The sequence below is a fragment of the Tuber melanosporum genome (genome assembly GCF_000151645.1).
Source record: "Tuber melanosporum whole genome shotgun sequence assembly, scaffold_4, strain Mel28".
NCBI lineage: Eukaryota > Fungi > Ascomycota > Pezizomycetes > Pezizales > Tuberaceae > Tuber > Tuber melanosporum.
The window spans coordinates 164419-236507 of NW_003299084.1; the positions used below are offsets into that span (position 1 = coordinate 164419).

General features: G+C 46.2%; 5 protein-coding genes; all 5 read right to left on the reverse strand.

Annotated features, from left to right (window-relative positions):
* Window positions 1-6396: 6396 nt before the first annotated feature.
* On the reverse strand, window positions 6397-7549 carry GSTUM_00007822001 (uncharacterized protein; the record flags this gene model as incomplete). XM_002839696.2 has 4 exons in its annotated part: window positions 7280-7549; window positions 7197-7216; window positions 6654-7144; window positions 6397-6556 (listed from the first exon to the last, which is right to left on the reverse strand). The coding sequence occupies exons 3-4, from the start codon at window positions 6965-6967 to the stop codon at window positions 6397-6399; spliced, it is 474 nt and encodes a 157-aa protein (XP_002839742.1). The 5' UTR covers window positions 6968-7144; window positions 7197-7216; window positions 7280-7549.
* Window positions 7550-23441: 15892 nt separating this feature from the next.
* Window positions 23442-27344, reverse strand: GSTUM_00007824001 (uncharacterized protein; the record flags this gene model as incomplete). The annotated part of the gene is made up of 2 exons (XM_002839697.1): window positions 23442-25514; window positions 26898-27344. 2 exons carry the CDS (start codon window positions 27342-27344, stop codon window positions 23442-23444), a joined length of 2520 nt encoding a protein of 839 aa, XP_002839743.1.
* A 1547-nt stretch (window positions 27345-28891) lies between these two features.
* On the reverse strand, window positions 28892-30935 carry GSTUM_00007825001 (uncharacterized protein). XM_002839698.2 has 5 exons: window positions 30772-30935; window positions 30362-30714; window positions 30293-30313; window positions 30160-30243; window positions 28892-30091 (listed from the first exon to the last, which is right to left on the reverse strand). Exons 2-5 carry the CDS (start codon window positions 30405-30407, stop codon window positions 30024-30026), a joined length of 219 nt encoding a protein of 72 aa, XP_002839744.1. The 5' UTR covers window positions 30408-30714; window positions 30772-30935; the 3' UTR covers window positions 28892-30023.
* A 4444-nt stretch (window positions 30936-35379) lies between these two features.
* Window positions 35380-36901, reverse strand: GSTUM_00007826001 (uncharacterized protein; the record flags this gene model as incomplete). XM_002839699.2 has 1 exon in its annotated part: window positions 35380-36901. One exon carries the CDS (start codon window positions 36899-36901, stop codon window positions 35669-35671), a length of 1233 nt encoding a protein of 410 aa, XP_002839745.1. The 3' UTR covers window positions 35380-35668.
* Window positions 36902-46891: 9990 nt separating this feature from the next.
* GSTUM_00007827001 (uncharacterized protein) lies at window positions 46892-50683 on the reverse strand. XM_002839700.2 has 4 exons: window positions 50648-50683; window positions 50470-50579; window positions 50348-50386; window positions 46892-50291 (listed from the first exon to the last, which is right to left on the reverse strand). Exon 4 carries the CDS (start codon window positions 50141-50143, stop codon window positions 47240-47242), a length of 2904 nt encoding a protein of 967 aa, XP_002839746.1. The 5' UTR covers window positions 50144-50291; window positions 50348-50386; window positions 50470-50579; window positions 50648-50683; the 3' UTR covers window positions 46892-47239.
* Between the last annotated feature and the right edge of the window lie 21406 nt (window positions 50684-72089).

Consider the following 72089-nt stretch of genomic DNA (forward strand, 5'->3'; position numbering starts at 1 on the left):
TCACAACTTTTGCTTACTTCAACACTTTCTAATACCTGTATTAAAATTCATCTTATGGATAGGTACTCCTTTCACCTATTACCTCGTCTCTCTTTTTTTTTCTTTTTTTCCCCTTCTTTCTTGTTGAAAAACCGGTTTATATGTTCGCGTTTTGCCTGGGCAGTATATAGTGCCGTGCCGGGCTCATTGATGTGGAAGCTTGTGCCATGGCACAAATTATCTTCACCAAGTGCCAACAACGCTACTAGTCTAAGGTGGGAGGGGGAGGGAAGCTTATGAGGAGAAAGCTATCATGCCAAGTGTCCCCCCTTCTCAACAGGAAATTCAGCATGATCAATCCCCTACCAAATACATAACCTTTCCATCCTACCCATTCTCAGCCCTCACCGGTAGGATGAATTAGTGCTAAATCAGGCATGTACGCAATGCAAACGAAGTGGCTAATTGGCTAAGGGTAATTTCATACCGGCTATCAGTACAAGTACTATTGAAATATTACGATTTCCTATCCAGTGGCTCATGTGGCTCATGGGCGTGTAGCCGTCATGTGCCACACACCTATGATGTGTACTTATAGATAGATATTTCCTTGGTATGAAGCAGGTCTACGCGACCCACTATAGATGGGTTGTTTCCCTTCAGTTATCACATAGTTCGTTAGCGCAAGCTTGGAAATTCATCTTACAGTCTAAAGTATACTGCGTTCAAATCTCACTGCCGTCTTGATAATTAAGATGAGTATTAAATAATACCTTACTTTACATTGAAGCGAGCCACAAGATACTGCAATATTTTCAAGTACATTATGTGAATATTCTGGATGTTGATATTACAAGTAAGCCAGCATATCTGATGAAGTTCTCATGAATATTTCTCCTATCCTGCAGAATCGCTTTTCCTCCATGCCCAAGGTAGGCCAGATCACATAAGGCATTTTTCGAGCCCAAGCTCACTCACAACACAACCTGCCTAACTAGGCGGGCCTCCGTTTCTTCTTCTGATACGATAGGATACCGTACTCAAGTATTTGTATGATAGCATCCGCTCTAGCCTCGGCAAGCCATGACGGAAGGTCTCGATTCCTGGGGTGACAGGACCACCCCTTGAGTAGGGGAGATCTTATTACTAATGAACATCGGCGACTATCACCACCAGTATCCCGCAATAGGGTAGTGTGTTATGAAGTTCGCAATCGGTAGGTGACAGGCTCGGTATATTGGACCCAGTACAAAATGGGTTGATAAATGACAATCTAAGGAATGCATCATGCTTGCAAAAGAAACGCCCTGAGATTGCGGGGTAACTCAGTCATATCGAGTACTATACACTGTACAGACAAATTATTTCGCTTGCAATCCCTCCTCACTAGACATCATGTCGCTTTTGCTTTCAAACACGGGAAAAAGCGCACACGATTCCCTTGGTTCAATCTTCCGAATACCCCCCCATCTTTAGAATCCTACAGGACAATATCGATGTCATATTAGTTTACGGAAAGGTACATGAGTGGTTAAGTGTTTATCATGCCGGAGGGCTCCGTTGTTCGTCATGCAAGGGCGGTCCCACGGTTCTTCTCAGATGCCCTTGCACAAAGGGTTTGAGATGTATAATACGCATAGAGCACCAGCCGGAGCGGTAGATAATATGGTTATGGCAATAGGGTTAGGGTTAGGAACCAATCGTGGAGATTGCGAGGGGCAAGGGGGTTCGCCATGCATAGCAGACTCCTAGAGTACTCGTACGATACTGGTTGGGACTTGAGTCTGATATGACGGAACGAGGGGACAGCCAACCCAACTCCACCAATGCTGGCGGCGGGAAAGTCTATCAGCGTGTTCGACTGCGAGGTGGCTTGAGAGATACTCATACGGATATTTGGTACCTGTGATATCACTTGCAGCATTAAAAAGGCCGGGGTTATGGAGGGCTCGATGGAGCTGTAAGAACGAAGGTTGACCCAAACCAAGTGCTGGCGAATTTGGAACCAGTATTCGAGGTGGTACCTTCGTTTAAGATGCCTTCGGGTACAGCTGGTCGCCGAGAATTTGGCTTCATGGGATTTATTGTTGGGCGGGTGTTGCACAATACCCGTATAACACACATCATGTCGTCCAGTAGATACGTGCCCCTAGTATTATCTAAATTCGGAATTGGCGAAGCTTATATACTGGAAAAGAACCCAAAGAGACATCGGCACAGAGGACATAATCCACGTTCCACACCACTATTGGGAATTTGACTTATTGAATTGAAGGATGGTGGGTGGCGCCTCAGGGTGCAAATCGGTCACACGAGCACAATACTCGGACTTCGGTAGTTGTTGATCGTACTAGTTGTTGAAAGTCATTGGCGCTGCTCTGTGCGCTCAGGGTGTTGTTTCATTTGTCCGAATAAAGGTCCCGGAGATGCGCTTTAGATTAGCAATTACATGCAAGGAAATGACGTATCCGTCGGAAGCAGTACACGAGAGTCAAAGGGACTGCCTGGAGCGGAAGATGTGCAGGGGCGTCAAAGAGTCCTTATAAAGCCGCTTATTCTTTTGTCAGCATCCGAGGAAGTAGAGGAAGGGGAGACTCGTGTGCACGAGAGTGGATATGTGTGGTGACGAAAGATAAGAGGATTCCTTTGCTGAGATTCATATATACTGCAATCTTGACCGATTAATTAGTTGAGTCGAGTGATGGCGCGGAGAGAGAATTGAATGAGGATGAGCGAACTTCCCCATTTAACCCAAGGGTGTAGGCTGGTGATTGGAGTCTTTTTTGTTGCATTACTAATAGTTGCCGTTTCAAAAGTGTCACCATTTAAAACAAGATAGTTTCAAGATCCGGGATATATGTGCTGCGCTGCAAACAAAATATATACCAATCGTACAGTAGATATAACGTTGGAACCAAACCCCACAATCAGAGGTAATGTAATTTACAGGGAAACCGATCACCACCAGTAACCGATCACCCGTGGCAACTAGTGTAAAATAAATCCTAACTTTGGGTATCCCCTTAAATAATTAACATATGATACCATCATGAAAGTTTATCAGTAAAAAAATTAATTTGGCGGTTGTAGCGAGTCGTTATGGCACCCAGAAATAAATACTTTGAAGCATGGAGAATTATAACATGTGATTCGCATTTCGTAAATTGTTCCTCGGATATGGTGTTTTCAAGACCGGTTAGTTGAGTTAAAGTTACTCTTGTTCTGAATGCTATAAAGGTTGAAAGATGTGTACAGTACAGTATTGTACCGACAGGCCAAGGACCAGTAGGGCTACAGTATGACTGTCCCCGTCGGACTGGGCCATCAGAAATACCGAGGAAATACTGTAGCGTCGAGACAATAAGTTCCATCTCTCGAGTCAACAGAAAATGCATTCATGGAAAATTTCACTCCGATAAAGCTCCAATAATATTAATCCGACGGAACGAAGTCAATGGCGATACCATACAACAGTCACCAGCTGCAAACTGAATCAACCATCATAAAACCAATTCCGGCTCTTGGGCCATGTGCCCACCCTACATGCTTTTCAACCCGGATTGGCGAGTAAGGACTCAATCAGGTTAGTGCGCAGGGTTCTGTGGCACCAGGGGCACCTCCTGCGAGTTGGGGAATGAGGGGGAATTGAGCTCCTTGAATTATATTCTCTTACTTGTTATCTTTACAAGTTGACTCCATCCCATTTTTAAATGTTTATATGGGGCATGGCACGAGTTAGTGATGTGGGGTGTGAGGCTCGCGTTCTCCGATTCTTGGCGGTATGTTACCTTTCTGGGCCCTTCTTCCCTCCCCTTCCATTCGTCCAAAATATTCAGGGTGCCCGGTTGTTCGTAGGCAGAAAGAAAGAAGAAATAGCGAGATATTGAGTAAATCTTTCAACATCCTATTATTCGGATCCCATAGCTCAGTGTGCCCTAGAGTCCTACGGTGCGGTAAAACATACAATAGTAACCACGACCGCAAATTTCAAGACTTTCCCCAGGGATGACGATCCACGATTCACCGAATACCATTAACCAACAACACTTTTACAAACGCCAAACCCTAATAAGGGCCGCTTCCGCCAACCAAATCCATCCAGCCAAGCATATAATAGCCAAAAAAGAGATACAAAAGGACAAAACGGGAAAGAAATGCACAAAATTCCTAAATTGCCAGGAGGCCCAAGAATCCTTCCCTGCTTATATCGTGACTCCTCGGACGATTAGCCTACCCGCTGCCTTCAGGGTAGAGGGGCGGAAGGATACGTCAGAACATGCTAAAACACAGAAACGGTATACCTTGGAAACTTGAATAATTGAACCGTAAACTATGAAGTCCAAAGCTTCCCTCCCTGAAAAGGGGTGCGAAAATCACAGCCCCTTTTTCTCTTCCGAGACGGAAAAATGAAACTTTCTTGACCTTACTAATAGAGAAAAACTGATAAAGGTGAGCGCAACGACATATCACACGGTTCAGACTTTCAAGTTTCTAGGGTAAGCAAATGCACAGCGAACAGGGCACGTATGCCAACAATAGGTATAGAAAGCCAACAGAACCGAAGTAGCCAATCAACCATCCGAGAGAAGATGGTCCGATCAGGAACTCCAAAAAATAGCGGTCAAAGAGTCCCAGGAACGGGGTATCGTACCAAAAACAGATCAAGCGGAAAATCTAGGGCAACCCCCCCCCCAAGCGGAGCGTGTCTCTAGTTCTTTCATTGGTGCTTTGATAGAACGGGTTCCAGCGAGATTGACGGGATGTTGGACCCGAGTCGGAAAGCGGGGCTTGTAGGACTGGTAGGTTTGAATGACTTGTAGCTCCAAATGAAGCCCGCAACATAAATCGTAATAATCTCATCGACTTTTCACGCACATTAGAAGCTCTGAGGTCGGAGGTGGGGTGGTGGATCTTTTTTGTCTTAACTATCATCACACTTCAACTACGGCCAAAAAAACGTCCTTAAATACATGAATCAGAAAACTGTTTCGTTCCTTCTTCGTCCAGCTTCACCATCTCTTTCCCTTTAATCACAGCGATCACTCCCCTTCACTTCTCATCTCGCTTCCCCTCATTCCTTCACTTCTCATCTCGTTTCCCCTTATTCCCCCACCTCCCTCCTCTTTGATTGTCTTCATTTCCCTTCTTTCCGTCTCTTTACTATAACTTCTCTTCTCTTCTCAATGCTCCCGCTCCTCTCCCAGACCTAGAAGGTATTCGTCTTTGTGCTTTATACAGAAAATAATAAACTGCGGATATAGGTTACTAGTTTTGGATACTACCCGGTGATGACAACGTATAGAGCGCCGGCGATTCACAATAACTGGGTCTTACAAAGCTTTGGGACCATCATGGATGGTCACTCGCATCAAGTAGAAGCTGTGAATGGAATGCCGGATTGGAAGCTTCCTGATTTAACGATGTATTGTGTTTCACAAACGGTGTGTTCCAACTATGTGGATCATATTGCGAAACCCGGCAGAGGAATTCAGGCGCTGTGGACAGCGCACACCCACGCGGCCGAAACTCATGAGGGCCGAATTGTTCGTGAAACATTTCCCAAACTCTGGAGCTGCCTAGCAAAAGTCCCTCCTTCATGAAGTCTATTGTGACGCTTTGCTTGAGGCCTGTAGCGGGTCTGCCAGTGTCCAAGTAAATTAATCCACTGTCTTCCCTGCTCTTCCCCTCGATAGCGGTCGATCAATGTATCGATGTGAAGTATGATGGACAGCAAAGAAAAGCCAAAAGAAGAGCTAGTCAAAAGAGAAATTACAGACACTAAGAGGCACCTCTTATGTGGTGATGCTCTCGGAACATTGCCGGGTTGCTCAAATTATGACCGCGAAGCTAATTCAACGTCTGTAAAAAGAATTACACCGTTTAACATCTAGAAGAAAAAAACCCTACGTTATAAGGTGTATATTTTGAAAAGGAAAACGAAAAACACATGATAGAAAGAAATAGGAAACATGATTTCATCCAGTAGTAAACCTAGACCCTTCATCTCTGCTATGATGAGTCCTCCAAAGCAAGCGTCGTCCGGGCAAACAGAAACATCGAGAGGTGGCGAAAGTGTATTAGAGTTAAAGGATGGTCAGGCCCAAGAGCTCTAGCTGCCTCCGTAACTGCTCGTCGATACATAACTTCCGCTTCATCGTATTTTCGATTCTCGTACAGTACCGTGCCCGCCATGATAAGGCTAAGAAGAGTGTACCGATGACCTAGCCCCAGAACTTTCTCACGACCTTCTAGCGCGCGCCGATGCATTATTTCCGCTTCGTCGTACTTTCTCTGCTTGTGCAACGCCCCAGCGAGATTATACATGCACATTAGGGCATCTCGGTGGTCAAGCCCAAGCGTCTTCTCCGCACCTATTAGTGCAAGTCGATAGCTAACCGCCGCTTCGTAGTGCTTATCCTAATTGCGCAGTGCCAGACCAAGATTATTGACACTAAGTAGGGTGTCGCGATGATCTGGTCCAAGCGTCTTCTCTCTACCCGCCAGCGCACGCCGACAAATAGCTTCCCCTTCACTATACCTTTTCAGATCAAGAAGCGTCTCGCCTAATGTGTTCCTGCTGTCGAGGACCTCCGGATGATCAGTCGCCAGGGCATTCTCCATAGCCCCTAAGGCATGCCGATACATGATCTCAGCTTCTTCATACTTTTTCCTACCAAGTAGCGTCACGCCTAGTCGAAGGCGTTTTCTCCCTTCCCCTTAATGCACGCCGATGCATAATCTCCGCTTCGTCGTGCTTTCCTTGACAATGCAACGTCGCACCTAGATTATTCACACTATTTAGCGTATCTCGATGATCTAGCCCAAGCGCCTTCTCTCGGTCGCCTAATGCACTTCGATGCAATATCTCGGCTTCATCGTACTTCCCCTGCTGGTGCAGTGCTACACCCTGGTTATTGATGTTCCTTGTGCTATCCTGATGATCTGGGCCTATTATCTTCTGCACACCTGCCCTCATAAACCGACGCATGATTTCTAATCTACAGTACCCCCCAGTCTATTATTTGGATATGAAGATCTTGCGGCTCGAGTCTCCCCCGTACTGCCTCTAGCGAACCGAACTCCTGGCTTGAGCCGAACTTGTCGTCTCGGTCGTCTGGAAGCGAATTTCGTTACCTATCGGTGGGGTAACAATTGGCTTGTTTCTCTAAAGCACTTGAGTACTTTAGGCCTTGGGCGGGATTGGAAATTATTCTTACCAGAACTCTGACGTTTGGTACTATAAAGAGTTAGTTTTAGGGTTTGTTCCCACGAACACTAGCTAGAACCCGAAATTACTCACCGTCAAAGTGCTACACTTACTCAGCTCGTACACTTATTCTTTGACTAGTACCGTTCTGTTTTCTTCTCTTCTTTCTGATCTTCCTCTTGGTTTTTCACCAGAGTCGAGAGTCCAACCGGCCTGCAACACGCCAACTCTAAGCGTTCGAGATGAGTGATGTCTGCATCAATAGCAAGGATCAAACATACGGTATAACGTCAAACAGGATCCTCGATATTTCGCGCACAATAACAGAAGGGGAGAGTTTTCTAGTATGGCGCTCGGTGGAGATGGAAATCGTTGATTAGGATGAAGATACGGTAGGCTGAGCTACACACTTTACGCTGAGGCTGAGAGGCAGACTAATGGGCACCGGCCAACCAATAAGAGAGCTCCGGTGGAGTCATCAACTTGGTTTGATCTTGTTGCCACGGCAACAGTCTCCTAGTATCATGCCCAAATACGGGTTTGGACGACAAGCTAATTCAAATTCAAATCTGGAACCTGGCTCAAGTTGAATTCGTTTGATCGTGAATTAGTGCAAACGATGCAAACAAAGCGGCCCATTGGCCGAGCACGACTTCATACAGGCTATCAGTACGCTAGGTGAATATTCTCGAAGGTATAATACAAGCAAAGCGATCACCTGTGGTCAAGTTTGTGAAGTATATAGCGCAAAGGTCAAGTTACCGTTATATTCACTTCCATTGGGGTGCAGCAATGAGACTGACAAAAGAGTGGATTGAGAGAATCTTAGGGAACAGAGAAATACAGATGAGTATGAGAATAATGAGCGGAAAAGAAAGGCAAAATAAATGGTCCTTTATAGAGAGAAAGTCGGCGAAAAACACATGTGTCGGTGAAAGAGAAAAATACTCAAAATATCACAACAGGAAAGAAATCCGCCACACTCTCTAATCATCAAACACTACTGACGTGAATCTAGTGCAGATATCCAGTATCTGCTCCCCTCTGATTCATCACCAAACAATCTGTGTCTGCACTACACCAGGTCAAACCGATACATGTTTCCCAATCACCGAAGGTTGCTGAGGTCGTCGAAACACCAGGCCCAGCCATAGCACGTTTCAACAAAGTTCTCATGAATATTTCTCTTATCCCCCAGAACCGCTTGTTCTCCATGCATAGGTTAGTCCATTAATAGCATATGCCACCGTCCAAGTTCGGGCTCACGCACACAACAGAATCTCCCTAATCAGGTAGTTCTCCGCTAATTCTGCCGATACGGTGGGTGAGGGGGGCGTTGTTCTTCATCGGATACAGTACAAACCACCGGGCTTACCTACATGACGGAGATGCACTCCACCCCTCTTATATTGAGATCATGTTCTCTTGTCGTAACCCATCCACAAGTCCTACAGTACAGAAGTACTCGTAGTGTCTGTTCCATCCCCGGTACGCTTTGACGGAAGGATTCAATGCCCAGAACGATAGGACCACCTCTTGAAGACGGGGGATCTGCTCACTGATGCACCTCGGGGACCACGACTGCTAGTTGGGTAGTGGATTATGAGGTTTGCAATCGATCGGCGACCGATCCCAAATACTGGTATATTTTTTATTGAGAGGGTGTGCAAAGGCAAGGGGGTCCTGCGTGGATCAGAGTGGCTATCTGTGGCGATTAATGGGAAGATGGGAGGATGCTTTTTGTTGCGATTAATATATATGCCTCCGTCTTTACCGTATACCTTAGTTGGTTAGTTAGTTGAGTTGAGCGATAAGTTGGAGCAGAGAGCGAGAGAGTTGAATGAGAACGAGCTAACTTCCCCACTTACCCTAAAGTCGTACTTGTATAAATTTTTGTTTTATCACTAATCGTGGCAGATTGGGCGCTTTGCCGTTTCGCAGTTTCAAAAGTCGTCACTATTGTTCTCTTCATTTAGGTTACCGCATATCCGCCATTGGTACCATACCAAACTGTAGGCTACAGACTCCCCAATACTCGAGTACCGTAGGGAGGTGATAACTCCACCACCGCTAGTTAACTTACCCAGAGGCACAGACACCGATGGCTCCATCAACACAATCAAACACCTCGTGCACAAGCGCTCGCGCTGCGGCCACAACCCCCGAACGTTTGATGGTTAACTCTAAAGAGTCCCCTCCAGTCGAACATGACTTTACAGCTCAACGCAAATTTGTGGCTCATCACAACCTGGCGCCTCCCCGGATACCGGTATCCGCCCTGTCCGGTTTTGCGACTGTTTCCGACGCAAAAACGATCTTCCAATGGAACGAAAGGGTTCCTTTGCATGGGGCAACGGAGCCGGGCGGTTGTGTCATTGTGTTGAGCCACAAACTGAGCCGAGCCACAGAGTTATACTGAACCGCAATACGTTGAGCTACAAAGTCAGGCTGAGCGGGCTAGCACGCTTTAGAGTGTCTTGTCGCGTGCAAGCCATTGAGCGTTTGGGTATTGTGGCGCCCAGGCACAACCTCGGCACGAGTATCGGGTACAGGCACTCATACCGTATCATACCGGTGTGGGAATTATTTGTAAGTTTCCCTTTGCCGGATGGTGTGTCGATTACGCTGGTACACTCTGATATTTCCCCTCCAATGGTACTCTGATATGGTTGACGATAGCTCTGTGTAAATTGGCTAGCAGATCTGTCGTTTAACTAAAGCGGAATGGAAGGTACGAAAGGAGATAGCACCGCACCCACTTGAGGTGGAGGGGCGATGTTGACTAGGCCTGTGTTGACCGAAGCTCGCCCCCTCTGTGTTAAGAGGAGAAGGTAATGCAGCTTAAATGGCAACCATTAAATTTTGTATGCCAAGCTACCCATCATACATAGAAAGGTTACCATGAGGGTAAACACCCTACCGGACACAGGAATATTCCCCAACTCGCACTCAACCTCACACCGGTACTACGAACACTTCCGCCCAGTGGTTGTAATATTATATATCATACTGCTGGTTCACATACCGTAAAGCCATGTCCTTGCTTCCGTGCGAACCCACACCTACGGTTTGCTTGTCTTAAGTACCGACAATGTCATTTCTCACTCGGCCTTGTCGTTTTTACTCCCATTTAGACAATCAGTCGGTATTGCCTTCTTCACCGTCTCGCTCTCGCTACGTAGATCTTGAAAGCTTTTGTTGTTTATTCTCATTGCGGTAGTGAAGCGGAGGCCCCCTGTTATCAGTCTCATCGCAATCTAGTAAATTTCGGTAATCCAATCGTGACTAGGAATCCTAACTAACTTAGAGCTTAGCGCTACACCTACCGTACTCCCTTGGTGTTACTAATTTAGCATTCGCGTTTGTGCGGTAGACTATCATAAATTCACCAGGGCTCGGGGAGCTTAGGCTAGGACGGTAGCATATCAGAATCGTGCGAGGCGCTACAGGTACTCCTCATCTGCCATTACTCTCTCCTCTCTCGTCACTTACTGTTGGAATATTGTCCCTGAGTTTCGATTTCATACCTACTATTGGTTTCCCATATGATCTTCATGAACTTTCCGTTATACCTTACTTGATGTCTGAAACTGTTATCACCCTGTTGTTTCCGTTCTGTTTCCTCTCTATCTCCTTATCTCCTTGCAGTGAAAATTTCTCTCTTGTTTCTTTTCTGTTTCCTTGTTGTTTCAAAGGGACAAGACTTTAGTCCCCTTACCGGAGATGAAAATTTTCATCCACACAGGCACCGGACAAGATGTAGATCATCTTGGGTTAAAAGGGCCTTGTTATCTACTTAGAAATGATATGCGAATTCTGACCTTTCAAGTGTGCGCCTAAGAAAATCTCCTGCTGGTTCTTATCCATCATCCCTCCAACTATACTTCTCTCTCCTCACATTCCAAACGAATTTATTTTACTATACTTACCACTTTCTATGGATACATAGGGTGGAGAAACAACCCAAGAATCGGAAGGGATTTTAGAATGGCTGATTCATTTCGCGGCTGGTAACAGTTTATGGTATCGCCATTGATTGTATTCGTTGGATTAATAATACCGGCTATTTATCGCAGCTTGGAATTTCCCATGAATACATTATGTGTTGGTTCGAAAGATACCGGTAGGACTTGATTGTCTCGGCGCTATTGGGTATTCCTGGTGGCCCGCTAATTCGTCCGTCCCGTGTCCGTCTGGGAGAATTCAATTCTGCTACACCACATCATTGCAGGTTGACTCCATACCAGTTTTAGAGGCTTACGCCCAACCTACCACGAGCCGGTGATACGGGGGGCTTTGGAGGAGGGTACTTCGATACCCGACAGTTTGCTGCGCTTATGAACCCTTCCCCCCCCCTTTCCTCTCATCAACCTGGAATATCCAGGATGCTCCGATGTTCGCAGAGGGAAGGGAAGAAACCATAGCGAGATATTGAGTGATTTTTAAGATTATGTCATTTACCTCCCGGAGTTCAGCGAGAACTAGAGTCCCAGGGTGCAGTAGAACATACAATTATAAGCACTGCCGAGCATTCCAAAACCTGCCGTGGTGAAGACAGGACGTTGTCAACCAATACCATACAACGAACAAACAACCCTTTGAAAAAGTCAAACCATGGTAAAAACCACTCCCGCTAGCAAAATACTTCCAGTAACGCATATAAGAGCCTGAAAAGCGATACGAAAGGGGGAGAAGGGAAGGCAATGAGAGAAATTCTTTGATCCAAATGAGACCCAAGAATCCAAGGCCCGCTTATATCGTGACTTCCCAGACACAATGAGTGGCTCGAAACAATACCACAGGATACAAGAGAACGAGGTAAAGCCGAGAAATCGTATACGGTAGCGCACAGCACACGAAAGGCAAGTGCCAGCACCAAGTGTGGAAAGCCAACAAAGGTGAAGTGTCCAATCAACCACCCCGGGAGAGCTGTTCCGGTCCGGCGACTCCGAACAATAGCTGCCAGAGAATCTCGGGAACGAGGTACCAAAAACAGATCAAATGGCAAATCTCAAATAATAAGGCTATGATAGGTAGAGAGTGTCTGCAATTCTTGCTCTTTCAATGGTGCCGGAGGTGTCCTATATATACACAAACTGTTCCTTTGCAAACATCTTCCTTGTCCATCAACCTCGCAGAGTTCCATACCGCATTTTCGTCACCATACCACACTATTCCTTTCGCTCAACTCCTTCAAACATCCCCCAAAGCGTTTCCCCTAAGCTATAGTTGTTCCAGACAGTCCTGATACCTTCGTACTTCTTCTCCGGTTTCCCAACCCTTATAGTGCGACACCTGATTGTCTCTAGACCTCCGGAGCATACCCTGTCACCTCCAGTATCCCTAGTGCGAATTCCTGAAGCCTTCCGAACACTTCCCCTTCCACTAATCACTAGTTCTCACTTGCCCTTACTCACATACTAATTCTTTCCTTAGCTTATTCCACCCTAGCGTTTCCAAACCATTGCCAAACAACCTTCGCCTCATCCTCCAAACCGTGGAAGCTTCATGATTTTCGATAAAATCTAGGGAAGCCCCCCCCTAACGGAGCGTGTCTCTAGTTCTTTCATTAGTGCTTTGAGGAACTGGTTCGAGTGGAAATGTCGGGATGTTGGACCCGAGTCGGAATGCGGGGCTTGTAGGATTGGTAGGCTTGAATGGCTTGTGGCTCCAGGTGAAGCCCGCAACATAAATCGTAATGGTTTCATTGACTTTTCAAACGCAATAGAAACTCTTAAGCCAGAGGTGGAGTGGGGATATTTTTCGTCTTAATTGTCATCACACTTCAACTACGGGCAAACAGATGTCTTTAAATACATGAATCAGAAAACTGTTTCGTTCCTTCTGCTTCCAGCTTCACCATCGCATTCCCTTTAATCACAGTGATCACTCTCCTTCACTTCTCATCTCGTTTCCCCTCATTTCTTTACTTCCCTCCTGTTCGCTTCTCTTCATTTCCCTTCTTTTCGTCTCTCTCCTGTAACTTCACTTCTCTTCTCAATGCTCCCACTCCTGTCCCAGACTTAGAAGGTATTCGCCTTTGTGCTTTATAAGAAAATAAGCAACTGCGGACATGGGTTGCTCGTTTGGATACTACCTGGTGATGCCAACGTATGGAGCGCCGGCGATTCACAATAACCTCATCGTGCAAAGCTTGGGGCCCATCATGGTTGGTCACTCGCATCAAATAGAAGTTGTTTGTTGTAGTGTGGGCATGGTTGTTAGGAGCTTCCTGATAACCTCAAACAAGGAGCTGTTCAGACGCTTGCAAGGAGAGATATCAAGGAGCAGTCTGGACCTATGCGAGGAGATGAGAGTGGTTTGGGAGTGGTTTGAAGTGTTACATATTGGAGGGAGTGGAGGTCTCCGATAACTGTTCGTGGAAACTCCTACCATATTCTCTATTTACTTCACTGTTAATGGAATGCCTGATTGGAAGCTTCCTAATGTAACGATGTATTGTGTTGCATAAACGGTGTATTCCAACTATCTGGTATCATATTGCGAAACCCGGTGGACAGCGTATCGTACACTCACGCGGCCGAAACTCATGCGGGCTGAATTGGTTGTGAACATTTCTCAAGCTCCGGAGCTGCATAGCAAAATTCATACTTCGTGAAGTCCATCGTGACGCGTTCCCTGAGACCCGTAGGGATTCTCCCAGTGTCCAGGTAAATCAATCCACCGTGTTCCCTGCTCTTCCCTTCGATAGCGGCCAATCAATGTATCGATGTGAGGTATGTAATACAGCAAAAAATGGCTTAAAAAATCTAGTCAGGGGAGAAATTACAGCCACTGGGAGGAAGTTTTTATATAGTGATGCTCTCGGAACATTGCCCAGTTGCTCAAGTTATGACCACGAAGCTAATTCAACATCAATCAAAAGAATTAAACCGTTTAACATGTACATCAAGAAGAAAGAAACACCACTTTATCAGAAAAAACATGAAATAAAATAATAGCCAACATGATTAAATTTTTATCCCGTAGTAAACATGAAGCCTTCCTCTCTGTCATGATGCGTCATCCAAAGCACCCGTCGCCCGGGCATAAAGAAACATCGAGAGGTGGTGAAAGTTTTTTTGAGTCACAGGATGGTCAGGCCCAAGAGCTCTCGCTGCGTCCGTAACTGCTCGTCGATACATAACTTCCGCTTCATCGTATTTTCGATTCTCGTACAGCACCGTGCCCAACATGATAAGGCTACGAAGAGTGTATCGATGACCTAGCCCTAGAACCTTCTCACGACCTTCCAGCGCACTCCGATGCATCGTTTCTGCCTCGTCGTACTTCCTCTGCCTGTGCAATGCCCCGGCGAGATTATACATGCACATTAGGGTATCTCGGTGGTCAAGCCCAAGCGTCTTCTCCGCACCCATCAATGCCTGTCGATAATTAACCTCAGCTTCGTGGTGCTTATCCTGATTGCGCAGTGCCAGACCGAGATTATTGATACTTAGCAGTGTATCGCGATCACTTAGTCCAAGAGTCTTCTTTCTACCTACGAGCGCACGCCGACAAATAACGTCCGCTTCGCTATACCTTTTCAGATCGAGAAGAGTCTCTCCTAACGTATTCATGCAATCGAGAACCTCCGGATGATCAGGCCCCAGGGCATTCTCCATAACATCTAGGGCATGTCGATATATGATCTCAGCTTCTTCATACTTTTTCCGACCAAGCAGCGTCACACCTAGGCGAAGGGAGCTCATCAGGGTATCGGGATGGTATATGCCAAACAACTGTTTTCTGCCCGCTTGTGTAGATTGAAATATCATCTCCGCTTCTTCGTACTTTTTCTGGTGATACAGTGTCCGACCAAGGTTATCGGCGCTGGTAAGGGTAGCTGCATGATCTGCTCCCAGAGCTTTCTCTCTGCCCGCGAACGCACGTCGACAAATAGCCTCCGCTTCATCATACCGTTCCAGATCAAGTAGTGTTTCGCCGAGCATATTCATACTGTCGAGGGCATCAGGGTGACCTGGCCCCGGAGACTGTTCCATAACCCTTAGGCCCTGTCGATACATGATCTGAGCGTCTTCATACTTTGTCTCAGCAAGAAGTGTCATAGCTAGGCGAAAAACACCTTGTAGGATATCTGGGCGATGCGGTCCAAGAACGTTCCCCGCAGCTGCTGCTACATGTGGATGCACAATCTCCGCTGCGCGGTTCTTTTTGCGATCATACAGCACCGCATCTGGATTATTGGCGCTATGTAGGGTATCTCGGTGGTCTACCCCGAGTATTTTCTCCTGGCTCGCAAAGGCACGTCGATGCATAATTTCCGCTTCGTCGTACTTTTCCTGACAATACAGTGCCACAGCTAGATCTCTGACACTGTGTAAGGTATCGCGGTGGAGTGGCCCGAGACCTTTCTCTCTGCCCGCCAATGCACGTAGGTACATAATTTCAGCTTTATCGTACCTTCTCTGACTACGCAGAGTCGTACCGAGATTGTTGACACTTTGTAAGGTATCTTGATGATCGAGTCCAAGTGTTTTCTCTCTACCCACCAATGCACGCCGATGCATAACCTCAGCTTCGTGGTACTTTCCTTGACTATGCAGAGTTGTACCGAGAGTATCGACACTCCGTAAGGTATCTTGATGATCTAGGCCGAGCGTTTCCTCTCGGCCAGCCAATGCGCGCCGATGCATAATCTCTGTCTCGCTGTACTTTCCTTGACTATGGAGAGTTGTACCGAGATTATCGGCAGTCTTTAAGGTATCTTGATGACCTAGGCCGAGCGTTTTCTCTCGGCCTACCAATGCGCGCCGATGCATAATCTCAGCCTCAACGTACTTTCCTTGACTCTGTAGAATTGTACCGAGATTGCTCACACTCTGTAAAGTGTCACGATGATTTAGCCCAAGTGTTTTCTCTCTGCCCGCCAATCCACGGCGATACATATCCCTGGCCTCGGCGTACTTTTCTTCGCAATGCAGTGCCACACCGAGATCATGAATGCTCTCTAAAGTATCTCGATCATCCACCCCGAACCATTTCTCTCTCCCGGCCAACGCAAGTCGATGCGTAACCTCAGCCTCATCATACTTTCCTTGACTAAGCAGAGTCTTGCCGAGATTGTTGACACTCTGCAAGGCATCTCGACGACCCACCCTGAGGATTTTCTTTCTGCTCGCCAAGATAGGTCCATGAGTATCCCTGTCCTCAGTGTATTTCTCCTGAAAATGCAACACTGCACCGAGATCATAAAGGCTCTGTAAGGTATCGCGATGCCGAAGTCCGAGGGTTTTCTCCCGACCAGCCAAGGCACGTTTGTGCATAATCTCGGCTTCGGCATAAACTTCCTGATGTTGGAGCGCAGCGCCGAGATTACGGACACTATTTAAGGTATCTCGATGATCCAGCCCGAGGGTTTTCTCTCTGCCGGCCAATGCACATCGAAACATGATCTCAGCTTCGTCGTACTTTCCTTGATTATTCAGACTCGCGCCGAGATAGTGGGCACTTTTTAAGGTATCTTGATGATCTAGCCTCAGCGTTTTCTCTCTGCCGGCCAATGCACGTCGATACATGATCTCAGCTTCGTCGTACTTTCCTTGGCTATTCAGACTCGCGCCGAGATAGTGGGCACTCTCTAAGGTATCTTGATGATCCAGTCCCAGTGTTTTCTCTCTGCCGGCCAATGCACGTCGATGCATAACCTCCGCTTCGTCATACCTTTCCTGACGATTCAGCGCAACACCTAAATCCCTAACACTCTGCAATGTATCTCGATGATCCAGTCCGAGCTCTTTTTCTCTGCCCGCCAATGCCCGTCGGTGCGTACCCTCGGCCTCCTCGTACTTTCCCTGCTTACAGAGAGTTGTACCGAGATTATTAACACTCTGTAACGTATCTTGATGATCTACCCCCAGCGTTTTCTCCCTTCCTCTTAATGCACGCCGGTGCATAATCTCCGCTTCGTCGTGCTTTCCTTGACAATGCAACGCCGCACCTAGGTTATTCACACTATTTAGGGTATCTCGATGTTCTAGCCCAAGCGCCTTCTCTCGGTCGGCTAATGCACTTCGATGCAATATCTCGGCTTCATCGTACTTCCCCTGCTGGTGCAGTGCCACACCCTGGTTGTTGATGGTTCTTGTGCTATCCGAATGATCTGGGCCTAGTACCTTCTTCACGCCTGCCCTCATAAACCGGCGCATAATTCCAACCTACAGTACCCCCCCCCCCAGTCTATTATTTGGATATGAAGATCTTGCGGCTCGAGTCTCCCCCGTACTGCCTCTAGCGAACCGAACTCCTGGCTTGAGCCGAACTTGTCGTCTCGGTCGTCGGGAACCGAACTTCGTTACCTATCGGTGGGGTAACAGTTGGCTTGTTTCTCTAAAGCACTTGAGTACTTTAGGCCTTGGGCGGGATTGGAAATTATTCTTACCAGAACTCTGACGTTTGGTACTATAAAGAGTTAGTTTTAGGTATTGTTCCCACGAACACTGGCTAGAACCCAAAATTACTCTCCGTGAAAGTGCTACACTTACTCAGTTCGTACACTTATTCTTTGCCTAGTAGTGTTCCGTTTTATTTCTCCTCTTCTTTCTGATCTTCCCGCTTGTTCTTCACCGGAACCGAGAGTCCAACCGGCCTGCAACACGCCAACTCTTAGCATCAGAGATGAGTGGGATCTGCATCAATAGCAAGGATCAAACATACGCTATGTAAAACTTGATCCGCGATATTTCGCACACAATAATAGAAGTGGAGAGAGTTCTGGTATGGTTCTCGATGGAGATGAAAATCGTTGATTAGTATGACGATACGGTAGGCTGCGCTGGACACTTAACGCTGAGGCTGAGTGCCAGACTCAAGGGCACCCTCCAAAACCAATAGGAAGAGCTCCGGGTGGAGTTGTCAACTTGGCCTGCTCCTGTTGCCACGGAAACAGTCTCCTACCAGCAGTATCATCCTGAAATACGATTTGGAAGGCAAGCTGATTCGTGTATAGATCAGGAGCTTGGCTAAAGTTGAAATTGTATGTTCGTGAATTAGTGTGAACTTATGCCTGTAAGCGATGTAAAAAAAAGTGGTTCATTGGCCGAGCATAACTTTATATAGGCTAGCAATACAGTAGTTGAATATTCTCGATTGTATAATACAGGCAAAGCTATTTACCACTGGTAGTCAAATTCTCATGAATATTTCTCCTATCCCGCTGAACCTCTTCTTCTCCATGCGCAGGCCAGTCCATTTAGAACGTAAGCCAGCGCTCAGGTTAGGGTTCATGCACACAACACAATCTCCCTAACCAGGTGTTTGTCCGCTGATTATTCTGACACAGTAGGTGAGGAGGGCATTGTTCCTCTTTGGATACATGATGGAGATGCAGTCCACACCTGTTTTATTGAGACCATGTCCTTTTGTCGTAATCCATCCACAGGTCCGACAATACCCAAGTACTCGTAGTTTCCGTTCCGTCCTCTGCAAGCCTTGACAGAAGGACTCAATGCCCAGAACGATAGGGCCACCTCTTTAAGACGGGAGAACTTTTCGCTGATGCGCCTCGGGAACTGCGACTGCCAGTTTGGTAGTGGATTGTGAGGTTCGCAATCGGCCGCGGCGCCTCCCAAATACTGGTATGTTATGTCAGACTCAATATAAAACACAATAATAAAAGACAATCTGGGGGAACGCATTAGGCTTGCGAAACAAATACCTCAAGATTGCGGGTAACCCATATCAAGTATGATACACAGAGAGGCAAATTTATTTCGCTCATAATCCCCCCTCACTTACAATCAGGTCGCTTGCTTTCAAACATGGGAAAAACGTACCCGGCTCCAACAGTTCAATCTTTTGAATAGCCCCCCCCCCGTGCGCGGAGCCCTGTGGGGCAATATCATATATTAGGTCTTGCGAAGGCTCATGAATCGTTAAACGTTTATCACGCGGGAGTTCTCTGTTGCTTGCTGGGCAAGGGCGATGACACATCTCTTCCTAGATGCCCTTGAGCGAAATTTTGGAAATCTAGGGCACACCCACGCAACGAGCGGGAGGTAATAGGCATACACCACTATACCCCGCACCAAAAACAAGAATCTGTAAACAGCTCAAAGAGCACTGGCCAAAGTGGTAGCCGATATGATTGTGGGCTATAGGGCTAGGGTTGGGAATGGATCATTAAGCTTGCGAGAAGCCGGGAGGGGGGGTTTCCCAATGCGCGACAGACAGTCTCCCAAAACACCCGGAGAATGCTGGACAGGGCTGGGGTTCGGTATGACGTAGTGAAATATCTATATTTGGCACAGTAATAGCGCCGGCAGTATTAGAAATACTAAGGTTATGATGGGCGGCTCAATAGAAGTGTATGAACGGGGGCTAATTCAACTAATCGTGCCACAACCCCCGGCTGCTCGCTCGCTCGCAACCTGGGGCACTCTTCCAGAGTGCCTGCCAGCTCAACATGACTTGTGGCTCAACACAACTTTTTGTGGCTTGATATTATGGCTCAATATAACAATGTGGCTTAATATGAAATTATAAGTTTAAGGTACAAAATAATCAAGTTTACATTTATTTTTCTCAACCTGACTTGTCTCCTAATTTGTGTAACAATAAGCTTAGATACTTTCTTTTTTTCTTTTACATATAATTTGCGCTCATCAAGAAGAGGCTTTTGCTCTGCCCGCAGTGCTTTTTTCTTTTTATTTGTGCTTTCTGTAGCTGCTTTTCACCCTTAGTTTCAACAATAATGGTATACTCAGGTTCAATGATAATAAAGCTTCTTTGAGATGCTAAATTCTATTGAACTATCAAGCTCTATTGTGATACAAACTACTGTAAAACTATCAAGCTTCTATTATACTTAAAAGTACTAATAACCTGTAAAACTATATTGAACTACGATGTTACATCAAGGTGTAATGTTATGTTTAACCTTAAAACTGTATTAATCTTTAAGATTACATTTATCTTTGATGTCATATTATTTTGAAGTTGGATTTTGAGTAAAGTGTGAAGTTTTATTGAGCCACAATATTCTGCTAAGCCTCAATTTTGAACCATGAAAAATTGTGTTGTGCCACAAAAGGTTGTGTTGTGCCACAAGTCATGTTCAGCTGGCAGGCACCATCAAGTCTATTTCTTGCTGATACTTATCTGTGGTGCGTCACCTCACGTTACTCATCATGTCTTGGCAATTCCGGGGTCAACTTGGATCGGTTGCAACGGAATTGCTGTTTCACCGGAGGACCCGCCTTTAGGCACATTGCACCGTACCGATTTTGACCTTTTCACATTCACTTTCCCGGACCGAATTTTTCTTTTTCTCAGTGTCAAGGTTTGCTATTCTTAAGTACCGGCAGCGTAATTTCTGGCTCGGCCTTGTGGTTTTTATTCCCGTTTACACAATTAGTTGGTATTGCCTTTTCACTGTCTCGCTCTCGCTATATAGATCTTGAAAGTTTTTGTTGTTTATTCTCGTTGCGGTACAGTAGTGAAGCGGAGGCCTCTTGTTATCACCGTCTCATCATAGCCTAGTAAATTTTAGTAATCCCAACTACCTTAGCGCTCAAGCCACTCGTACCGTAGCCTCTTGGTATTGTGATACTATGATAGCATCCACGTTCGCGGGTAGACTACCATGAATTCGCCAGGGCTCGCGAAACTTGAGCTGGGTTCGTATAATATCAGAATCGTGCCAGGCACCACCTGTGCTCCTCATCTGCCATTGCTCTACCACCGTCTATGGATACGTAGGGTGGGGAAACAACATTGGTCCGTCTCGCGTCCGTCTGGGTATCATACACATTATTCTCCCCCAACCCGGATTGCATGGTAAGAGCTCAATCAAGTTAGCATAAAAGAAATGCTATGATCAGAGGTACCCCGGATAAGTCTGGGAGAATTAGATCCTGCTACACCACATCTTTTCAGGTTGACTCCTTACTAGTTTTAGAGTCTTGTATCCAGCATACCACGAGCCGGCGATAAAGGGGGCTTTGGAAGAGGGTTCTTTGATACCCGGCAGTTTTCTGCGCTTGTGAGCCCTTCTTCCCTCCTTTCCTTCTCTCCGTTTGGAACATCCAGGATACTCCGTTGTTCGAAGACGGAGGCGAAGAAACAATGGCTGGATATGGAGTAATCTTTGGGGTCCAGTTATTTGCCTCCCATAGTTCAGCGCGTACTAGAGTCCCACGGTGCGGTAGAACATACGATTAGAAGCACTGCCGAACATTCCAAAACCTGCTGTGGTGAAGACACGACCTTTTCAACCGAATAACATGCAACGAACAAATAACTTTGAAAAAGCTAAACCATGATAAGCGCCACTTTTGCTAGCAAAATCCACCCAGTAACGCATATAGGAGCCCGAAAAGCGATACAAAAGGGGAAGGCGGGAAAGCATTGAGAGAAATTCTCTAATTTCAGAGTGACCCAAGAATCCAATGCTGGCTTATATCGTGACTTCCTAGACACAATGAGTGGCTCGAAACAATACGACGGGATACAAGAGAACGTGGGAAAGTCGAGAAATGGTATAGGGCAGCGCACAGCACACCAAGGGCAAGTTCCAACACCAAGTGTGGACAGCCAACATGGTCGAAGTAGCCAGCTTACCGTGCCCGAAAATGCCATCCCGATCCTGGAGCACCAAACAATAGCCGCTAAAGAACCCCGGGGGCCGAGTACAGCCACTCGTCAGAAGTGGTCGTGATCCGAGACATGTTTAATTGAGATTGCGCAATCGGGGCGTGTAGTGGGGTAGGGTTGTGGTGGGGGGTTGGGGTGTCAAGGTGCAAGTGAACGAGCGCGCGAGCTAAAGGATAATCAACAGGTATGATGACAATCGAGCAGACTATACAAGAACCATAAAAGGTGTTTAAAATAAAGAATAGCCATCTCAATCAAAGCGGTAAAATTCACAGCCAGGCACACTCACTCCAGACCAGTCACCAGCTAGCTACCATAATAACTCAAATACCGTAACTGGACCACACGCTTTGTCGTCCAAAATTTCCTCCTCTAGAAAAGGTACGAAAAACACATCAAAAGACTTGCTTTCTTCGATGAATATGAAAGAAAAAAACACCACACCCCACTAAAAAATGTATCTCCAACGTCCTAGCACATGGTCCCATTATTCCAGTTCTTACCGTATTCCGGGTTATTGATATTGGCTCTCTACCATTCCGATAGCTAGAGGGGGAAGGCAAAGGCGCTGGCAATGCTCACGCCATTATCAATGTTGGATATTTCTCTTCCGGAGGATTTAGAAGTTCCCTTTATTTTCTGCTCGGGCAAATTTGGCATATTCTGATCGGTTAACCGTTATCAAAAGAAAAAAGAAAATTAACAGAAATCTTAGCAATTAGTTGTTGTAAATAACTCCCGGACTGGAAAGATCTGGGGGGGGGTTGCTTGTCAGCATTTCGTGAACAGTTCTGGCGAGTGGCTGTGCTAACGGTACGCCCAGGATCAAATCTAGGACAACCCTTCAAGCAGAGAAAGTCACCGGTTCATTCATTAGTGCTTAATGCGAACGGGCTCGGAAGGAATGGACAGGATGTTGGACCCGAGTCGGACAGGTTGGCTTGTGTGATTTATAAGCTTGAACAACTTGTGGCTTGGGGGTGTCATGAACGGTCACTCGAATCCTCTAACCTTTTATTGGAATGTTGGATTGGAAGCGTCTGGTTAAACGCTCTACCGTGAACTACGAAATAGGGGTATTCCCACTCTGTGGTATTGGAGATACCTGTAGAGGAATGCGGGGCTGTGGACTACGTGCAGCCACGCAGCGGAAGTGTGTGAAACATTTCTCACATTATTGAGCCGACTGCCCGCTCGGAGAGTTCATCGTAATTCCTTCCTTGCGCCCCGTAACTGTTCTGCCGGTATCCGGGTCGATTAATATGCTTTCATCCTTGTTCTTCCCCTCGATACTGTTCAACCAATATAATCAATATGTAAATGCGAGGTATGAGAAACAGCAAAAAAAAAGCAACAAAAAGGTCCAGAAGAGAAATAACCTACAAGGAGAAGGGCCTTTTCTATGATAATCCTCACAAAACATTTGTTCTAGATGCTCAGATTATGATCAGAAAGCTGACTTAAAATTAGTCAAAAGAATTAAACCATTTGACACCTAAATCATGAAGAAAGAAATCTGACGTCTTTAACAGGTGGATATATTTATTGAGAAGGAAATAAAAAAGATAAGATGTATAAAGAAATAGACATACACATAATTCCGTGCCTGAGAAAACATGAACTGCCCATGCCCGCCAAGATGCTAGTTCGAAGGCCTTGTCTCCCGGGCATAGAGAAACATCGAGAGGTTATTAAAGTTTTTTAGAGTCACATGATGCCCCGGTCCTAGGGCTCTCTCTGCCTCCGTGACTGCGCGTCGATACATAATCTCCGCTTCATCGTATTTTCTATTCTCGTGCAGTACTGCCCCAAGCTTGATAAGGCTGCGAAGGGTGTGCCGATGACCTAGCCCTAGAATCTTCTCTCGCCCTGCAAGCGCACGCCGGTGCATCATCTCCGCCTCATCATACTTCCTCTGCCTGTGCAATGCCCCAGCCAGATTATAGATGCACACTAGGGTATCCCGGTGGTCAAGCCCAAGCGTCTTTTCGGCACCTATCAATGCACGTCGATAACTGATCTCCGCTTCGTGGTGTTTATCCTGATTACGGAGTGCCACACCAAGATTATTGATACTTAGTAAGGTATCTCGATGATCTAGTCCAAGTGTCTTCTCTCTACCCGCTAGCGCACGCCGACACATAGCTTCCGCTTCGCTATACTTCTTCAAATCAAGCAGCGTCTCGGCTAAGGTATTCATGCTGTCGAGGACCTCCGGATGATCAGGCCCCAGGGCATTCTCCATGACCCCTAGGGCATGTTGATAAATGGTTTCAGCTTCTCCATACTTTTTCCGATCAAGTAGAGTCACACCCAGTCGAAGGGCGCTCAGTAGAGTATCTGGATGATATAGCCCCAGCACTTTTTTTCGGCCCACCTTCGTAGATTGAAACAGGATTTCCGCCTCTTCGTACTTTCTCTGGTGATATAGTATCCGACCAAGGTTATCGGCGCTTGTAAGGGTAGCTGGATGATCTACTCCTAGAGATTTCTCTCTACCCGCCAACGCACGTCGGCACATAGCCTCCGCTTCGTCATACCTTTCCAGATCAAGCAGCGTTTCGCCGAGCATATTCATACTATCGAGGGCACCTGGATGATTTGTCACCAGAACCTTTTCCATAGCCCCAAGGCCATGCCGATACATGATCTCAGCTTCTTCATACTTTCTCTCGGTGAGAAGCGTCACAGCTAGTCGGAAAACACCTTGTAGGAAGTCTGCGCGATGTGTTCCAAGCGAGCTCTGCGCCCCTACTGTTGCATCTGGATGCACAATTTCCGTTTTGTTGTTCATTGTCTGATCATGCAGCACAGCACCTGAATTATTGACACTATGTGGGGTATCTCGATTGCCTAACCCTAGCATTTTCTCCTGGCCCTCAAAGGCACGCCGATGCATGATCTCCGCTTCATTGTACTTTTCCTGACGATAAAGCGCCACGCCTAGATCCCTAACACTCTGTAAAGTATCTGGATGATCTAACCCGAGGATTTTCTCTCTGCCCGCCAATGCGCGTAGGTACATGATCTCAGCTTCATTGTACATTCCTTGACTACGCAAAGTCGTACCGAGATTGTTGACACTCCATAAGGTCTTTCGATGATCGGGCCCGAGGGTTCTCTCTCTGCCAGCCAATGCACGTCGATGCATAACCACCGCTTCTTCGTACTTTCCTTGACTGCGCAGAGTTGTACCGAGATTGTTGACACTCCACAAGGTATCTCGATGATCGAGCCCGAGAGCTGTCTCTCTGCCGATGAATGCACGCCGATGCATAATCTCAGCTTCGTTGTACTTTCCTTGACTATTCAGAGTTGTGCCAAGACTGTCGACAGTCGCAAGGGTATCTTGATGATTCAGGCCGAGCTTTTTCTCTCTCCCCACCAATGCACGTCGATGCATAATCTCGGCCTGGTCATACTTTCCCTGACTGTACAGAGTCGTGCCGAGATTGTTGACACTCTGTAAGGTGTCTTGATGATCTAGCCCGAGGGTATTTTCCCTACCCCCCAATGCACGTTGATGCATACCCGCTGCCTCAGCGTACTTTTCCTGACAATGCAGTGCCACACCGAGATCATGAATACTCTCAAAGGTATCTCGATGGTCTAGGCCGAAAGCTTTCTCTCTGCCCGCTAATGCTCGTCGGTGCATAACCTCGGCCTCACCGTAATTTCCTTGACTACGCAGGGTCGTACCGAGATTGTTGACACTCTGTAAGGTATCTCGGTAATCTAACCGATGAGTTTTCTCTCTGCTCGCCAACGCAGGTCGATGCGTATTCCCAGCTTGGGCGTACTTTTCCTTAAAATGTAGCGTCCCACCTAGGTCATGAAGGCTCTGTAGGGTATAGCGATGGTCAAGGCCAAGCGTTTTCTCTCGGTCCACCAGTGCACGTTCGTGCATAATCTGGGCTTCGTCATACTTTCCCTGACGATGGAGCGCAGCGCCGAGATTACGGACACTACTTAAGGTATCTTGATGATCCAGCCCCAACGTTTTCTCTCTCCCCACCAATGCACGGCGATGCGTGATCTCGGCTTCTCCGTACTTTCCTTGCCTGCACAAAGTCACGGCGAGATTGTTGACACTCTCCAAAGTATCTCGATGATCTAAACCTAACGCTTTCTCTCTTCCTGCCAATGCACGGCGATTCAGGATCTCGGCTTCGTCGTACTTTACTTGCCTGTGCAAAGTCACGGCGAGATTGTTGACACTCTCCAAAGTATCTCGATGATCTAAACCTAACGCTTTCTCTCTTCCCGCCAATGCACGTCGATCCAGGTTCTCGGCTTCTCCGTACTTTGCTTGCCTGCGCAAAGTCACGGCGAGATTGTTGGCACTCTCCAAAGTATCTCGATGATCTAAACCTAACGCTTTCTCTCTTCCCGCCAATGCACGTCGATGCATGAACTCGGCTTCGTCGTACTTTCCTTGCCAGTGCATAGTCACGGCGAGATTGTTGGCACTCTCCAAAGTATCTCGATGATCTAAACCTAACGTTTTCTCTCTTCCCGCCAATGCACGTCGATCCAGGATCTCGGCTTCTCCGTACTTTCCTTGCCAGCGCAAAGTCACGGCGAGATTGTTGACACTCTCCAAAGTATCTCGATGATCTAAACCTAACGTTTTCTCTCTTCCCGCCAATGCACGCCGATCCAGGATCTCGGCTTCTCCGTACTTTCCTTGCCAGCGCAAAGTCACGGCGAGATTGTTGGCACTCTCCAAAGTATCTCGATGATCTAAACCTAACGCTTTCTCTCTTCCTGCCAATGCACGGCGATTCAAGATCTCGGCTTCGTCGAACTTTCTTTGATTGTGCAGAGTCACACTAAGGTTGTTGACACTTCGTAAGGTATCCTGGTGACCCAGTCCGAGCGTTTTCTCTCTACCCGCCAATGCACGCCGATGGGTACTCTCGGCCTCACTATACCTTTCCAGGCGGTACAGCGCCGCGCCCAGATCACTAACGCTCTGTAAGGTATCTTGATGATCTAGCCCAAGCGTTTTCTCGCTGCCCGCCACTGCACGTCGATGCATCTTCTCGGCCTCGTTGCACTTTCCTTGCTTGCGTAGAGTCGTACCGAGATTGTTGACACTCTGTAAGGTATCCCGATGATCCAGTCCGAGGGTTCTCTCGGCGCCCGCCAACGCACGTCGGTGCATTTTCTTGGCCTCGCGGTACTTTTCCTGACAATGTAGCACCACACCCATATCACGAATGCTCTGTAGGGTATCTCGATCATCTGGCCCGAGCGTTTTCTCCCTGCCCACCAATGCACGTCGATGCGTAATCTCCGCTTCGTCGTACTTTTCCTGACGATTCAGCGCAACACCTAGGTCCCTAACGCTCTGCAATGTATCTCGATGGTCCAGCCCGAGCGCTTTTTCTCTGCCCTCCAATGCCCGTCGGTGCATAACCTCGGCCTCCCCGTACTTCCCTTGCTTACTCAGAGTTGTACCGAGATTATTAACACTCTGTAAGGTATCTAGATGACGTAGTCCGAGGGTTTTCTCCCTGCCTGCTAATGCACGTCGATGCATAATCTCCGCTTCGTCGTGCTTTCCTTGACAATGCAACGCGGCACCAAGATTATTCACACTATTTAGGGTATCTCGATGCTCTAGCCCAAGCGCCTTCTCTCTTTCCCCCAAGGCACGCCGATGCATAGTCTCGGCTTCCTCATACCTTCCCTCCTGGTGCAGTTCCACACCTTTGTTATTGATGTTTCTTATGCTATTCGGATCATCTGTGCCCCGTATCTTCCGCGCGCCTGCCGACATAAACCGACGCATAGCTTCTAATCTGCGGTGTGCCCTCTGAGCTATTATCCGGATGCGCGAAGCCTGCGGCTCAAGTCTCCCCTCTGCTGCGACGCGGGTGAACTCAACTCTTGCCTTGGGCCGAGCTTGTCGTCGCAGTTTTCCCGTAACCGGATTCCCTTATTCGTTAGGGGGATGACAATTGGCTTCTTCTCTAGATTATTGGAGTAGGCTTTGGGCGCGATCCGGAATTATTCTTATTGGAACTCCGCCGCTTGGTACTATAAAGCTTCCGTTTTGCGGATTGTCCCTGAGAACGCTAGTTAGAATCCAAGTTTACTCTCAGTGCGAAGGCCATACCTACTCAGCTCGTACACTTATTCTTCGACCCCTAGCCTTCTTCCCTCTTCTCAGCTTTCCGATCTTCCTAATAGTTTTTCACTAGAGCCGGGGGTATAATCGGCCTGCAACACGGTAACCCCGCATGTCAGATATGAGTGGGATCTGCATCAATAGCGAGGGTCAAACCTACAGAGATGTGAAACAGAATCCTTGGGGAAAAAATCGTGGTGAGGTGCTCGCGGGATACGAAAATCGTTGATCGGAGTCAAGTCAGACTGCTTGAGAAGTAAGGTTGAGGCTGAGATGTAAAGTGCACACGCCAAAGCCAATAGGGAAGTTCCGTGATAAGTCATCAACTTAGCTGGCCATTGTTGCCCCGGCAACAGTCCCCGACCATCATACCCAAATACAGTTTGGAAGAGGAGCTAGTTCGAGTGCAGATCAGGAACCTGGCTAAAGTTGAACTTGTATGTTCATGAATTAGTGTCAATTAATGTGAACCTAAGTCATTGGCCGAGCACGGCTTCATACAGGTTATCAGTACGGTAGATGGATATTCTCGATGGCGATACAATCAAACCTACCATGTGCGATGAAGTTCTCATCAATATCTTTCTCCTATCCGGCGGAACCCCTCTTTCTCCATTCACTGGCAAGTCCATTTATAGCAAAAGGCAGCCTTCAAGTTCACACACACTAAATAACCTCCCTAATCAGGTGGTTCTCGGCTTGTCCTTCTGATACGGTAGGCTACCGGACTGTGGGGGACCTCTCGTGGAAGATGATAAGATGATGAGGGGGGGCGTTTTTCTTCTTGGGATACTGTACACACACCGGATTTATCACATGAAGGGGGAGATGGACTCCACGCCTCTTATATCTTATGTGTGGGCGTAGCAGTCAATGATTGACTAACGCAGCGATAAAGATAAAACTAAAGGACTATGTGGGAACTGTCACAGGATATGGACAAGAGTGAGAGGTAAGGAACAAACAACTTTGTTCGTTCGGTTCTAAACTAATGGCGAAGACTGGTGTATAAGTAAAACGTAAACAATGTATCCTGGCCATTCCATGAATCATGACACCTATCCGTATCTATCCAAGCATGCTACCCTTTCCTCCATACACTCCCGTGATAACAAAGGAAAGACATGTCTGGAGAATCTCCTGTCAATCTCTGAACCTCCACACCAATCCATTGAGCCCCTGAACTCTCCGCCAGACTCCCGGAATCTCCACAATCTATCTCGATCAACCAACATCAAGCTAGAACCTTCAACATTTTCGTACCCAAGTACTCGTAGAATCCGTTCGGGCCCCGACAAGCTCTGACAGGAGGACTCAATGCCTAGAACGACAGGACCACCTCTTGAAGACTGGGTATCTCTTTACCGATGCACCTCGGTGATCATGACTGCTAGTTGGATAGTGGGTTATGAAGTTTGTAATCGGTCGGTGACGGATTCCAAATACCGGTATATTGTGTCAGATTCAATATAGAATACACTAATAAATGATAATCTGGGGAAATCATTAGGCTTGCGAAATAAATAGCCCAAGATTGCTGGGCAACTCAGCCATATCAAGTACACTGGACAGACAAATTTATTTTGCTGGCAATCCCTCCTCGCTCGCCGTCAGGTGGCTTCCTTTCAAACATGGGGAAAAGCGTACAAGCTTCCCTCGGTTCAATCTTTGAATACCCCACGTCTGTAGAGTCCTGCGGGACCATACTACATATTAGGTGTTGCGATGGCCCATGAGCAGTTAAGCGTCTATCCTGCAGGAGTGCTCCGTTGCTTGCCACGATGCCACAATCCTTCCCAGATGCCCTTGCGCAGAAGTCTGGAAATATAGGGCATCCCAACGCAACGGGGGGGAGGTGATAGGTGCACACCGCAGCCACCACACCGAAAACAAGAATCTGTAGGTAACTCGGAGAGCACTAGGGAAAGTGGTAGCGAACGCGATCGTGGGATATAGGCTAGGGTTAGGGAATTGATTATGGAGATTGCGAGGGGCCGGGGGTGGGAGTTCACATGTGACAAACAGTCTCCCAGAGTAACTGGTCGATCTTGGTTGGGGTTTGGGTCCGGCATGGCGAAGCGAGCCGCTCTAACCACCGGAAAGACTATCATCGGGTTTGACTGTTGGACGGCTAGGGAGATATCTATATTCGGTGCCTGCAATAGCGCTTGTGGTATTAGAAAGGCCAATATAAGTGGACAAGTGGGGGCCAATTCAAACTAACTATCGGTAAACTTGGAATCAGTTCTTGAAGGTGGTGTTTTCATTCTAGATTTCTCCGGGTACAGCGGGTCACCGAGAATGTAGCCTGGTAGGCATTAGCACGTGAAGGGTGTCGGACAATACTAATAACACACGTGGTGGGTAGCTCGGTAGACCTGTGTCCCCAATATTATCTGAATTCTGAATTTGCGAAGCTTATACACCGGATGAGAAGCCCAAAGAGACAGCGGTAAAGAGGGCACGATCCATGTTTCGGACAACTATTAGGAACCGGGTTCATTGAATCGAAGGGTGGTGGATGGCGTGCCCATGTCCGAATCAGTCTCGCGTAACCCGACCCGGATCTTGGTAGTCGCTGATCGTACCAGTTGTAAATAATGGATGCTGCTCGGCATGCTCCGGGTATTGTTTCATTTGTTTGGAAAAAGGTTTCGGAGATGCGCTTTATATTAACGCATCCACGGAAGGAAATAATGTATCCGTCGGAAGCAGTGTGGGGAGAGTCAAAGGGGTAATACGGAGTGGAGGCTACAAGAAATTGGAGTCTTTATGAAGGCTGTCTTTCTTTTGTTAGCATGGTTAATCATAGCTTTTTAATATGGGAGTACAGTACAGTACGTAGAGGAAAGTGAGACTTGCCTGGACCAGAGTGGATATGAGTGGTGATCGATGGGAAGATAGGAGGATGTTTTTTATTGCGATTTATATAGATGCTCCTGTCTTTACCGTTTAGTTGGTTAGTTGAATTGAACGATAGAGCGGAGGGAGAGTTGAAGGAGAACTGGCGACTTCCAAACTTACTCTAAAAGTCGTGAGCTGGCGATCGGTCATATTTTGTGTTATAATACATTACTAATCGTCCCATTTTGGGCGTCGCCATTTCAACGGTTGTTCTTGTTCCAACCCAACTCCGTTCTCATTATTTACCGCATGTCCGCCATTGACAACCCCACTACCGTACCTATACCACTCTACACAGACACCGACGGCTCTATCAACGCAATTAAACTCATCCTGCGCAAGCACCGTACCGGTACGGGTAAAAGCCCTTCCGATTCGCCATCTCCGTCGGCCTCCAATTAATCCTGTCAATCACGACATCAGCCCAGGCCCATAAAACGTTTAGTTGACGAGTCAACGGGGTTGCGAAAACTAGATAGCAAGATTAAACACTCCGAGTCCCACAGGATTCCGGCTACAGGTATACCGGTATTGTGTCAGGAAGGTACTCGTACTACCGGTATTCCTTCTCGAACACTTTTGTCTCCGAATCCGGAGATTAGCATCCTAGCAGGGATAGCCAAAGGCCAGGGTTCCTACGCTACGAACACTTTTGCCTACTCGAGCTATAGCTATAATATTATTCCCGATTCACATATAGCCAATTCTTGATTCCGTGCCAACCATACCCATGGTTTACTTTCCTTAAATATCGTAGTGTCATTTCTGATTCGACCTTGTGGTTTTCACTCCCTTTTAGACAGTCAGTTGGTAAATTATTGTGTCCTTCATTCGTCTCGCCCTCCCTACGTAGATCTTGGCTCCCCCGTTATTTATTCTCGTTGGGGTAATAAAGTGGAAGTCTTTTTCTGTCACCCATTCTGCTAGACTACTGTACGCTAGCGTGATTAACCAAACATCACGACGCGAGGGGGCGTATGATACTTCTTTCGCGATACTTGACTATCGAAACGACAACTGAATCAAATGAATACATAACCCTAATTAATTTCTTGTATCATATGATATACACACCGGGAATTTCTTGTTGTGGTAGAGGTATACCGGTAGTGGGGTTCAGCAATGAGGGGGAGAGGTTGCGATGTTGCCTGTAGTCGAAGTTTCCAACTCCAAAAGTTTGGTTAATTATGCAAACCGACAATACTCGTAGTACTCGAATATTTGACTAACCATGATGGTCTAGTAAGTTTTAGTGTTCCCTGCCAGGTTCCAGCGCCACACCCACTGGCACGCTCCTAGCTTGATTGTACTGGAGCGTTCTTTACCGGGGGCCCTGCCGAACGGCGTTTTTCTGAAGTCCCCGGCAAATCGCACGAGTAAGGTACGGTACTATAGATTTTTCATCACTTGGAATCTTAAGCCGGGCTCTCTAGCGGAATTTTAGATACCCCAAAGTAAGCGCGTCCCGAGTCACTGGGTCATACGAGACATTACTTCTCATGTGCACACAGTATTGCTCTCTCATCATTAGCAGGCTTTCATGGACACATAACGCCCCCCCCCCAGCCTAGGTGAGTGACTAAATGCTTCTTACTATCTAGTCATAGCTCATAAAAAGCAGCCTTCGATAACATTCACAGTCAACGAAATAGCATCCTCACAATAACCGTGAGTATACCAACCCTATCGGCTACTGAAAACACTATCTGACCATGCTTCCTAGCCAATTCGCGTGATATGACTTAGGCCAGAGATGACCGAACCTCCACAGCGGCCCAGGAGAGCCCAGGCTCATGGCGGGATGAGAGATTTGCCCATCGCGAATAGTCATGGAGGAGGAAGCGGTGTTCTGTGTCGACAGTTATTGTACGGCCAGTAGAGTACTGTACAAAATTGACTGTTCTAGAAAAAGAAGGGAAATTCGGTATTCTTCATATCTTGAGCAAATATAAACATGGCTCCCCACCATTCAACCTTCCGAATACCCACCACGTCAGTAGAATCTGCGGGACACCATCATACCTTAACTCCTTCGAAGGCCCAGGAGCGGTTAAGCATTAATAAAGTGGAATAAAGTGGGAGTGGTCCGTTGCTCGCCATAAGAAGGGCGACGTCACGATTCCTCTCAGATGCCCTATGAAATTGGCGGGAGGCAACGGGCGTATATCCCCGCCACTGCGCCAAAAACAAGAATCTATAGACAATTCAAGGAGCACTGGTCGAAGCGGTATAATAGTTAATACGACTACGGGCTATATGGCTAGGGTTAGGGAATTGATCATGGAGATTGCAAGGGGACCGGGGGTTCGACATAGGCACCCCTGCAGTCTCCCAGAGTACCCAGAGGATACTGGTTAGGGCCTGGGTCCCGCAAGACGAAGCGAGCGGTATCCGGCACCATACAGACAACCCAATTCTACCAATTCTAACTTCCGGAAACGCTGCTATCCGATCCGACTGCTGGGCGGCCTGAATGATACCCATATTTAGCTCCTGTGATGGTACTCGCGGCATTAGAATGACGACGGTTATGATGGGCTCAATAGATGCGCAAGAACGGAGGCTAACCCAAACCAACTATTGGTAAAAAATTTTCTAATTAGAATTTGAAGGTTGCGCTTTCATTCTAGATGTCTACGGGCATGGCGGGTCAACGAGAATGTAGCTTTGTGGGTTTTAGTGTTGGAAGAATGTTGCACAATATCGGTATAACACAAACAGTAGGTCACCCGGTACAGGCAGATAAGTACCCCCGATATCACCTGAATTCGGAATTTGCAAGGCTTATATATACTAGGCAATGAGCCCAAAGAGATAGCGGTACAGAGGGCATGACCCACTCTTCCGACAACTATTAGAAATAGGACTTATAAAATTGAATGGTGGTGGATGGCGCACCCAGATGCTAATTAGTCATGTGAGCATCCTATCATACCCACATCTTGGTAGTAGCTGATCGTAATAGTTGGGAATGATGGGTGCTGCTCGGCACGCTCAGGATGTTTTATTTGTTCGGGAAAGGGTTTGGGAGATGCGCTTTAAATGGACATATCTATGGGAGGAGCTGATGTATCCGTCGAAAGCAGTACAGGAGAGTCAAACGGACTCCATGGAGCGGAAGTTTTCAAGAAGCTTTAATGTGGCTACGACAGGCAGGAGTGAGAGAGAGCTTTTATAGAGTCTGACATTTATTTTTAGCATTGCAGTAAGTAGAGAAAATGGAGACTTGCGTGGACGAGTGTGGATACGTGTGGTGACCTAGAGAGAGAAGGAATTCTTTCGTTGTGATCCATATAGTAGTCCAATATTTACACCAAGCGCAAGCTCCAACACCAGGTGTAGAAAGCCAACAAAGCCGAAGCAGCCAATATGCCATCCTGGGAAAGACACCCCACCCTAGAAACACCAAGCAATAGCTGCCAAAGAACCCTGGGAGCCGAGCACAAAGAGCGGATTCCAAGGCAAATCTAGCTTAACCCATCAAGCAGAGAGAGCCTCCAGTTCCTTCATTAGCGCTTTGAACGAAAGAGTTCGTAATAGGCCGGATGTCGGATGTGAGTCTAGCAGCTCGGCTCGTAGGGTTGATAGGCTAGAATAGTTTGTGGCTCAAGACTTCAACATAACCTATTTATTGAAGACGAAGCTTGATCCTACGAAGGCTTTGTTTGCATCATGGATGGTCACTCGAATCTAGCGGAGAGCTTGTTGTTGGAAATTGAGGACGACAGACAGGATAAAACCGGTTGTCGTTGCAACAGTAATGACTGAAAGGTGGGTTTTATGCAGTGGACTGAGTTGGCTCTAATGGTAATGAGGGAACCTTTTATTGTATGTGTGTGAAGAGTAGAGAATAAAGAGTGAGGAGAGTTTTATACAAGAGGTGTGGAGTGGAGTTCATTGTTCTTGTTGTTAAGAAGGAAAAGAAAGAAAGGAGGAGAAAGAAATATAAGGAACAAATAAGAAGAAAAATTTTCACTGCTTACGCGTCCTCATCTGAGAGGTACGCACACCACTGTAGCCTCCAGCCTGAGCTACAGGTGCTTAACTGCCATTTTCAACACTTGTTGTTGTAATATGACTTCCAAATATGCATCGGTCATGTCATGGACGATTGTAGCGCGCTCTCCTGTAGGATAAATAGGGCCCGATAACCCCCCGGTAGAGCCCCAATCAACCAAGAAGTACAACTTCAAACAGGAATTACAACACATGTACAGAATGCCGGATTGGAAGCTTCCGGATTTAATAATCTATCGTGTTGCACAAACGGGGTATTCAACCCGCGTGCTGTCATAGTGCGAGCTGCTACAGAGGAATAGAGGAGCCGTGGACTACGTGTACCCGCTCGGCGGAATTGATTGTGAAACATTTCTCACACGACTGAGCTGCCTGGCTAAAATGCCCACTTCTCGAACTTCATCGTTGCTATTTTCTTGTCCCCTCTAGCGATTCTTCCAGTGTCTAGGTAGATTGATCCACCTTCCTCTTTATTCTTCCCCTGGATAGTAGTCAACCGATATATAAATATAACGTATAATATACAGGAAATAAAAGCCTAAAACAATCAAGAAGAGAAATGAGTCAAATAACCAACACAGAGAAAGGCCCTCTCAATAGGAATATTCCCAGAACATTGCAGTAGTTGCCCAAATCATGATCGCGAAGACAAGCGAGTATTAATCAAAAAAATTGAACCATTTAACACCCTCACCAAGGAATCTGACGTAAAAAAAGGTGGATATTTCGGAAATTGAATGAGAGAGAATTTATGTATGAGGAAATAGCAAATATGATTACGGCGGGGAGCGAAAGTAAACCCTGCATCGCCATCATGGTGCATCATCCAAGGGGCGCGTCGCTCGGGAATAGAGAAACATCGAGAGATGGTGATAGTTTTGTAGAGTTACAGGATGGTCTGGCCCTAGAGCTCTCGCTGCCTCCGTAACTGCGCGTCGATACATTACTTCCGCTTCATCGTATTTTCTCTTCTCGTACAGCACGGTGCCTAGTTTGATAAGGGTACGAAGGGTGTGTCGATGACCCAGCCCTAGAACCTTCTCCCGACCTTCCAGCCCACGCCGGTGCATCATTTCCGCCTCATCGTACTTTCTCTGTTTGTGCAACGCTCCAGCAAGATTGTACATGCACACTAGAGTATCTCGGTGGTCAAGCCCAAGCGTCTTCTCCGTACCAATCAGTGCACGTCGATAACTAATTTCCGCTTCGTGGTGCTTGTCCTGATGACGCAGTGCCAGACCAAGATTATTGACACTAAGTAGGGTATCTCGATGATCTGGTCCAAGTATCTTCTCTCTACCCACCACCGCACGACGGCACATGGCTTCCGCTTCGCTATACCTTTTCAGATCAAGCAGTGTCTCCCCTAACGTATTCATGCTGTTGAGGACCCCCGGATGATCAGGCCCCAGGGCATTCTCCATAACCCCTAGGGCATGCCGATAGGTGATCTCAGCTTCTCCATACTTTTTCCGATCAAGCAGCGTCATACCCAGGCGAAGGGCGCTCAGCAGGGTATCTGGATGATATATTCCAAACAATTTCTTTCTACCCGCCTGTGTAGATTGAAATATTATCTCCGCTTCTTCGTACTTTCCTTGATGATACAGTGTCAGACCAAGGTTATCGGCGGCCGTAAGGGTCGCTGGATGATCTACTCCTAGAGCTTTCTCTCTGCCCACCAATGTACGTCGACAAATAGCCTCCGCTTCGGCATACCTTTCTAGATCGAGAAGTGTTTCGCCGAGCAAATTTATACTGCTGAGAGCATCTGGATGATCTGGCCCAGGAGCCTGTTCCATTGCCCTTAGGCCCTGTTTATACATGATCTGAGCTTCTTCGTGCTTTCTCTCTGCAAGAAGCGTCATCGATAGTCGGAAAACACCTTGTAGGACGTCTGGGTTATGTGGTCCAAAAGCGTTCCCCGCATCGGCTGTTTTATGTGGATGAGCAATTTCTACTCCGCAGTTGTTTTTCTGATCTTGCAGCACCGCACTTAGATTATTGGCACTATGTGAGGTACCTCGATGGTATACCCCGAGCATTATCTCCCGGTCCGCGAAGGCACGTCGATGCATAATCTCCGCTTCATCGTACTTTTCCTGACAATACAGCGCAACACCTAAATCCCTAACACTCTGTAATGTATCTCGATGATCTAACCCGAGCGCTTTCTCTCTGCCCGCCAGTGCACGTCGATACATGATCTCAGCTTCGTTGTACATTCCTTGATTACGCAGAGTCGTACCGAGGTTGTTGACACTCCATAAGGTATCTCGATGATCGACCCCGAGAGCATTCTCTCTTCCCGCCAATGCACAGCGATGCATAATCTCAGCTTCGTTGTACTTTCCTTGACTATAGAGAGCTGTACCAAGATTATCGACACTCCCTAGGGTATCTCGATGATCTAGGCCAAGGAGTTTCTCTCGGCCCGCCAATGCGCGTCGATGCATAATCTCGGCCTCGTGGTAATTTCCTTGACCGCACAAAGTCGTTCCGAGATTGTTGACACTTTGTAAGGTGTCTAGATGATCTAGACCGAGTGTTTTTTCTCTACCCTCCAATCCACGTCGATGCATATCCCTTGCCTTGGCGTACATTTCCTGACAATGTAGTGCCACGCCTAGATCATGAAGGCTCTCTAAGGTATCTCGATCATTGAGCCCGAGCTTTTTCTCTCTGCCCGCCAATGCACACCGATGCATAATCTCGGCCTCGTGATACTTTCCCTGGCCACACAGACTCTTACCGAGATGGTTGACACACTGTAAGGAATCTCTATCTTCTAGGCTGTGCGTTTTTTCTCTGCTCGCCAACGCACATCGATGTGTATCCCCGGCTTCTGGGTACTTCCCCTGGCAATGGAGCGCCGCACCTAGGTCATGAAGGCTCTGCAATGTATCTTGGTGGTCTAGCGCGAGTGTTTTCTCTCGGCCCGCCAATGCACGTCGATGCATAATCTCGGCCTCGTAGTACTTTCCTTGGCTATGCAGAGCCGCACCAAGTTCGCTGACACTCCGTAAGGTATCTTGATGGTCTAGCCCGAGCATTTTCTCTTGGCCCGCCAATGCACGTCGATGCATAATCTCAGCTTCGCCGTACTTTCCCAGACTATGCAGAGTCGCACCAAGATTCCCAATACTATGCAAGGTATCTCGATGATCTACCCCCAGAGTTTTCTCTCTGCCGACCAATGCACGTCGATCCATCATCTCAGCTTCATCGTACTTTCCCTGACTATGCAGAGTCACACTGAGATTGTGAGCACTCTGCAAGGTATCTTCATGATCTACCCCCAGAGCTTTCTCTCTGCCCTCCAATGCACGTCGATGCATAATCTCGGCCCCTTCGTACCTTCCTTGATCATGCAGTGCTGCACCAAGTTCGCTTACACTCCCTAAGGTATCTTGATGTTCTAGCCCGAGCAGTTTCTCTCGGCCCACCAACGCACGTCGATGCATAATCTCGGCCTCGTCGTACTTTCCCTGACTATGCAGAGTCACACTAAGGTTGTGAGCACTCTGCAAGGTATATCGATGATCTACCCCCAGAGCTTTCTCTCTCCCGGCCAATGCACGTCGATCCATCATCTCCGCTTCGTCGTACTTTCCCTGACTATGCAGAGTCACACTAAGATTGTGAGCACTCTGCAAGGTATCTTCATGATCTATCCCCAGAGCTTTCTCTCTGCTCACCAATGCACGTCGATGCATAATCTCGGCCCCTTCGTAGTTTCCCCGACCATGCAGAGCTGCAGCAAGTTCGCTTACACTCCGTAAGGTATCTTGATGGTCTAGCCCGAGCATTTTCTCTCGGCTCACCAGCGCACGTCGATGCATAATCTCGGCCCCTGCGTACTTTCCTTGACTATGCAGAGTCACACTAAGATTGTGAGCACTCTGCAAGGTATATTGATTATCTACCCCCAGAGCTTTCTCTCTCCCGGCCAATGCACGTCGATCCATCATCTCCGCTTCGTCGTACTTTCCTAAACTATGCAGAGTCGCGCTAAGATTGTGAGCACTCTGCAAGGTATTTTCATGATCTATCCCCAGAGCTTTCTCTCTGCCCACCAACGCACGTCGATGCAAAATCTCGGCCCCTGCGTACTTTCCTTGACCATGCAGAGCCGCACCAAGTTCGCTGACACTTCGCAAGGTATCTTGATGGTCTAGCCCGAGCATTTTCTCTCGGCCCGCCAATGCCCGTTGATGCATAATCTCGGCCTCTTCGTACTTTCCTTGACCATGCAGAGCCGCGCCAAGTTCGCTGACACTCCATAAGGCATCTTGATGGTCTAGCCCTAGCATTTTCTCCTGGCCCGCCAATGCACGTCGATGCATAATCTCAGCTTCGCCGTACTTTCCCAGACTATGCAGAGTCGCACCAAGATCCCCAATACTATGCAAGGTATCTCGATGATCTACCCCCAGAGTTTTCTCTCGGCCCGCCGATGCACGTCGATGCATAATCTCCGCCCCTTCGTACTTTCCTTGATCATGCAGAGCCGCACCAAGATTGCTGACACTCCTCAAGGTATCTTGATGGTCTAGCCCGAGCGTTTTCTCCCTGCCCCCCAATGCGCGTTGATGCATAATTTCGGCCTCGTAGTACTTTCCTTGACCATGTAGAGCCGCACCAAGATTGTTGACACTCAGTAATGTATCGTGGTGATCTCGCCCGACCGTTTTCTCTCGGGCCGCCAATGCACGTCGATGCAATATCTCGGCTTCGTTGTGCTTCCCCTGCCGGTTCAGTGCCACACCTTCGTTGTTGATGTTCCTTATGCTATCCTCGTGATCTAGGCCCCGTATTTTCTCCATGCCTGCCCTCATAAACCGACGCATAATTTCTAATCTACAGTACCCCCCCCCTGAGCTGTTATTTCAATATGGAGATTTTGCAGCTCAAGCCCTTCCTGTACTGCCTCTAGAAAACAGGACTCTTGGCTTGATCCGCACGTCTCGCCGGGGTCGTCCGGAAGCGATTTTCGTTGCCTATTGGGGGGTAAATGTTGGCTTGTTTCTCTAAAGCACTTGATTACTGTACGCACAATTGGGAATTATTCTTCCTAGAGCCCCGACGTTTGGTACTATAAAGAATTAGCTTTAGGGATTGCTCCTAGGAGCGCCTATTGGAACCCAGAATTACTCCCAGTTCAAGGGCTACACTTACTCAGTCCGCGCACTTATTCTTTAACTTATACTGTTCCGTTTTCTTTCCCCGCTTCTTTCCGATCTTCCTAGTGGTTTTTCGCTTGAACAGGGAGTTGTATCGGCCTGCAACACCCCATCACCTGGCGTCAGATATCTGTGGGATCTTCATCAAGAGCGAGGATCAAACCTACGGTAGGATGTAACGCAGAATCCTGGATTTTTCGCGCACAATAATAGAAGGGGAGAATGTTCTGGTAAGGAGCTCGATGAATAAGATCATCGTTGATTAGGATCAAACCCGAATGCCTGATACGTTTAGACGAGGCTGAGGGGTCAAGAGCACCCGCGAAAACCAATAGGGAAGCTCCGTGAGAAATTTATGATCCTGGCTTGCTCTTGTTGCCACGGCAACTGTTTCATGGTACCCAAATGCGATTTGCAAAACAGGCTACTGCTGATTCAAGTGTAGACCAGGAACCGGGCTAGGGTTGAACAGGTACGGTACTCGAGTACGGTTTAATCTTGATGAATATCTCCCCATCCCGCTGAACCACTTTTCCTGGATGCCGAGGCTCGCCCATATAACACTAGATTGTTTTCGAGCCCGAGTGTACACACAACACAACCTGCCTAACTAGGCGGTTCTCCGCCTCATCAGTTCCAGCCTTGGCTAGCCCTTACAGAAGGACACAATTCCTTGAACGACAGGACCGCCTCTTGAATAGAGGGATCTCTTTACTAATGAGCATCGACCACTATCACCGCCGGTATTCCCCAATAGGGTACTGGGTCATGAAGTTCCCAATTGGTCGGCGACGGGCACAGTATATCAAACTCAATATAAAATACATTGATAATGACAATAAAGGGAAAACATTATGCCCTCAAAAGAAACGGCCCAAGATTACGGGGTAACTCGTGTTGATTTTCTACGTTAATCTCTCTTTCTGTTTTCCAGCTTTACATTCACCTATCCTATACTCTAAGTCACTCATACCATCATCATTTCATAACAGTTATTACTTTCTTCCTATTTAAGTTATTATGATAGAGATACAGAGACTGTTGGGATAGTTTTTTCCATGACGGGAAATAAGGTTACCGTGTTTTTGGGAATTGGATACGTGGATTGTTGCTGCACTGGATCAGAGGATATAAGTAGGCAGCTTCTCCGCAGTCTGAATGATATGTACAGGCGACAATCGAGGTTCTTTGCATTCACTCATCTTTTGACTTTCCAACAGGTTTGACAACTTGTACTGACTTCCACTTGCAATTGGCTTCGCTCCCCGATCCAAAATTCAACAACTCGGTCATATAAAGTACACTGGACAGACGAATTATTTCGCTCACAATCCCACCTCACTCGCCATCAGGTCGCTTGATTTAAAACAAGGGCCAAAACCACACGGCTCCCTGAATTTAATCTTTTGAATAACAAGTAGTACGTGGAGTCCTGGGCTGCGATATCATATATTATATCTTGCAAAGGCTCATGAGTGGTTAAATGTTTATCACACAGAGGTGTTCTATTGCTCGGCAGAAAAGGGAGATGCTGCCACCCCTCTTGGACGCCCCTGCACAAGAGTTTGGAAATATAGGACACGCCGATGCAACGGGCGGGAGGTAAATACTAGGAGTACACCGTAGCTACCGTAGAGAACACAAGTATGATATCAGTAGACAACTCAAAGAGTACTGGCCGAAGTGGTAGCTAATGTGGTTGTGGGCTATAGGGCCAAGGCTAGGGAATTGATCATGGAATTTTCGAGGGGGCAGGGTTTGCAATGCGTGACAGGAAGTCTCCAAGAGAACCCGGAAGACGCTGGTTGGGGCTTGGGTTTGGCATGACGAAGCGAGATTTTTTAACCACCGGAAAGCATATTATCGAGTTTAACTGCTTAACGGCCTGAGAGATATCTATGTTTGGCGCCCGAAATGGTGCTTGTAGTATTAGGAAGACTAAGGTTATAATGGGCTCGATAGGAGTGGATGAACGGGGGCTAATTCAAACCGACTATTGTTAAACTCGGAATCAGTTCTCGAATGTGGCGCCTCCATCCTACACTCCTTTGCGCACAGCGGGCTGCCGAGAATGCAGCTTTGTCGATTTCAGCATTCGAAGGTTGTCGGACAATGCCGGTATAACGGTATAACACACGTGGTGGGCCACTCAGTAGACCTGTGTCCTCAGTATTATCTGAATTCGGAATTTGGGAATCAGTCACGCGAACACCCGACCCGGATCTTGGTAGTCGCTGATCGTACCAGTTGTAAATCGTGGATGCTGCTCAGAATGCTGGGGGTATTGTTTCATTCGTTCGGAAAAAGGTTTCGGAGATGCGCTTTAGATTAACGCATTCACGGGAGGAATTAATGTATCCATCGGAAGCAGTGTGGGGAGGGTCGGAGGGGCAATACGGACCTGAGACTGCGAGAAGTGGGAGTCTTTATGAAGGCTGTCTGTTAGCATGGTTCACCATATCTTTTAATATGGGGGTACGGTACGTAGAGGAAAGCGAACTTGCGTGGGCCGGAGTGGATATGTGTGGTGATGGATGGGAAGATAGGAATATGCTTTTGTTGCAACTCATATAGATGCTCCTGTCTTTACCACTCAGTTGGCTGGTTAGTTGAATTGAGGAATAGAGCAGAGAGAGAGAGTTGAATGAGAACTACCGTAGTGAACTTCCGCACTTACCCTAAAAGTCGTGAGCTGGCGATTAGTCACATTCTGTGTTACATTACTAATGGTCCCATTTTGGGCGTCGCCGTTTCAACAGTTCTTTTTGTTCGAAATTTCCCCAACTCCGTTCTCCTCATTTACTGCATGTCCGCCATTGACAACCCCACTACAGTACCTGCCACTCTGCACAGACATCGACGGCTCCATCAATGCAATTAAACTCATCCTGCACAAGCACCGTACCCGTACGGGTAAAAGCCCTTCCGATTCGCCATCTCCGTCGGCCTCCAATTAATCCTGTCAATCACGACATCAGCCCCAGGACCATTTAGTTGACGAGTTAACGGGATTGAGAAAACCAGATAGCAAGATCAAACACTGCCACAGGATTCTGGCTACGGGTATGCCGGTATTGTGTCAGGAAGGTACTCGTACTGTACTAAGTTACTGGTATTCCTTCTCGAACACTTTTGTCTCCGAATCAGGTGATAAGTGTCCTGGTGGGGATAGCCAAAGGCCAGGGTTCCTACGCTACGGACACTATTGCCTACTCGAGCTATAGCTATAATATTATTCCCGATTCACATATAGCAATGTTCTTGACCCCGTGCCGGGCGATACCCATGGTTTGCTTTCCTTAAATGATATACATATCATACCAGGAGTTATTGTTGTGGTAACGGTATAGTGGGGTTTAGGAGTGAGGGAGAGGGGTTGCGATGTTGCCTATGGTTGAAGGTCCCAGCTCCAAAAGGCTCGGTTAATTATGCTAACCGACAATACTCGTTGTACGAGTACTGTACTCGAATACCGGTATTTGTCTAATCATGATGGCCTAGTAAGTTTTAGTATTCCCTGCTAGGTTCCAGCGCCACACCCACGCTCCTAGTGTAATTGGCATCCAAGTTTGTACTCGCGCATCTTTGCCGGGGGTCCCTACCGATTGGCATTTTTCTACTCGTAGAGTCCTCGGCAAATCGCGCGTGTACAGTACTATAAATCTTTCATGACTTGGAAGCTTAAGCCGGGCTCTCTAGCAGAATTTTAGGTACCCCAAAATAATCTCGTCCCGAGTCACTGGGCCATACGAGATACGATACTACTTCTCATGTGCCCACAGTATTGCTCTCTCATCATTAGCGGGTTTTCATGGACACATAACGCCCCCCCCCTAAATAAGTGACTAAATGCTTCTTACTATCTAGTCATAGCTCATAAAAAGCAGCCTTCGATAACATTCACAGTCAACGAAATAGCATCCTCACAATAACCGTGCGTATACCAACCCTACGGACTACTGAAGACACTATGTGGCCCTGCTTCCTGGCCAATTAGCGTGATATGTCTTAGCCCAGAGGTGACCGAACCTCCACGGTGGCCCAGGACATCCCAGGCTCATGGCGAGATGAGAGTTTTGCCATTGCAAATAGTCATGGAGGAGGAAGTGGTGTTCTGTGTTGAAAGCTATTGTACGACCCGTAGAGTGTTGTACAAAATTGACCGTTCTTGAAAAAGAAGTGAAAATTCGGTATTCTTCATATCTTGAGCAAATACAAGTATAAACGTGGCTCCCCACGATTCAACCTCCGAATACCCACCACGTCGGTAGAATCTGCGGGACACTATAATACCTTAACTCCTTCGAAGGCCTAGGAGCGGTTAAGCATCAATCAAGTGGGAGTGGTCTATTGCTCGCCATAACAAGGGCGACGCCACGATTCCTCTCAGATGCCCTATAAAATTGGCGGGAGGCAACGGGCGTATATCGCCGCCACTGCGCCGAAAACAAGAATCTATAGACTACGATATTCAAAGAGCATTAGTTGAAGAGGTATCATAGTTAATACGACTACAGGCTATAGGGCTAGGGTTGAGGAATTGATCGTGGAGATTGCAAGGGGACCGGGGGTTCGCCATAAGTAGCCCTGCAGTCTCCCAGAGTACCTTGAGGATACGGGTTAGGACCTGGGCCCCTCCAAGACGAAGCGAGCGGTATGATATCCGGCGCCATACAGCCAACCCATCTCCACCAATGCTAACCTGCGGAAACCCTATTATCGGATTCGACTGCTGGGCGGCCAGAAAGATACCCATATTTAGCGCCTGCGATGGTACTTGTGGCATTAGAATGACGATGGCTATGATGGTCTCAATATATGTGCAAGAACGGATGCTAACCCAAACCAACTGTTAGTAAATTTGGAATCAGTATTTGAAGGTAGTGCTTCCATTCCAGATGTCTACGTGCATGGCGGGTGAACCAGAATGTAGCTTTGTGGGTTTTAATGTTGGAAGAATGTTGCGTAATACCGGTATAAGATACAGTAGGTTATCCGGCGCCGGTAGATAAGTGCCCCCAGTATTGTCTGAACCCGGAATTTGCCAAGTGTATATATGCTGGACGGAGAACCCAAAGAGGTAGCGGTACAGAGGGCATGACCCACGTTTCTGACAACTATTAGGAACAGGACTTATTAAATTGAAGGGTGGTGAATGGCGCGCCCAGACGCTAATTAGTTATGTGAGTATCCTACAAAGATCTTGGTAGTAGCTGATCGAAATAACTGTTGGGAATTATGGGTGCTGCTCTGCATTCTCAGGATGTTTTATTCGTTCGGATAAGGGTTTTGGAGATATCTATAGAAGGAACTGATGTATCCGTTGGAAGTAGTACAGGGGAGTCAAAGGACTGCATGGAGCGGAAGCCGTCCGGAAGCGTCAAAGGGATTGGGTGGATTGGAGTCTACGAACGGTAGGGGTGTGAGTTTTTATAAAGGTTATTGTTTTTTCAGCACCGCAGCACGCAGAGAAAATGGAGACTTGTGTGGACGAGAGTGGATGTGTGTGGTGACCGGGAGAAAGAGGGAATTCCTTCGTTGAACATATATACCCCAATCCTTACACCAAGTGCAAGCTCCAACACCAGGTGTAGAAAGCCAACAAAGCCGAAGTAGCCAATATGCCATCCTGGGAAAGCCATCCCAACACAGGAACAGGAAACAATAGCCGCCAAAGAACCCCGGGAGCGGGGCACAAAAAGCAGATCTGAAACCAAATCTAGTTCAACCACCAAGCAGAGCGAGGCTCCATTTCCTCCATTAGCGCTCTGAACGAACGAGTTCGGGATGGGCCGGAAGTCGGACGTGAGTCTAGCAGCTCGGCCCGTAGGATTGATAGGCTAGAATAGTTTGTGGCTCAAGGCGAAGCTTGATCCTACCAAAGCTTTGTTCTCATCATGGATGGTCACTCGCATCTAGTAGGGAGCATGTCGTTGTATTTCCTGATTGAGGTTGTATTGCTTGCTTGATTGAAACTCTATGGGATGGCTATCGGGCCCTGTTTATGGTACAGGAGAGCATGCTACAATCACCCATGACATACTTTCGCACAAGAGAAAAAGAAAATAAATGACAACGATACAATATAACATAGTAGTAAAGAGAAAGGAAACTACGAGTAGAGCGAGGAAACCAAACTAGTGGCAAAATAGAGTTCCCGAGGAAACTCTATTGTAGTTAACGGCGTAATGAGTTCATCTATAAATGAACTCATACCAGTAACTATGATACGAACTCTGTCATAATCAAATGAGTAACCGAAACATCTTTGAAAGTCATATTGCAACACTTGTTGCAATATGACTTCCGAATATGCATCGGCCATGTCATTGGCTATGACACAATGTTTTTGATGAGTTCATAGCTAGTTGAGCTCATTAGGCGGTTGACTACAGTAGTTTCCTCGCTCGCGTTTCTTTTCTCTTTAGTACTACGTTGTGCAGTATCGTTGTCGTTGATTTTCTTTTCTCGTACGAGAAGCCCATGTCATGGGTGATTGTAGCGTGCTCTCCTGTAGTATAAGTAGGGCCCAAAAACCCTCCGGTAGAGCCTCAATCAAGCAGGTACAACTTCAAACAAGAATTACAACAATTGTATAAAATGCCGGATTGGAAACTTCCGGTTTTAATGATCTATTGTGTTGCACAAACGGGGTATTCCAAATGCGTGCTGTCATATTGCGAACTCCTACAGAGGAATAGAGGAGCTGTGGACTACGTACACCCACTTGGCGGAATTGATTGTGAAACGTTTCTCACACGCCTGAGCCGCCTGGCTAAATGCCCACTTCGCGAAGTTCATCGTTGCTATTTTCTTGTCCCCTCAAGCGATTCTGCCAGTGCCTAGGTCGATTGATCCACCTTCCATTTTATTCTTCCCCTGGATAGTAGTCAACCTCTATATAAATATAACATATAATATACAGGAAATAAAGGCCAAAACACAATCAAGAAGAGAAATGAGTCAAATAACCAACACTAGGAAAGGCCCTTTCAATGGTAATACTGGCAGAACATTGCGCTAGTTGCCCAAATTATGATCACGAAGATAGTTTAGGATCAGTCAAAAGAATTGAACCATTTAACACTCTCACCAGGGAGGAAGGAATCTGACGTTATAACAGGTGGGTAAAAGATATTATGTATGGGGAAATAGCAAATATAATGTCAGCGGGGGGGAAACGTGAACCCTGCATCGCCATCATGATGCGTCATCCAAGGAACGCGTCGCCCGTGAAAAGAGAAACATGGAGAGATGGTGAAAGTTTGCTAGAGTTACATGGTGCTCTGGCCCTAGAGCTCTCGCTGCCTCCGTAACTGCGCGTCGATACATTACTTCCGCTTCATCGTATTTTCTCTTCTCGTACAGCACGGTGCCTAGTTTGATAAGGGTACGAAGGGTGTGTCGATGACCCAGCCCTAGAACCTTCTCCCGACCTTCCAGCCCACGCCGGTGCATCATTTCCGCCTCATCGTACTTTCTCTGTTTGTGCAACGCTCCAGCAAGATTGTACATGCACACTAGAGTATCTCGGTGGTCAAGCCCAAGCGTCCTCTCCGTACCAATCAGTGCACGTCGATAACTAATTTCCGCTTCGTGGTGCTTGTCCTGATGACGCAGTGCCAGACCAAGATTATTGACACTAAGTAGGGTATCTCGATGATCTGGTCCAAGTATCTTCTCTCTACCCACCACCGCACGACGGCACATGGCTTCCGCTTCGCTATACCTTTTCAGATCAAGCAGTGTCTCCCCTAACGTATTCATGCTGTTGAGGACCCCCGGATGATCAGGCCCCAGGGCATTCTCCATAACCCCTAGGGCATGCCGATAGGTGATCTCAGCTTCTCCATACTTTTTCCGATCAAGCAGCGTCATACCCAGGCGAAGGGCGCTCAGCAGGGTATCTGGATGATATATTCCAAACAATTTCTTTCTACCCGCCTGTGTAGATTGAAATACCATCTCCGCTTCTTCGTACTTTCCTTGATGATACAGTGTCAGACCAAGGTTATCGGCGGCCGTAAGGGTCGCTGGATGATCTACTCCTAGAGCTTTCTCTCTGCCCACCAATGTACGTCGACAAATAACCTCCGCTTCGGCATACCTTTCTGGATCGAGAAGTGTTTCGCCGAGCAAATTTATACTGCTGAGAGCATCTGGATGATCTGGCCCAGGAGCCTGTTCCATGGCCCTTAGGCCCTGTTGATACATGATCTGAGCTTCTTCGTACTTTCTCTCGGCAAGAAGTGTCACAGCCAGGCGGAAAACACCCTGTAGGACATCTGGGCGATGTGGTCCAAAAGAGTTTCCCGCATCTGCTGTTTCATGTGGATGAGCAATTTCTACTCTGCTGTTGTTTTTCTGATCATGCAGCACCGCACTTGGATAGTTGGCACTATGTGAAGTACCCCGACTGTCTACCCAGAGAATTTTCTCCTGGTCCGAGAAGGCACGTCGATGTATAATCTCCGCTTCATTGTACTTTCCCTGACGATACAGCACAACACCTAAATCCCTAACACTCTGTAATGTATCTCGATGATCTATTCCGAGCGCTTTCTCCCGGCCTGCCAATGCACGTCGATGCGTAATCTCGGCCTCTTCGTACTTTCCTTGGCCATGCAGAGTCACACCAAGTTCGCTGACACTCCTCAAGGTATGTTGATGGTCTAGCCCGAGCATTTTCTCTCGGCCCGCCAATGCACGTCGATGCACAATCTCGGCCTCTTCGTACTTTCCTTGTTTGTGCAGAGTCGCACCAAGATTGTTGACACTTAGCAATGTATCACGATGATCTAGCCCGAGCGCCTTCTCCCGGCCCGCCAATGCACGTCGATGCGTAATCTCGGCCCCCCCATACCTTCCTTGGCCATGTGGAGTCGCACCAAGTGCGCTAACACTCCGTAAGGTATCTTGATGGTCTTGCCCGAGCACTTTCTCTCGGCCCGCCAATGCACGTTGATGCATAATCTCGGCCTCTTCGTACTTTCCTTGGCCATGCAGAGTCACGCCAAGTTCGCTGACACTCCTCAAGGTATGTTGATGGTCTAGCCCGAGCATTTTCTCTCGGCCCGCCAATGCACGTCGATGCATAATCTCGGCCCCTTCGTAATTTCCTTGGCCATGCAGAGTCGCACCAAGTTTGCTGACACTCCTTAAGGTATCTTGATGGTCTTGCCCTAGCATTTTATCTCGGCCCGCCAATGCGCGTCGATGCATAATCTCGGCTTCTTCATACTTTCCTTGTGTTTGCAGAGCCGCACCAAGTTCGCTGACACTCCGTAAGGTATCTTGATGGTCTGGTCCGAGCGCTTTCTCTCGGCCCGCCAATGCACGTCGATGCATAATCTCGGCCTCTTCGTACTTTCCTTGTTTGTGCAGAGTCGCACCAAGTTTTCTGAAACTCAGTAAGGTATCTTGATGGTCTAACCCAAGCATTTTCTCTCGGCCCGCCAATGCACGCCGATGCATAATCTCAGCCTCTTCGTACTTTCCTTGGCCATGCAGGGTCGCACCAAGATTGTTGACACTCCGTAACGTATCACGATGGTCTATTCCGAGCGCTTTCTCCCAGCCTGCCAATGCACGTCGATGCATAATCTCAGCCTCTTCGTACTTTCCTTGCGTGTGCAGAGTCTCACCAAGATTGTTGACACTCAGTAATGTATCACAATGATATAGCCCGAGCGCTTTCTCCCCGCCCGCCAATGCACGTCGATGCATAATCTCGGCCTCTTCGTACTTTCCTTGGCCATGCAGGGTCGCACCAAGTTCGCTGACACTCCATAAGGTATCTTGATGGTCTAGCCCGAGCATTTTCTCTCGGCCCGCCAATGCACGTCGATGCATAATCTCGGCCTCTTCGTACTTTCCTTGTTTGTGCAGAGTCGTACCAAGATTGTTGACACTTAGCAATGTATCGCGATGATCTAGCCCGAGCGCTTTCTCCCGGCCCGACAATGCACGTCGATGCAATATCTCGGCTTCGTTGTACTTCCCCTGCCGGTTCAGTGCCACGCCTTCGTTATTCATGTTCCTCATGCTATCTCGATGATCTAGGCTCCGCATTTGCTGCACGCCTGCCCTCATAAACCGACGCATAATTTCTAATCTGCTGTACCCCCCCTGAGCTGTTATTTCGATATGGAGATTTTGCAGCTCAAGCCCTCCCTATACTGCCTCTAGCACACAGGACTCTTGGCTTGGGCCGCACCTCTTGCCGCGGTCTTCCGGAAGCGATTTTCGTTGCCTATTGGGGGGTAAATGTTGGCTTGTTTCTCTAAAGCACTTGATTACTGTACGCACAATCGGGAATTATTCTTCCTAGAGCCGCGACGTTTGGTACTATAAAGAGTTAGTTTTAAGGATTGTTCCCTGGAGCACTTGTTGGAACCCTGAACTTCTCCCGGTGCAAGGGCTACACTTACTCAGTCCGTACACTTATTCTTTAACTTGTACTAATACTGTTCCGTTTTCTTTCCCCGCTTCTTTCCGATCTTCCCAGTGGTTTTTCGCTTGAACAGGGAGTTGTATCGGCCTGCAACACCCCATAACCCGGCGTTAGATATCTGTGGTATCTTCATCAAGAGCGAGTATCAAACCTACGGTAGGATGTAGCGCAGAATCTTGGATATTTCGCACACAATAATAGAAGGGGAGAATGTTCTGGTAAGGAGCTCGATGGATCAGATCATCGTTGATTAGGATCAAACCCGACCGCCTGACACGTTGAGACGAGGCTGAGGGGTCAAGAGCACCCGTCAAGACCAATAGGGAAGCTCCGTGATAAATTTAGGATCGTGGCTTGCTCTCGTTGCCACGGCAACTGTCTCACGGTACCCAAATGCGATTTGCAAAACAGGCTACTGCTGATTCAAGTGTAGACCAGGAGACAACACGGGCTAAAGTTGAACATGTACTAATACAGTACTCGAGTATGTCTACTAATTACCCTGGATGGCGATACAAGTAAAGCTATCACATATTATGATGAATATCTCCCCATCCCGCTGAACCACTTTTCCTCGATGCCGAGGCTAGCCCATATAACACTAGGCTGTTTTCGAGGAGTATACACACAACGCAACCTGCCTCACACGATAGACTACCGCATTCAAATAATTGTAGCATCCGTTCCAGCCCCGCTAGCCCTGACAGATTGACTCGATTTCTCGAACGACAGGACCACCTCTTGAATAGGAGGGATCTCGTTGCTAATGAGCATCGACCACCATCGCCGCTGGTATTCCACAATACGGTAGTGGGTCATGAAGTTCCCAATTGGTCGGCGACCGGCACAGTATATCAAACTCAATATAAAATACATTGATAAATGACAATCAAGGGAAACTATTATGCCAGCAAAAGAAACGGCCCAAGATTGCGGGGTAGCCCAGCCATATAAAGTATATTGGACAGACGAATTATTTCGCTCACAATCCCACCTCACTCGCCATCGAGTCGCTTGATTTAAAACACGGGCTACAACGTATACGGCTCACTCAATTCAACCTTTTGAGTAATAAGCAGTATGTGGAGTCCTGGGGGGCAATATCATATATTAAAACTTGCGAAAACTCATGAGTGGTTAAACATCTATCACACGGAGGTGCTCTATCACTCGGCAGACAAGGACAATGCCGCTACCCCTCTTGGATGCCCCTGCACAAGTATTTGGAAATATAGGACACGCCGGTGCAACGGGCGGGAGGTATGACACTAGTAGTACACCACAGCCACCATAGCAAACGGAGTTTGCGAGGAGTGGGGTTCGCAATGCGTGACAGGCAGTCTCCCAGAACACCCGGAAGACGGTGGTTGGGGCTTGGGTCCGGCATGACGAAGAGAGAAGTTTTAACCACCGGAAATCCCATTATCGAGTTTATCTGCTTGACTGCCTGACAGATATGCTTAGAGCCTGTAATAGTGCTTGTAGTATTAGGAAAACCAAGGTTAGGATGAGCTCGATAGAAGTGGATGAACGGTGGCTAATTCAAACTAACTATTAGTAAACTCGGAATCGGTTCTTGAAGGTGGTACCTTCATTCTAGATTTCTCCAGGTACAGCGGGCCACCGAGAATGTAGCTTTGTCGATTTTAGCATGCGAAGGGCGTCGGACGATACCGGTATAACACACGTGGTGGGTCACTCAGTAGACCTGTGTCCTCAGTATTATCTAGATTCTGAATCTATGAAGCTTATGTCCTAGACGAAGAACCCATGGAGATAGCGGTAAAAAGGGCATGATCCATGTTTCAGCGACTATTAGGAATCGGGTTTATTGAATGGAAGGGTGGCGGATGGCGGACCCAGGTCCGAATCAGCCACGCTTACGAGTACACGGATCTTGGAAGTCGCCGAAGGTACCACTTGTTGGAAAAAATTATGGATGCTGCTCGGCAAGGTCGGGATATTGTTTCATTTGTTCGGAAAAAGGTTTCAGAGATGCGCTTTGGATTAATGCATCCACGGGAAGAAATAATGTATCCGTCGGAAGCAGTGCAGGAGAGAGTCAAGGGGACCGAGCGGAGTGGAGGCTTCGAACGGTGTGAAACTTTATGAAGCCTGTCATGCTCTTATTAGTATCGGGGTGGACAAAAGCGGATATGTGCGGCGATCGATGGAAAGGTAGGAAGGATAATGCCTTTGCTGCGATTCATATACCGGGACTCCTGCCTTGACTGTTTAGTTGAGTGGAGCGATAGAGCAGAGGATCGCATTACCCAAAGTTCTGTGCCTGCGATCGCAGTCTTTTGTGTTGCATTACTAATGGTCGCCGCCTCAAAAAGTTGTCGCCGACTAAAACTAAGAGCACTACTGTACGAGTACTCGAGTACTGTATACCGGTATGATACAAGTATTAAGACCAGGGATAGACAAGCTAATTATCATACTTGGAAATATGTTTTTGTTCAGGACAGGGGTGGGAGGATAGAAAAGGGTTCCTGTCTTGTACAAGTAGAGTACGAGTACGAAAATATATTACTGGGTGCTTGTATCATGAGAAAACCTTTTCCATACCATGCGCTTGGCATACAAACCTTTCGGATACCATCCACCGAGAAATAAACTATTAAAAAATGTAAAACCTTCAGCTATGATCGTGGTTTCTATTGCAACAGCGAATGGACCAGCAAAACAAAGGAACTCCATCTGTGCACTTAGAGATAAATAGAGTAAAAAAATAAAAACAATAGAAATAGGTCAGTAGAAATTCCACACTACAAGTGCACAAGACTCTAGTTTTTCCTATCTTTTTTATTCATAACGAACTTGCCATCTCCATTTCAAGTTAATGATCTTTTTCGTAATTGGTCTGTCCTCCCGTTACAGGTTGACGAATGGGTGGTCAAGGACCGCTTTGCATTCAAGGTCCGAATTAAGGATAGCCAGCAAGCCAATTACGCTTGCCGAATCCCAGAATGTGAATGGAGAGTCTTTGTAAGCCATAATCGAAATAAGGAAATCCAACTAAAAATTCTAAAAGAGCGGTATACCTATATTGGCAGAATATCAACTGTTCGAGAAGTTCATAATAGCCAATCATAGCTCCGGTGAAAAGTCCTAGAGCACCTTTTTGTTACACGTGATACGACTACTCGGCAAATTATCGATATCCTTCAACTCAACTATGACATTAGGGTAAATACTGAGGCAGCACGATTAGCACTAGCATCCCTAGTCAACGATATAATTGAGTATCAGCAAGAACAGCTTCTAGAAATCCCAGCCTATTTAGAACTATTATGACATCAAAATCCTTGTATTCATACCTCACTTGATACACTTCATACAGTTGACAGTGAGTATTGTGCATCGACAAAATTAACCGTGATTCAACAATTGGTGGCAACCCACCCCTCTTCATCACTCCGCACTCTCAACAGTACCTAAAAAAATTACTCTAAGTCAATCAAGAAGAAACCATTCTGCTCAATTCTTTTTTTCAATAAACTATGCCTCCTATTCTTCACAGTCGTGCCAAAAAACCTATTCTCTCTACACATTTCTCTGAGTTTACCAGGGGGAGGATTCTTGGCTTATACAAGTCTCAGATGAGATATCAGCAAATTTCCCACTACCTTAATATCCCCTACACTACTGTCAGAGACATGATTGCAAAGTAAGCTCAAGTGGACAAGGAGAATAAGGGTAGAGGAAGATATCCCAAAACTACCAAGTCACAAGATGATGCTATGGTGGAGGAAGCTCTTAAAAATCACTATACTACCTATTCTGACATTGCTGAGAAAGTTGCTCCCAATGTTTCTAGTAGGACAGTAAGGAGAAGACTTGAAAAAAAGCATCTTAGAAAGTGGATAGTACAAGAGAGAGGTTATTGGGATGAGGATCTAGCTCAAGAGAAGTTGGAATGGGCATTAGCTCATAGGTAATCGACATTGGAGATGTGGACAAGGAAGGCAATATGGGAGGATGAGGTAGCTGTGGAAAGGGGAGGAGGCAAGAGGAGAAAATGGGTTTTCGGATACCTATATGTGAAATGGAATAAGGATTGTGTTGAACCTAAGGCTAAGAGAGGTGAGAGAGGGATTAGCCAGATAATAACTGGTTGTTTTCATAGTCAAACTCATGGTATTTTTTTACTTGTATTTCCTAAGTCTTCATCCGCTAAGGATGGAGTTACTGGGAAGTTAATTATTGATATTTATAATCATTATAACTTTCTAGGGATATGGGAGAATATCAGAGAAAAGGCTAGAGAAGAAGAGGTATTTTTTATCTTTTTTTTATTTTTTTTTTATTTTTTTTTATAATCATTTAGTTACTTGTTTAAGGTACAAGAACATCGCATGCAGCACTAGCTATGGTGTTAAGAAAACCCCTTCACCCTGGACCAAGAGAAAACCTGTACCCCCAAGATCCTCTGGTATGGGCCCAACCGCACACACTCCAAGGGCGATCAACTCAGGTGCCCAGCCCGCAGGCCTCACGACTTGAACGCGAAAGGGTCTGGCCTAGAAGCCAAACAAAAGCCCAAGAAGATTCCTCGCCCGAAAGAAAACTCCACCCACTAACTACACGTAGCCAACAGGAAGGAGACCAAACAAGCTAGGCAGGAAAGCATAAGGAAAAACTCCATCCCGTAAACTACAAGACCCATAGGGCTACAAAAGAAAACAACCACTGCCCACTGTACCACCAGATTTGCCGTTATTTAAAGAACCGCCCCCGAAGAGGGCGGCCGGCGGCAAGCCCTAAGGCCGAGCGCCCCCAACCAGCTAAGCTACAGAAGTAGTGCAATACCATGACCCGCCAATTGAGAACAGAGGCCATGGTGCCAGGCCTAAGGAATGGATGTTAGGTAGAGGGGATGCCGCCCAGCAGTAGGATGCCAGCCAAAGAGAGGAGGTAGTAGGATACCAGCCAAGAAGGGAAGGCAGTAGGGTGCGAGCCGACGCGACCGAAGTGGAAAGTGGAGGTAGGGCCAAAAAGGCCCCAGTGCAAACCCGACCGGAGACCGAACCGACGTATTACCACGTCTCTCAGGTAGTTCCTTGTTCTCTGAGAGATAACGTCACTTAGTGGAAGGGAGCCCACCGTCGGCAGGGAGATGGAAGGGCGAGGTGAGGAAGGCAACCAAACTTGAACTGAGAGACTAGGAGGGTATGGTCAAATCTCACCACGAGACAGACCCTGAAGTTACTAGCCAAGGCATTCCCCAATGGGTATCGTGCAAGTGGGGAGAAGGACGTCCACCACTGCCAGTGCCGTCCGGAAGCGAAGAGAGGAAGCCGACCATGCCAAAGCTAAGCGAGCCCCTATTAGCAAGACAGGACTACTGGGCAAGCCCAGATAACTCCCCCATCAAGCAGACAAGAGACAAGTGAGGCCAAAGCAGGAGAGGATGGTAGAGTTAACCGTGCCCCTAGGCAGGAACTATCGAGGGGGCAGAGGGGAGTGGGAGGGCCCATGATAGTTGACGTGGTATTGCCAAACTATGTGGGAGGAAAATAGGAGCGACAGAGCGTGTGAGGTATTTTTTATCATTGACCATGCTAAGACTCAGTTGCCTTTTAGGAGATGGCTCAGAGGGCAGGGAATTACACTGACGGAAATTTCTGCCTATTCACCAGATCTCAATCCAATTGAAAATATTTCATCTCTGGTGAAAGATAAGCTTCACAAGCACTACCCTGAGCTATATCTTATGAAGGGTGATGTCAATGTAGTCAAGAAGGCAATAGTAGAGTCCATCACTTATTGTTGAGAACTTCTTAACTTAAAGGTTTTTGATAACTTAGCTGAATCAATGGTGAATAGAATAGAGGCAATTATTAAGACTGCTGGATGGTATACCAAATATTAATTTCTGCTATCTATTTAGCTCTATTAATATTTTTTTGGTTTTCATGATATTGGATTGGTAGGTGAGTGTGTTTGTGATCGCTGAAGATTTTCCTTTGATGAATCGCGGTTAATTTTATCAAAGTGCAATACAACTCAGAAGCCCAACTTATCCAACGTTTTTTCATCTGCCTGACCAAATCACAGCTTTCCTTTATCCTAATATCCTCTTTCATTGGGTTTAATGGTACTTTCCGTAAAGTAAGATTTTTTCAGACTTTACTACTCGCAGATAGAATCGATAGCAATGGGCAGAATCTGATCATAGCCTGGTAGGTAGTTGTAACATGCTGATAAGGTGCTAAGCACCCGATTTCAGGGTAATGTATGATAGTTGACAGGTAGCCGGTCCTACCAGAGGGGAGACGAGAGCTGTGAACTAAAGTAGGCTTTGGATGTAACCGGTACTGGTACTTAGTTATTGGTTTTATTTTATGTTTTGTTTTAAGTATCGCTTTGATACTTGGTTTGTTTTAAGTATCGTTTGATACTTGGTTTTGTTTTATGTTTTGTTTTAAGTATCGCTTTGATACTTGGTTGTTTTATGATTTGTTTTAAGTATCGCTTTAATACTTAATTAGTTTCACTAAAGTGTATCGATTGATACCTTTGATTAGTTTCGTTCATGCTAGACATGAACAGATTTGTGTATTTAAAGACTGCCTGTTTCTACAATAGAAAAGGCAGACTTCGACAGACAGTATTTCAATATACTTGGTTGAATGGTTGCTTCTTTGTTCCTCAGTACGCCCTCGAAGCCTCCTTTAGTTCTCAGCTCTCGCCTCCTCTCTGGAAGAGCAGGCCACCTGCCAACTATCTTATCTATTACTGATAACGTGATTAGCACCTTGCGAACATGTTACATTTTTTTAACCTCAGCAAGTGGTTAAGAATCTGTCCCCGGATTTAGGCCTGATCAACATATTGATATCCACCTCAGAACACTAGCGGAGAGAAGCGGAAGAATCACAGCATATTTGGCTTCGTCTCAAATCCAACATAGAGTCTTTGACGACTAGGAGTGGGAAGCAGATCCCATGACAAGACCACACAAGAAAGAAACAACCCTGGTGCTCTGCTAAAGAGCCGGGAAAACCCGCAAACACGGAAGATACACAACCCCCAGGAGAATTTCCTTCTACCACGGCGAAGAAGCCTTTCTTTGAACCTCCAATCGACCCCGAATCCAGTAGCGAATCAGATATGGCTAGTACAGGAGGAGGACCTTCAGTAGGAGGACCTTCTGGAGGAGGAAAATCTCGTGCTCAAGAGGAGGAAGTACCCACAGCATTTGAACCTCCTAAGTTTAAACTCCACCTCTGAGCAAAGTTTACAGGTGAAGGAAAAGAACTCAAACCCGAAGCTTTTGATTGATAGGCAACAGAACTCTCACACTATCTTCTTCTGCAAGGCAAGGATGTGGAAGACCCTACAACCGGACTTTACATTGGATCATTCTGCGAAGGAAAGGCAACCGACGCATACCACCAATGCTATAAGGATTATGGCGGAAATGTGAGATTAAGAGGATCTACAGTCCTCGATTATCTGAAAGGAAGATTCCAATCCTCTATCACCAACGACCTCTTATACAACAAATTCAACCAGCTCCAACAAGTTAATGGAACGCATGTCAAGAGGATTACAGAGGTAGCTACGGATCTATTGATGTATAAAGACCAAATGAGGAAAGGAAGCATTGCCAACTACATCCTTAAGCGACGATTCTATCATACCATGCATCCTACCCTCAGACTAGAGGTTGAACTACTCGAGGAAGACGATGATGATATTGCAGTAATAATTGCAAGAGCAGAGTGGAAGGACACCATTCTCTTTGAGACCACGGCATACAAAACACAGACATCCTCTAGTAGGAATAGCCAGCCACGACACAAACCCTGCAGCAATTCTGAAGACTATACCCAACGAGTTTTCAGGAAGAAAACCAAATCATCCAAAGAAATGAAACGCCAGAAAGGAGAATGTTTTGAATGTGGAAAAACTGGACACATGGCAAGGAACTGCCCTTCGAAGAAAGGGAAAGGAAAGGAAATTAAGCAAGAAGCATCGGTCAACAATGTTGAGAGCGATAGTGATGATGCCCAACCCAGCGAATATGAGGAGATCCATATCAGATACATCGATGTGGAATGCAACAGTGTCCGACCTCCAGCTACATTCAAGGCACACAGTGCCCTGGAAGGTACTATTCTCATCAACGCCAAGAAGGCTCGAGTCCTATTCGACACTGGCACGATCGCAAGAGACATGATCAGCAACGCCTTTGTCTCTATCCATGGACTTCAAACACGAGACCTTAACCAACCCATATCAGTCAATATAGCAGTTATGGGATCGCGATCCACAAGCCATAAAACCTGCAGTGCAACTATCCAACTTGGTTCTGCCATCCTGCCCCCCCAGGAAATATTAGTCGGAAACGAAGCCAAATATGATATCCTCATAGGAATGCCATTCCTGAACCACCATAAAGCTATAATCAGGTGCGGGGACTCAACCATTGATTTCCCAGATCAGAAGGTCAGAGTCTCATGCTAACCAACAAGCGGAGAGTACCGAGCCGCAGTCTGTGAAGCAACTGCCCAACGCCTATTGGAATAATACTCTGATGTTTTCGCTAATCAGATTCCCGAAGAACAACCACATATGAGAGAAGTGAACCATCACATTCATCTCCGAGATACCTCTAATCTTAAGAACCAATCCCCCTACTCTATTCCTGACGCATACAAAGGCCTACTACGAGACTAGATCAACCAACAACAAAGAAGAGGAGTCATCTACCGAGCAGAAGCTCCAGGTGCCACTCATATGTTTGTTCAACCCAAAGCAGATGGAAAAAGGATCCGCCCCTTGGTTGACCTCAAACTACTGAATGAAAACACGGTTATGGACAGTTCTGCTATCCCAAACCAAACCCAAATCCTGAATGCAGTTGGAAGGGCTAGATTCTGAAGCAAGATTGACCTAAGCGACGCCTATTTCTAGACAAGGTTAGATCCAGAAAGCGAGTGCTACAACAGTTTCAAAACACCCTTCGGAAGTTTCATTAGCCGAGTTATGTTACAAGGTAATATGAATGCACCCGCCACCTTTATGCGAATTATGGAAAACCTCCTGAGTGAATACGTCCACCATTTTGTCTGGGTCTACATTGATGATATTCTCATCGTCTCAAACACGAAAATAGAACATGCCTACCATATAGGTTTTGTTTGTACCAAACTAAGGGAAGCTACATTCAATGCTAGCAGAAACAAATCAATCCTGTTTGCTGATACACTCGACATCCTAGGACATGGTATAGATGACGAAGGAATACATGCTGCCCCTAGAAAAATATCCTGTTTAATGGAATGGACGACACCCCAGAATCAAAAAGAACTCATGCGATTCCTTGGACTAGTAAACTACATTTTTCAGTTCCTACCACACCACGCCACTGTGACAGCGCCGCTCACAGACCTTACTGGCAATGCAGAATTTGTCTGGACCCACACTCATAACCAAGCCTTTACCAACATCAAGGAACTAATTAAAAATACCAATGTTATACAACCTACCAACTATAGTAAACCAGAAACACTCATGGCGGGTTCGGATGTATCGGATGTTGGAGTTGGAGCATGGTTTGGGCAAGGGGCCTCCCATGAAATGGCATGACCAGCGGCATTACACAGCAGGAAGTTCACTAACTCGCAGATGAACTATGGAACAACAGACAAGGAAGCTCCTGCTGTAATTGATGCTCTCGCCGCTTTCAACCACATCCTGATGGGCAATACCTTCACTATTGTTACCGACCACCAACCACTCACTAATCTCAAAACAGAAAGAATACTAGGAAGGAGAAGAACAAGATGGATAGGTGAGATCAGCAAATACAATGCAAAAATCATCTATACTCCAGGAAGAACGAACTATTTAGCTGATGCTCTCTCTCGCCTATATGAGAATCAAGACCTCGCAGATCCTCCTCTCGTTCATGACCACACAAGACAAAATGAAGACTGTCCTGATGACACTTCCTATGCACAAGAACCTTCGATGGCTACTGCCAGCTCAGATGTTCCCTCCAATCCTTTCTCTTACACCATGTACAGAGCTGCCGAAACTGAACGAGGAAAAGACATTGATGACGAATGGAAAGACAATTGTACCCTCCGCAGCACACCTCCTCATGAGCTTGAACAAAGCTGACTCCACAGGGCCCACTGTTAGTATAACACCTGCCCTTTTCACCAGACTGAGATTAAGTTCGGCAATATATACCAGCGACAGTACTATATGTCTGCTGACGATTCCAAAAACACCAGCTTCAACACTGCAGAAGGAGCAGAAGAGATGATCGATGAAGATAGATCGACCCAATCTCTCCATACCTTTAATCCTGTTCCAACACCACACTAAGGTCTTGAAGAACTTGAACAAGCCGCAGCTTATGTGGGTGCAATATCTTACCTACAACCTCCACAGTCAGCCCTGCCATCCTCTCCTCCCATAACAGATTCACGACCACTATATGGTGGACCTTACGAGAATACAACAATAAAACCATTGTTTCTGTCATACCTCCTACAATTCCTGAGCATCGCCGACAACCCTATGCAACCTTTGAGGAAGAGGAAGCCCCTATCGAACCAACAACAGGATCTCTCATTGAGGATGAACGAGATGTTAGATCAACAACAGAAGAATTAACCTCCTCTTTTCGCAGCCAAACGCTAGCAGGATATTGCCATGATCCGATCTACTTCAAAGCTATGGATAGCTCTATGCATGGAGACCTTGCCCCCTACAACATATCTAACGGAATGGTCTATACCAGCACCCATTCTGGTGAACATTGCCTATCCATCCCGAAAGGCTATATGTTCAATAGAATGACTATTAGGGAACATGCCATCACCGAGATTCACAACAAAGGACACCACAGTGCGGACTGCAACCTCCGATATGCCTCAGAATATGTTTACTGGCCTGAAATGTGAAAGGACTTCTCCGACTTCGTCAAACAATGCAAACTCTGTCAGGCAAATAAGGAGCGAACACAACTACCTGAAGGGAAAGCTCAGACCCTCCAACTACCATGTGAAATATTCGAATCCTATGCCATCGATTTCGCTAGACCATTCAACAAATCTGCAGGATATGACACCATCTTGGTCGCCGTGGATCGACTTTCTGGATACATATGGCTCATACTAATGAAGGTTACCAATTCCTCCAAAAACACCTGGAATAACCTCTAACGATACCTATTTACCCCTCATGGGTACCCCTTATCTCTTGTCAGTGATGCTGATCCCCCTTTCACTGCCAGATTCTGGAAGCAAACCTTGACCTCCCTTGGAATCTACCATATTATGGCTGCCCCTGGACTTTATGAGACTAATGGCCAGGCAGAACAAAAGATTCGCAAAGTCAAGACCAGAATTAGGAACATGATCAATGAACGACAAACCAACTGGGAACCAGCTCTTGTTGAGCTTGCCGCATATATCAATGCCGGATTCTCAGACATCTTAGGAATGTCTCCATACAAGGTAATCTTTGGCTGTCAATACCCTCTCCTACCCACAACACTATTTAAGAACTCCTCTGTCCCTGCCTCCGATAACTACCTAAACCGCCATCAAGCAATTCGGAATGATGACTTCCAAGCTGTTAAAGCTGCCCGATTCCGAAGCACCACTACTGCTCAGAAGTGACGATGCAAATATATCTCTATTCCGCCAGGTGATATGCTCATGGTATATGAAAACATGTTTATTACCAAGGTTGGATGCAGCAAGAAATTGCAACCACGATGGTGAGGATCTTTCAATGTCTTATCTTTTGATGAGCATACAGAAAACTACACTGTCCAAATGGATGGACGAATGTATTGCCGCAATACTGCAGTCTTCCACGCTTCTGCTGTCAAGCGATTCCACCTAAATGACGACTCCAAGTTCCCTGGAAGAACCCACTCTTGAACTGCACCTATCATCATCGACAAGAAAGATGAATGGGAAGTTGAAGAAATCCGAGACCACCACCTGTGGCATGGTAATGATCAGTTCCTCGTCAAATGGAAAGGATACCCACCAAGTGAAAACAGCTGGGAACCACTAGAAGGACTAGAGTACGCTATGGATATGGTGAACGGATGGTGGAAAGACAACATTCTAAACGAATCTCTCCCCCCAACAATTAATTACATCACCATGTGCTAAACACCTACAATGCCAGAAACGGAGCGATGGCATGCAGAACTCGAAGCTAGAGATGAATATTGGGCACCAGACTTTGAGTCGGAATTCTAAAGCAGCGATGATGAAAATCATGCTATGGAGCAGGCTCTCGACAACCTTATCTGATCACCAACCACCATCCGAATACCATAACGATGTCAAACTATGTGGAACACAATGTGAGGCTGCGACAACAGATTGTTGGACTGTTATTGAACCGCAATGCTATCCAACTTGATGACTACTTCGAAATTCTCTGGATAGACTACAGTCCTGATCGCGACCACACTTGGGTTGATGTACAGCACGATTCTGGTATTCGTGACAACTGTGACCTGCATTTCTTTGAGTCTAAATGTTTTCTTAAAATCTCCTCTTGTTCCTGGTGTGACACATATGATGAAGAATTCTTAGTGGAAACTGAAGCCTTTAGTTTCTCAGACTCTGTTTTTGATGATTATTAGGTTTTGTTTGTTTAAACAGTTGTTTTGTTTTGGGGAATATAACTGGTACTGGTACTCAGTTATTGGTTTTGTTTTATGTTTTGTTTTAAGTATCGCTTTGATACTTAGTTTGTTTTAAGTATCATTTGATACTTGGTTTTATTTTATGTTTTGTTTTAAGTATCGCTTTGATACTTGGTTTGTTTTATGTTTTGTTTTAAGTATCACTTTGATACTTAATTAGTTTCACCAAAGTGTATCGATTGATACCTTTGATTATTTTCACTCATGTTAGACATGAACAGATTTGTGTATTTAAAGACCGCCTGTTTCTTTGATAGAAAAGGCAGACTTCGACAGACAGTATTTCAATATACTTAGTTGAACGGTTACTTCTTTGTTCCTCAGTACACCCTTGAAGCCTCCTTTAGTTCTCAGCTCTCGCCTCCTCTCTGGAAGAGCAGGCCACCTGCCAACTATCGTATCTATTACTGATAACGTGATTAGCACCTTGCAAACACGTTACATTGGAGGTGTACTGGAAAAACTAAAGACTAACCATTAAACTAAGTATATTGAGATACTGTCTGTCGAAGTCTGCCTTTTCCAATGTAGAATTAGGCAGTCTTTAAATATACAAATCTGTTCATATCTAACGTAAATGAAACTACTCACAGGTATCATGCAATACACTTTGGTAAAACCACTTAAGTATCAAAAACAATACTTAAAACAAACCAAGGATTTAGGTGATACTTAAAACAAAACATAAAATCAAAGCAAGTATCAAACGATAGTTAAAACAAACCAAGTATTAAAGCAATACTTAAAACAGAATATAAAACAAAATCTTTAACTTAGTGCCAGGATTGGTTATAAGGAGAGTGTATTGCCAGCCGAAGATTGCCTTGTATGGAGATATACCAAGAGTCTCTGAGTATCCAACATTGACGCAGGCAGCAAGCTCCACGAGGACAGTTTCCTAATTTATTTCTTGTTAATTGATCATGTTTCTAATTCTAGCCTTAACTTCTCTGATTTTTCATTCTGCTTGTTTAGTTTTGTGATGTCTAGAAGCGGCCAGAATGTAGTGGATTTCAAGAGAAGTCAAGGTTGATTGCCAGAACCTACATGTGAAAAAGGTGTCCACATTATTGACAATAGACAGTGAGTATCTGTAAGGTGTAAATAGGTATCGCTGAAGGTTGTTCCAGGTGTCCTTAGAGGAGTGGGTAATCTTCAATAGTCTGAGCTATATATATCTGGAAAAACGATCCACAGTTACCAATATGTACTCATAACCTGTGGATTTGTTTAATGGTCCTACCAAATTAATAGTAATAGATTCAAAGATTTTGCATGATAACTAGAGGGCTTGGGCTTTTACTTCTGATAGTTGAATTCTTTCCTTATTTGCCTTGCAGAGCTCACACTGTTTGATGAAATCTTGGAAGTCTATTTTCATTCTGGACCAGTGAACATATTCTGATACATAATGGAGGTTTTAGTCTGTTCAGTAGTATTCTTTGTTGTAGGTTTTGGTGATGACATACTCTCCGATAGTCATGTAGTTGAACACATGGCATTTTGAAATGTATAAGCAATGTTCACCATAGCGACTACTTGTATAAACCATTCACTTTGATATGTTGTATGAGGCAAGGTTACTATATTTGGTACTATCCATAGCTTTGAAATAGATAGGATCATGGTGGAAGCCTGTAATCATTTAGCTTAGGAAAGATGAGGTCAACTCATTTAAAGTTAATCTGACATCTCGTTCATCCTCAATGAGAGATTCTCTTATTGGCTTGAAAGCTTTATCTTCTTCTTCGAAGGTCTCGTAGAGCTGTCAGTAATGTTCAGAAATTGTTAGTAGCATGTCAGAGATGATAGTTATGTTATTGAAGACCTGTAAGTCTCTGCCAAATAGTGGTCATAAATCAATTGAGAGATGAGAGGATGGAGGAATTGACTGTAAAGTGTGTAAGTAGGAGGCTGCTTCTTCAAGGAGGTCTTGGTATCTTCTTAAAACAGGAGTTCTGAAGGTAATTAGAGATTGAGCCTCTTCATCAGCAATGTTGGTCATTCTTTGTTATTCATTACAAGTACAGTATGGTTACAGAGATTTGTTGCTGAACTACATTTCAGTCTGGTAAAAGGAACTATTGTTAAGATAATAATGAGAGCAATGGAGGGTACTTTGTTCACACTCATGAGGAGGTATACTGTGGAGAATGCAAGTATCTTACTATTTGTTATCAATATTCTTTCCTCTTTCTGTTGCAGTAGTCCTGTATATTGTAACCGGTACGGGTACTCGGTTATTGGCTTTGTTTTAAGTTTTGTTTTAAGTATCGCTTTGATACTTGGTTTGTTTTAAGTATCGTTTAATACTTGGTTTTGTTTTATGTTTTGTTTTAAGTATCGCTTTGATACTTAGTTAGTTTTAAGTATCGTTTGATACTTGGTTTTGTTTTATGTTTTATTTTAAGTATAACTTTAATATTTAAGGAGTTTTACCAAAGTGTATCGATTGATAGCGTTGATTAGTTTTGTTCATGCTAGACATGAACAGATTTGTGTATTTAAAGACCGCCTGTTTCTACGATAGAAAAGGAAGACTTTGGCAGACAGTATTTCAATATACTTGGTTGAACGGTTACTTTTTTGTTTCCCAGTACACCCTTGAAGCCTCCTTTAGTTCTCAGCTCTGGCCTCCTCTCTGGAAGAGCAGGCCACCTGCCAACTATCATACTTAGTACCGATAACGTGATTAGCATCCTGCGAACACGTTACATTTTTTTATCCTCAGCAAGTGGTTAAGAACTTGTCCCCGGATTTAGGCCTGATCAACCTATCGATATCCACCTCAGAACGCTAGTGGAGAGAAGCGGCAGAATCACAGCACATTCGGCTTCATCTCAAACCCAAGATAGAGTCTTTGACGACCGGGAGTGGGAAGCAAATCCCACGGCAAGACCTTACAAGAAAGAAACAACCCCGGTGCTCTGCTAAAGAGCCGGGCGATCCTGCAAACACGGAAGATATACAAACTCAAGGAGAATTCCCTTCTACTCCAGCAAAGAGGCCTTCCTTTGAACCTCCAATCGAACCTGAATCCAGTAGCGCATCAGGTATGGCTAGCACAGGAGGAGGGCCTTCTGGAGGAGGAAATTCTCGGGCTAGGCCTGAAGAAGAGGAGGTACCCGCAGTATTTGAATCCCCTAAGTTTAAACTCCACCTCCCAGTGAAGTTCACGGGAGAAGGAAAAGACCTCAAACCTGAAGCTTTTGACCGATGGGCGACGGAACTCTCACACTTCCTACTCTTACAAGGAAAAGATATAGAAGACCCTACAACTGGACTTATCATAGGATCATTTCGCGAAGGAAAGGCAACCGACGCATACCACCAATGCTATAAGGAATACGGCGGGAATGTAAGATTAAGAGGAACTACAGTTCTCGATTACCAGAAAGGACGATTTCAATCCTCTATAACCAACGACCTTCTATACAACAAATTCACGCAGCTCGAGCAAGTTAACGGAACGCATGTCAAGCGAATCACCGATGTGGCTACGGACCTGATGATGTATAAGGCCTAAATGGAGAGAGGAAGTATCTACAAATACATCCGGAAGCGACGATTCTATGACACTATATACCCTACCCTCCGGCGAGAAATAGAACCACTCGAGGAAGACGGTGATGATATTGCAGTAATAATTGCAAGAGCAGAACGAAAGGACGCCATTCTCGATGAGACCAAGGCCTACAAAATACAGACATCCTCTAGTAGGAACAGCCAGTCACGGCACAAATCCTCCAGCAACTCTGAAGACGATACCCCACGGGTTTTCAAGAAGAAAACAAAATACTCCAAAGAATCGAGAGAGCAGAAAGGAGAATGTTTTGAATGTAGAAAAACAGGGCACATGGCAAAGAAATGTCCTACGAAGAAAGGAAAAGGAAAGGGAATTAAGCAAGAGGCATCAGCCAACAATGTTGAAAGTGATAATACCCAATCCAGCGAATATGAAGAGATCCATATCGGATATATCGACGTGGAATACAACAGTGTTCGACCTCCGGCAACATTTAATGCACACACCGCCCTGGAAGGTACTATCTTGATCAATGGCAAAAAGGCGGGAATCCTATTCGACACTGGCGCAATCGGAAGAGATATGATCAGTAATGCCTTTGTCTCTGTCCATGGACTCCCAACTCGAGACCTTAACCAACCCATACCAGTCAATATGGCAGTAAAGGGATCACGATCCACAAGCCATAAAACCTGTAGTGTGACTATTCGACTTGGTTCTGCAGTCCTACCCCCCCAAGAAATGCTGGTTAGAAATTTAGCCAAATACGATGCCCTAATAGGTATGCCATTCCTGAACTGCCACAAAACTATAATCAGGTGTGGGGAATCAACCATGGATTTCCCAGATCAGAAGGTCAGAGTCTCATGCAAGCCAACAAGCAGAGAGTACCAAGCCGCAGTTTGTGAAGGAACTGCCCAACGACTATGGGATGAATACTCTGATGTTTTCCCTGATCAAATACCCGAAGGACTACCGCCTATGAGAGAGGTGAGCCACCACATTCGCCTCCGAGACCCCTCTAATCTCAAAAACCAACCCACCTACTCTATTCCTGACGCATACAAAAGCCCAATTTGTGATTTGATCAACCAACAACAAAGAAGACGAGTCAACTAGCGGGCACAAGCCCCAGGTACCGCTCCTATGTTTGTTCAACCCAAAGCAGATGGCAAAAGAATTCGCCCCTTGGTTGACCTCAAGCTACGGAACGAAAACACAGTTATGGACAGCTCTGCTATCCCAAACCAAACTCAGATCCTAAATGCAGTTAGACGCGCTAGATTCCGAAGTAAGATTGACCTACGCGATGCCTACTTCCAAACTAGGTTAGATCCACAAGGTGAACGCTACAACAGTTTCAAAACACCCTTTGGAAGTTTCATTAGCCGAGTTATGTTACAGGGTGATATGAATGCGCCCGCCACCTCTATGCGAATTATGGAAAACCTCCTGAGCGAATACCTCTACCATTTTGTTTGAGTCTACATTGATGATATTCTCATCTTCTCGAACACCAAAATAGAACACATCTACCATATAGGTTTGGTTTGTATCAAACTTAGGGAAGCTAAATTCTACGCTAGCAGAAACATATCAATCCTGTTTGCCGATAAACTCGATATCCTAGGACATGTTATAGATGATGAAGGAATACCTGCAGCCCCAGGAAAAATAGCCTGTTTAATGGAATGGTCGACACCCCGGAATCCAAAGGAACTCATGCGATTCCTAGTGCTAGTCAACTATATTTCCCAGTTCCTCCCACACCATGCCACTGTGACAGCGCCGCTTACAGACCTTACCGGCAATTCAGAAATTGTCTGGACCCACACTCATGACCAAGCCTTTACCAACATCAAGGAGTTGATTAAAAACGCCAACGTTATTCAACCTACCAACTATAGTAAACCAGAACTGATATAGCTAATTACTGATATATCGGATGTTGGAGTTAGAGCATTGGTTAGGCAAGGGGCCTCCCATGAAATAGCAAGACCGGCAGCATTACACAGCAGGAAGTTCACTAACGCACAGATGAACTATGGAACAACAGACAAGGAAGCCCTTGCTGTGATTGATGCTCTCGCCACTTTCAACCACATCCTGATGGGCAATACCTTCACTATTGTTACCGACCACCAACCTCTCACTAATCTTAAAACAGAAGGAATACCTGGAAGGAGAAGAACAAGATGGATAGGTGAAATCAGCAAATACGATGCAAAAATCATCTATACCGCTGGAAGAACGAACTATTTTGCTGATGCTCTCTCCCGCCTAGATGAGAATCAAGACCTCACACATCCTCCTCTTGTCCATGACCACAAAAGACAAAGCGAGGACAGCCCTGACGACACCTCCTATGAACAAGAATCATCGATGGCTACCGCCAGCTCTGCCGCTTCCTCCAATCCTTTCTCTTACACCATATACAGCGCTGCCAGAACAGAACGCCGAAAGGACATTCAAGAAGAATGGAAAGACAATTGCACGCTCTGCAGCACACCTCCTCATGAGCTTGAACAAAGCAGACTCCACTGGTCCCACTGTTATCATGACACCTGCCCCTTTCACCAGACTGAGATTAAGTTCGGAAACAGATACCAGCGACCGTACTATATGCCTGCTGAAGATTCTAAAAACACCAGCTTCGACACCGCTGAAGGAGCAGAAGAGATGATCGATCAAGATGAATCAACCCAATCTCCTCATACCCTTAATCTTGATCTAACATGATACCAAGGTCTTGAAGATCTCGAACAAGCAGCAGCCTATGTGGATGCGATATCCTATTTACACCCTCCACCGTCAGCCCCACCATCCTCTCCTCGCATAATTGACTCACGGCCACTACATGATGGACACTTACGAGTTTACAACAATGAAACCATTGTCTTGGTCATACCCCCTACTATTCCGGAGCATCGTCGACAACTCTATGAAACCTTTGAGGAAGAAGTAGCTCCGATCGAACCAACAAGTGGATCCCTCATTGAGGATGAACCAGATGTTAGATCAACCACAGAAGAATTAACATCATCGTTTCGAAGCCCACTGATAGCAGGATGTCGCCATGATCTGATCTACTTCAAAGCTATGGATAGCTCTAGGCACGGAGATCTCGCCCCCGACAACATATCCAATGGAATGGTCTATACCTGCACCCGTTATGGTGAACATTGCCTATATATCCCAAAAGGCCATATGTTCAATGGAATGACTATTAGGGAATATGTCATCACCGAGATTCACAACAAAGGACACCACAGTGCGGACCGCAACCTGCGATATGCCTCGGAATATGTTTACTTGCCTGAAATGCAAAAGGACTTCCACGACTTCGCCAAACAATGCAAACTCTGCCAGGTAAAGAAGTAGCGAACACAAGTACCTGAAGGGAAAGCTCAGACCCTCTAACTACCATGTGAAATATTCGAATCCTACGCCATTGATTTCGTTGGGCCATTCAACAAGTCCACCCGATATGACACCATCTTGGTAGCTGTGGATCAATTTTCTACATACACATGGCTCATACCAATGAAGGTTACCGACTCCTCCAAAGACACCTGGAACAACCTTCAACGATACCTATTCACCCCTCATGGATACCCCTTTTCTATTGTCAGTGATGCTGATCCCCATTTCACTGCCAGATACAGGAAGCAAACCTTGACGTCCCTCGGAATCAACCACATTATAGCTGCCCCTGGATATCATGAGACTAATGGCCAAGCAGAAAGAAAGATTCGCAAAGTCAAGACTGGAATCAGGAACATGATCAATGAACAGCAAACCAACTGGGAACCAGCTCTTGTTGAACTCGCTGCATATATTAATGCCGGATTTTTACATACCTTGGGGATGTCACCATACAAGGCAGTCTTTGGCCGCCAATACCCCCTCCTACGTACAACACTATTTAAGAACTCCACAGTCCCTGCCTCCGATGAGCATCTAAACCACCATCAAGCAATTTGGAATGATGCCTTCCAGGCTGTTAAAGCTGCCCGATTCCGAAGCACCATGACTGCTCGGAAGCGACGACACAAATATGTCCCTATCCTACCAGGTGATATGCTCATGGTTCATGGAAACATGTTCATTACCAATGTTGGACGCAGCAAAAAACTACAACCCCAATGGCGAGGACCCTTCAAAGTCATATCCTTTGATGAACATACAGAGAACTACACTGTCCTGATGAATGGACGCATGTACCGTCACAATACTGCAGTATTCCACGCCTCTGCTGTCAAACGATTCCACCCAAATGATGACTCCAAGTTCCCTGGAAGAACCCACTCTCGACCCGCACCTATCATCATTGAGAAGAAAGATGAATGGGAAGTTGAAGAAATCCGAGATTACTGCCTCTGGCATGGAAATGATCAGTTTCTAGTCAAATGGAAAGGATATCCAACGAGTGAAAACAGCTGGGAACCACTAGAAGGACTCGAGTACGCTATGGATATGGTGAATGAATGGTGGAAAGACAACATGCCAAATGAATCCCTTCCCCCAACAATCAATTACATTACTATGTGCCGGACACCAACGATGCCAGAAACTGAGCGATGGCATGCAGAACTCGAAGCTAGAGATGGATTTTGGGCACCATTGTTTGAGTCGGAATTCGAAAGTAACGATGATGAAAATCAAGCTATGGAGCATGCTCTCGACAACCTTATCTAGTCACCAATCACCATCCGAATACCAGAACGACGTCAAACTATGTGGAACACAATGTGAGGCTGCGACAACAGATTGTTGGACTGTTGTTGAACCGCGATGTTATCCAACTTGAAGACTACTTCGAAATCCTCTGGATAGACTACTGTCCTGATTGCAACCATACTTGGGTTGATGTACAGCGCGAATCTGGTATTTGCGACTACTGTGATTTGCATTTCTTTGAGTCTAAGGGTTTCCTTAGAGTTTCCTCTTGTCCCTGGTGTGACACTTACGATAAAGAGCTTTTTAGCAGAAACTGAAGCTTTTAATTTCTCAGACTCCGCTTTTGATGATTATTAGGTTTTGTTTGTTTAAACAGTTGTTTTGTTTTGGGGAATGTAACCGGTACGGGTACTCAGTTATTGGCTTTATTTTATGTTTTGTTTTAAGTATCGCTTTGATACTTGGTTTGTTTTAAGTATCGTTTGATACTTGGTTTTGTTTTATGTTTTGTTTTAAGTATAGCTTTGATACTTGGTTTGTTTTAAGTATCGTTTGATACTTGGTTTTGTTTTATGTTTTGTTTTAAGTATCGCTTTGATACTTAGTTAGTTTTAAGTATCGTTTGATACTTGATTTGGTTTTATGTTTTGTTTTAAGTATCGCTTTGATACTTAAGGAGTTTTACCAA

Bases quoted from the DNA above. Each gene is read 5' to 3' on its own strand.
- GSTUM_00007827001 (XM_002839700.2), bottom strand. From the start codon at position 50,143: ATGCGTCGGTTTATGAGGGCAGGCGTGCAGCAAATGCGGAGCCTAGAT.
- GSTUM_00007825001 (XM_002839698.2), bottom strand. From the start codon at position 30,407: ATGGATCGTGCCCTCTTTACCGCTGTCTCTTTGGGCTTCTCATCCG. The intron at 30,314-30,361 runs GTGTATAAGCTT...TTGGGGACACAG, and splicing joins CTCTTTGGGCTTCTCATCCG to GTCTACCGAGCTACCCACCA. The intron at 30,244-30,292 runs GTGTGTTATTAG...AATGCCTACCAG, and splicing joins TCTACCGAGCTACCCACCAC to GCTACATTCTCGGTGACCCG.